General features: G+C 43.1%; 5 protein-coding genes across 5 annotated transcripts in view; all 5 read left to right on the top strand.

Annotated features, from left to right (window-relative positions):
• Positions 1-5,880: 5,880 nt before the first annotated feature.
• LOC308657419 (keratin, type II cytoskeletal 6A-like) lies at positions 5,881-9,956 on the top strand (the record flags this gene model as incomplete). The annotated part of the gene is made up of 9 exons (XM_081309110.1): positions 5,881-6,414; positions 7,329-7,543; positions 7,817-7,877; positions 8,030-8,125; positions 8,251-8,415; positions 8,908-9,033; positions 9,173-9,393; positions 9,591-9,625; positions 9,727-9,956. The coding sequence occupies 9 exons, from the start codon at positions 5,881-5,883 to the stop codon at positions 9,954-9,956; spliced, it is 1,683 nt and encodes a 560-aa protein (XP_081165236.1).
• Positions 9,957-19,298: 9,342 nt separating this feature from the next.
• On the top strand, positions 19,299-23,121 carry LOC308657417 (keratin, type II cytoskeletal 6C; the record flags this gene model as incomplete). Its single annotated transcript, XM_081309108.1, has 9 exons — positions 19,299-19,832; positions 20,388-20,602; positions 20,930-20,990; positions 21,143-21,238; positions 21,364-21,528; positions 22,010-22,135; positions 22,275-22,495; positions 22,693-22,727; positions 22,829-23,121. The coding sequence occupies 9 exons, from the start codon at positions 19,299-19,301 to the stop codon at positions 23,056-23,058; spliced, it is 1,683 nt and encodes a 560-aa protein (XP_081165234.1). The 3' UTR covers positions 23,059-23,121.
• A 9,251-nt stretch (positions 23,122-32,372) lies between these two features.
• Positions 32,373-36,149, top strand: LOC308657416 (keratin, type II cytoskeletal 6C-like; the record flags this gene model as incomplete). The annotated part of the gene is made up of 9 exons (XM_081309107.1): positions 32,373-32,906; positions 33,462-33,676; positions 34,004-34,064; positions 34,217-34,312; positions 34,438-34,602; positions 35,084-35,209; positions 35,349-35,569; positions 35,767-35,801; positions 35,903-36,149. 9 exons carry the CDS (start codon positions 32,373-32,375, stop codon positions 36,130-36,132), a joined length of 1,683 nt encoding a protein of 560 aa, XP_081165233.1. The 3' UTR covers positions 36,133-36,149.
• A 13,817-nt stretch (positions 36,150-49,966) lies between these two features.
• LOC308657421 (keratin, type II cytoskeletal 6C-like) lies at positions 49,967-53,735 on the top strand (the record flags this gene model as incomplete). Its single annotated transcript, XM_081309111.1, has 9 exons — positions 49,967-50,500; positions 51,061-51,275; positions 51,596-51,656; positions 51,808-51,903; positions 52,029-52,193; positions 52,687-52,812; positions 52,952-53,172; positions 53,370-53,404; positions 53,506-53,735. The coding sequence occupies 9 exons, from the start codon at positions 49,967-49,969 to the stop codon at positions 53,733-53,735; spliced, it is 1,683 nt and encodes a 560-aa protein (XP_081165237.1).
• An 18,253-nt stretch (positions 53,736-71,988) lies between these two features.
• LOC308657424 (keratin, type II cytoskeletal 75) overlaps positions 71,989-72,089 on the top strand; it is a gene marked incomplete at both ends in the record, with an annotated part of 9,954 nt that continues 9,853 nt past the window's right edge. Inside the window, one exon of the mRNA XM_081309114.1 lies at positions 71,989-72,089. This exon is cut by the window's right edge and continues 397 nt beyond it. Within this exon, the coding sequence (XP_081165240.1) occupies positions 71,989-72,089 (101 nt within the window).

Below are 72,089 nucleotides of genomic sequence, written 5' to 3'. Positions count from 1 at the left end.
GTCCATGGATTTGTCAAAATAGACTGAACTTTATACTTAATATCTGTGCATTTCTCTACATGCAAATTGTACCTCAAAAAACAAAATTCCATTTTAAATATGTGATAGATTACTTTACTTTCGTTTCTGTTGTGGAGACAGAAAGAAAGCAGTGCTTAGCAAATCAACCATTTCTGCCCAGGGTCCAGACTTTCTCAGCCATGTATGTTCTATGTCTATCTGGAAAAATCTAGACTATTTCCCTAAAGTGGCTGAGGGAAGGGCAGGGGAAAGGGGAATGGTATTATCAGATGCCCCTGAGGCCTTGCTGGCAACATTAGTTCCACAGACTTGGCCAGAGTTATCAAAGATCTGTTATTAATCCCAACCTGAGGCTTCAGGTGAGATCATAAGGGATTAAAGATAGATGCAGCCATTAAATGCCAAGAAGTCTCAAAACAGATGGTTAGAGGCTTGTTTGCTGTCTAGGATTTTTGTACTATAAGAGTCAAGTGATTTTGACTTGATTTTTGGGGGTAGGAATTACTCCAAATCATCCTTATTAACCAGATATTTCTCATTTACTGAAATAAAGGGAGTTTAACCCAAACCTAGATGTGGTAAGACATGGTTCCCAAAGACTGCATCTCACCCAGTCGCTTTGATTGTCTAAGCCAGGTGTCTTGTGTATCTCACTGGGGAATCATTGGTATATTTTTCCCTTACTACATTTAAAAAATAAGTCACACAATACAGTGAGGTGGGCCCTATAGTGCTAAGGAAGTGGAAACCAGAAGCTCAAAGTGGACAGGAATAAGAAAGGTGGTATGACTCTGAGGAAAGCATCAGAGAGAAAAATCAACTATTTCTGCCCAGGGTCCAGACTTTCCCAGCCATGTATGTTCTATGCCTATCTGGAAAAATCCAAGCTATTTCCATAAAGTGGCTGAGGGAAGGGCAGGGGAAAGGAGAAGGGTATTATCAGATGCCCCTGAGGCCTTGCTGGCAACATTAGTGTATCCTAGTCCTCCCAGGTACATGCTGACCTGGTTCTGTCATTGAGCTCATCCCTTGCTACCTTCCCATCCTCTCTAAAGCACTCTTGTCACTCCAGCATTATCTCCTACCTCAGATCATCAAGATGCCTCCTTCATGAGATATGTTACTCTTCTTCCAATGTGTAGTGTTCCTGCATCAATCAGGTAAGCCAAGGGCTGTCCTCTCCTTCCAAATATGTCCTCAGCCCTTAGCCTAATTCTGCTTTTACCAACATCTTAAACATCCAACTGCACCTGCCTATCCAATGTCTAAGGCATAGAACAGGCATCCATCCTGTAGGCTAATGATCCTCTCCAATTCCTCCCAGATCCGTTGTCACATACTGCTTTTGGTGGTTAAAACGGCAGTCCTGATGCTCCTCTTGGTCCCCTCAAGTCTGTGGGGAAAGGGACTCTTGATATATCCCAGAAAAAATCACACCAAGTGACATCTTGGAATTTGGGACTACAAGTCCAGAGGCAGGAGATCATAAATGCTCCTTATGAAGCACTGTGTGAAATGTCCTCTCAGTGGCCTGTGGACTTCACAATGGACCTAAGGCAGCACCCTGTCCCACTGGAAAACAAAGATGTCGGACACTTCCTGCAGCTGTAGAGCCAGCCACCCAGCATCATGTCCAGATATGTCGCCCGTCCCAGTGTTCCCTGGGGAAAAAAATGGGTGGACTGTGTGTGTGAAACTTGAGAGCTATAAGGGAAGCTGCACAATATAGCATAGGTTACCTGTCCATACACAACCTACTTACTAAGTAATACAGTGTTGTAAGTTTCAGCACTTTCTGAACCACTCTATTAGGAGGCTGTACTTTCTACTCCACCCCGGGAGCAGCTGTCTGTTATCACACCTGTGTGCATGTGGCCCCATGTGACCCAGGGACTGGACAGGGTCTGTGGGATTCCCTCTGAAAGGCATCATCCAGTGCTGTGGCTTGAGGATTAGGTGCTTAGTCTTAAAGGATGATGACAATGGCCTCTCCCTCATTCCCATCAGGTGGCTCCACCCAGGGAGGCAGAAAGACAAGGCAAATCCTCTTGAGGCGACTTTCCATGGGATCAAGCTTCAGGGCCTCCCTCCTTCCCCTCCTCATGCTGGGAACAATGTGAGCCATGCAGGTGAACCCCTGGGCCAAGAACAAGGCCTTCTACATTCCATGGCAATCCAGGAAGGCTCTCCTGGAAGACAGCAGGTAGCTTTGGCAGCCTTCTGGGGAGGAGGCCAACTGTCCTCTCAGGTACTCAGCTGCTTGCTTCAGTGTCTCTCACAGAGTTGCCTGAACTATCACCCTTTGTTCTCATCTTATTATGAAGATTGGGCCTTTCCCACGTGGCTGCTCTGGGAAAACAGATCTCCTAGGGAGAAGTCATCCCTAGAAGGCAATTCTCTAAACATCCAGGGATCCTAACTGCCTAGGACCACAGCCCTCCCCTGGTGCTAAAGCAGAAGGCAGAAGGGGGAGGGCTGGACTCTAGAGGGAGAAAGAAACCCAGCCCAGCCCAGAACAGCAGGCTGAAAGTGGGCTAAGGAACACTGGTCACCTCCCATACCCCAAGAAAAATAGAAAATCAAGAACAAATGAGCCAAGGACATATTTAGACTTTAAGTGTAGTAGGGCTAGGAGGAAGTGGAATCAGAAATAGATCTGCTGGGCTGAGGGTCCCTCTTCTCCTCTACCATCTTACCAGCCCTATTCATCTCTCCTGAGCCCTTCCAGCTGACCTTACTGTCTCCTGGGGTCACTGGAACTGGTTTCCAGAGCATTCCCTGGCAAGTGGGGACAAGGATTTTATTTTAGAAAACGTCTCATAAATCTACCAGTAGGAGAGACACCTGTGTTAGGAAACCGAACATGACATTTTACATTGTTGGTGCTGTCTAGTGCACTGGGCAAGCCTGGGCTTGGGTTAGATGTTAAAGTTAAACCATCTTCTGACAGGCTAAAGGAGTAAATGGGAGGTCTCAGCTGCATCTAAATAATCTACTTTGTTTAGGGATGAATACTCCCCAATCCTCAAAAAGATATAAAATCAGGACTGAAAGAGGGACTGATGGGATTACCTGTGCTGGTTAACAGCAGCCTGTCCCTGTATGCACAACCCAGAGAACAACCAGAGACCCAGTAGAGGATGAGCGGGGCAGTCTGGCTTCAGAGGAGGGATATCAGCCTGCTGGGCTCCTGCCAAAGACTCAGAATCTCCCTGACTTTGTTGTTTCCTTTCAGGTACTTAGACTACCTGCCACATCTGCTGGAGGGTGGGAGTCAGGGTGGGGGTGGGCTCTGCTCCCGCTCGGTTCTGCTGCTGTGAGCACCTGCAAGCTGCAAATCATTCTTCTGATCCTGTCATTCTCCTGCCTGCTATGGTTCTACTTGGCTTTGAGGAACTATGGCAAACCCCTCCACATGGCTTCCTATGTCCTTACTATCTTGCACTGTTGGCTCCATTACTGTCCTCAAACCACTGTTCCCATTCACACACATATATGCTGTATCTGAATTCTGTCCCCCCCCCACCCCATACTGGGGATTAAACCCAGACATACATTATCACCAAATGACATCCCCAGTTGTTTTTATTTTTTATTTGAGATGATGTCTCTCTAAGTTGCCCAGTTTGGCCTCCAACTTGCAATCTTCCTTCCTCAGCCTCTGAAGTAGCTGGGATTACAGGTGTGTGACACTGCACCCTGCTGTGCTCTGATTCTTGAAGCTTCTCTTGGATTCCTACACACTGAACTTCTTCCTACTTTCATGATAATAATGTTAGCTCATCTCCGTGGAGAACTCACATGCCAGACATTGTACTAAATCTTCACATAAATTACCTCATTTTAGCCTCACAACACCATGAGGCAGGTACTCTTTTCACACACACACACACACACACACACACACACACACACACACACTCATTTACAGGTGTAAAAATAAGCAGAAAAAGGGCTCAGTGATTTACATAAGGAGCCAAGTCTGATCCTAGGATCCATGTTCTTAACCAGGGGCTAGCAAAGGTTTTCTTTAAAGGAACAAATAGTGAATACTCTAGGTTTTGCAAGTCACAAGCTTTGTCGTAAGCTGCTCAACTCTGCCACTGTGGTGTAAAGTGGCCATAGGCATCAGACATGGGCATAGACACGGGATGGTGGACAAAAGTAGAGTGTTCCTACCCGACCTGACCACATTTCCTACCCAGCCTGGCATCGCCCATGCTGTGCCTAAAGCCCCTAACCAGGAACAGTAGAGTGCATCAGTGTCCTGGACCATGAGGAACAGCATCTCTTTCCCAGAACTGGGTGGAAGCACATTCTTCAAGAGCCATTGTGCAATCAGGGTGGAGGAGGGCAGCTGCTTCCGTTGTCTTGAGAAGGTATCTCTTTCCTGCCAGACGCTGACTTAGCACCTGCTTTAGAAAGGAACTCCCTGCCATCCTGGATGCTGTGCCCCTCAACTTGTGGGAGAGAAGGGACTGCATTTAAAATAGTAACTGGAACTTTCAGGGAGCTCATCTCAGTGTGGGAGTTGGTCTTTCCTCCCACAGTTGCTCAGTTAGACAAATGTTCTCAGAGCACCATACACCTAGGGTTATTCTCAATTCTCATTCATGGTGCTTAATGCATGGACTGGAAAACATGAAACTCAGTTCCTGTGAATCAAGTGCTACTCTCATTTGAAGGCTTGTCTGCTCTCTGAGAAAGGGTTTAGAGATTTGAGATTTCAAGCACTGAGATTAGAAATATAAATCTGGAATTTACTTATGAAATCATCATACTTGTAAGGACACATTTTAATGATTCATTGCTTCTATATGCCCCTCAACTTTCTGTACACACCCTGCTAAGATGTTCGATTCTGGATTCTTCTGAATTGTCAAAATTAGTGGAAATAAAACCTCCGTGAATTCTTTCATGATTCTTGTCCAAATCATTTTGGATTTTTTTTAAAAACTTAAGCTCTAACTAAACATTCCAAAAAACTGCAGAGAGGAAATGTCTATGAATTTCAGCTGGAAAGACAGCTCAGTGGGCAAGCAAACCCATAGGGCAGGAGGCACAAGCATGGATGGAAGATCCTAGGGCAGGAGGCACAGGCATGGATAGAAGTTCCTAGCAGAGGTTAGGAGAGATCTGCACCTGTCCTCTCAGGAGAGTGCCAAGTGGGCAGCTTATCACACAGGGGGCACAGAGCAAACACGGTTCTAAACAGTGAAAACTTCAACTCCTCCATCCCTCTGGCCTTACAGAGGAAGGTTATGTACCCCATTCCCGTGCTCAGATCACCAGATCATATAGCCAGGAGCAGGCGAAGAACTGACTCGAACATGGTGGGCAAACATGGCAGGCCATTTCTTGCTCAGGCCCATGGGAAAATAGCTGGAAACTCTCAGGGAGAGTCCCACCCAGAGGAGAAGGGAGGTGCGGGTGGAGATGGAAACCTGTGTGTAAGGGGGCACAAAGGGAGTGTCTGAATAAGCAGAAGGAAGGGACAATTATCACAGATCAGCTTCTTGTTTCCTTTGTTCCTGAACATGACTAAGTCATGACTTCAGTGAATTTGCATCCAGGCTCATTGTGTTAGGAGCAAGTCAAGTCTGGAAGGCAAGAGAATTTCTCCATGACTACAGGAAGCCAAAAGGCAACCTTCATGTTTCATACCTTTCTAGAACTTGGGGGTGATCTCACTGTTTGTAAAGCCCAGCCCTTCCCAATCTGCAAGCTCACCTTCCAGCCCTGAGCCCAGCCCACTCACACCATATATAAGCTCTGCCTGAGCCCATCTCCTTCATCTGCTCCACTGTGCTCTGCCCTTCAGCCTCTCTCTCCTTGCCAGCCTTCTCGTCTCCAGACACCATGACCAGCAAGTCCACCACGAGGATCCAGAGCAGCAGCAGCAGCCGCAGAGGCTTCAGTGCCAGCTCAGCCAGAGCCCCAGGGCTCTGCCGCTCTGGCTTCAGCAGCATGTCCGTGTCCCGCTCCAGGGGCAGTGGCGGCATGGGGGCGGCATGCAGAGGCGCAGGCTTTGGCAGCAGGAGCCTCTATGGCACAGGGGTCTCCAAGAGGATCTCCATTGGAGGGGGCAGCTGCACCATGGGCGGCGGATATGGCAGCGGAGTTGGAGGCGGCTTCGGCTTCAGTAGTGGATTTGGTTTTGGAGGTGGAGCTGGTAGTGGCTTTGGGCTCGGTGGTGCAGCTGGCTTTGGTGGTGGCTTCGGAGGCTCAGGCTTTCCCGTGTGCCCCCCTGGAGGCATCCAAGAGGTCACCATCAACCAGAATCTCCTGACTCCTCTGAACCTGGAAATCGACCCCACCATCCAGCGGGTGAGGACCGAGGAGCGTGAGCAGATCAAGACCCTCAACAACAAGTTCGCCTCCTTCATCGACAAGGTGAGCCAGGAAACAGTGCCATCCGAAAGGCACCTCAGAATCCCCAGTTATGAACAGGATAGACTTCCTACGGGGTGGAAAAAACTAGGAAAGAGGGGAAAGGACCTCAGACTACCTCTCCACAGGGATGGGGATTGGCCTCATAGAGTCAAGGGCATAGAAGAACTGCTGGGTCTCTTCCATAGCCCTCATTCCTGACAGGGGGACCCCTCAACTGTTGACACCCAGAAGCACAGATGAGGCAATGGGATTTGGGAAGAATCCAGTCCCCCTCTTGACAAGATGATGCCAGTGGTGTTTGGGCTAGGGATTCTACTCTGGGGTCTGTGTAAGAGGGAAAATATTAATCAAGAGAGAGAGAAAGAGAGAGAGAGAGAGAGAAAAGAAAACAAGAAAAGAAATTTCTGGCTAGATTAGGAAAACAATAGAACCACTTAAACAATATGTAGAAATGCTAATTTATTCAACAAAGAACAACCATAAAATGGATAAATTTGAGGAGACATACACTAAATTAGAACCTAGACAGGAATCTAATCATTAGTGAACATTTATATCATTTATAACTGAGATCCAATACATTATTAAAACCTAGCAGGAAATATCAGAAAATATTATTTTTAAACTGCATTTGTGATTGTGCCTGGAAAGAGGAAAAGAAACGTGGAAAGTCACTGATTGGCTCCATAACTTAGAAGATGAGAACCTCTCAATGGTCCAAGGGGGAATTTCCCTGGTGGATTTCTGTGCTGCAAAAGAAAAACGTTTTGGTGTGGGTACAAAACTGAGACTCTGTCCATGCTCAGAAGCAGCTCTACAAAATGGAGAACCAAGACCCACAGGGAGAACTGCTAACAGAGACACTTCTTTCTTCCTGCCTTTGCCTCACAAATGATCATCTTGTCCCTCTCCAGGTGCGGTTCCTGGAACAACAGAACAAGGTCCTGGACACCAAATGGACCCTGCTCCAAGAACAGGGCACCAAGACAGTGCGACAGAACCTGGAGCCTTTGTTTGAGCAGTACATCAGCAACCTCAGGAGGCAGCTGGACTCCATCCTTGGGGAGAGAGGTCGCTTGGACTCAGAACTCAGGAGCATGCAGGATCTGGTAGAAGATTACAAGAACAAGTAAGTCAAACAAGAAGATGGGCTGGTTTTCTCCAAACAGTTGGGTGACCAGTTCTAGAGGTGGGCACCATTATGCAGCAACCATAGTCATAGAAATAAAAAATCATTATTGCTAAAAAGTAAATATGTAAGATAAATAGGGCAATAGGAGGTTGAAGGATATTAGAGTCTCTCAGACTCTCTGTGGCAAGAAAGATAGATTTAGATATACCAGGCTGCTTTTCAGCTTCAACCACCCACTGGCTTACATGTGTGTCAACCCTCTTCTCCTAGATATGAAGATGAAATCAACAAACGCACAGCAGCAGAGAATGAGTTTGTGACCCTAAAGAAGGTGAGCTCATTAATCAGGGTTCTAGTTTCTCTGCTCAAGGAGAGACATGACTCTGCATCCCACTCCCATCTCACAAGACCATTGCCATGGTGATAAAATGGGGGCTGGGCAGGAGGGCTCAGCTGACTCCAAACTGTCTGCTCTTTCCCCAGGATGTGGATGCTGCCTACATGAATAAGGTGGAACTGCAAGCCAAGGCTGATGGTCTCACAGATGAGATCAACTTCCTCAGAGTCCTGTATGAGGCAGTGAGTATCTCTACCCCCTTTCCTTCACTCAGATGGGTTCTGCAGGGTGGGGAGTCCTATGTCCCCATTGGGCACCTCGGTAAGCAGCCCAGGCCAAGATGACCTTAGGACCTTGTGCTCTGCAGGAACTGTCTCAGATGCAAACCCACATCTCAGACACTTCTGTGGTGCTGTCCATGGACAACAACCGCAACCTGGACCTGGACAGCATCATCGCCGAAGTCAAGGCCCAATATGAGGAGATCGCTCAGAGGAGCCGGGCTGAGGCTGAGTCCTGGTACCAGACCAAGGTGAGCAGTGACTTGGCAGCCACTAAGGAGGCCCCAGCCCCACCCTGAGCTCGAGAATCCTCCTGACTTCATGGGGGAATTACTGAAAGGAGGCTAAAACCCTCTCACAGAAAGTGTACCCCACATGATTAGAACAAACTCTCTCAGATATGATGTCCACCTCTAGGAAGCAGAAGAACCACCCCCAGGCAGGAGCAAGCTCCCATAGATAAGGACCAAGTCATCTTTGCTTAAGCTTCACTGTCACTGATGGCTCTCAGAGACACAGAGCACAATATTGTTAGTCCCTGAAAGAACCAAGAAGTCTCTGGTTCCCTAACTGAGATGTTCTGTGGCATAGTTCCACTGTGTCCAGCCACTTAACATCAACTTTTCTAAAATTCATTGAGGAGAAGCCAATAGATGACTCCCTGTCTGATTCCGAAGGGAGACAGCATTGTGCACATGTAAAACCCCTCGCATTCTCTGTCTCCCTCTCCCCCTGCACAAAAGTATGAGGAGCTGCAGGTCACAGCAGGCAGACATGGGGATGACCTGCGCAACACCAAGCAGGAGATTGCTGAGATCAACCGCATGATCCAGAGGCTCAGATCGGAGATCGACCACGTCAAGAAGCAGGTACAGGGCAGAGACAGGGTCGGGGCTGCTTGTCCATGCAGTCCAGCCTCCCGGGCTCTTCTTCACTGGGCAGGAAGAGCAGGGACGAGCCTCCTCGAAGGCCCAGACTCCAAGCCCATTTCCTTGCTTCCCCTTGCAGTGCGCCAGCCTGCAGGCCGCCATTGCTGATGCGGAGCAGCGTGGGGAGATGGCCCTCAAGGATGCCAAGAGCAAGCTGGAAGGGCTGGAGGACGCCCTGCAGAAGGCCAAGCAGGACATGGCCAGGCTGCTGAAGGAGTACCAGGAGCTCATGAATGTCAAGCTGGCCCTGGACGTGGAGATCGCCACCTACAGGAAGCTGCTGGAAGGCGAGGAGTGCAGGTGGGTGACACACCCCTCTGAGCACCTGTGGGAGGGGTCTGGCCCTGAGCAGGGGATTGTGGCCAGCAGTGGTGAGTGCTGTCAGGAGACTCTGGATCAGGGGTGGCGGTCGGTCTCCGTGAGCCTCGGGTGGAGGCTTCTCCTGGGATCAGGTACGGGCTGCGGAGGGCTCATCCTCTGTGTTCCTCTCCTCCTAGGCTGAGTGGCGAGGGTGTTGGACCCGTCAACATCTGTAAGTACTTGGCTTGTCTGCCTCCCAGTTGTTGACCTTGTGAGCTGGCTCAGGTGACAGAGTGAGCTCACGGTGCCTGTGTCCTGTTGTCCTCCCTACAGCTGTGGTGCAGTCCACCGTGTCCAGCGGCTATGGCAGCGCTGGTGGTGCCGGCAGTGGCTTCGGACTGGGCGGAGGCAGCAGCTACTCCTACAGCAGTGGTCACGGCCTTGGAGGTGGCTTCAGTTCTGGCAGTGGCAGAGGCATCGGGGGTGGCCTCAGCTCCTCTGGTGGCAGCAGCTCCACCATCAAATACTCCTCCACCACCTCCAGCAGGAGCTACAAGCACTGAAGTCCTGCACTGGCCCTTGTCCCCACCCTGCTCAGCCCTCTGGTGCAGAGCCCTCTGCTCAGGATCTTTTCCTCCCCTGCCTCCTCCTCTGCTCACTAGCTGGGGCTGCGGAAGGCCCCTGCCCTCCTGCCTCCTCTGTGTACCTGCTCCTCAGAGATCCAGTGGCTCCCCTCAGAATGTCATCCTCTGATCTCACATCATGGTTCAGTCACATCTGGTGTCTCACTTTGTTACCAGGTTATCAAGGTTTTGCCTTTATAGCTCTCCCTGAGGCTGAGCATTATAAGAACATTGTCTCTGTGCTCTCGTTCCAGAATGTCTTGCCTGAAGCACAGTCAAGAATTCACAAACAGGCAGATTTCCTTCAATTTCCATTGACCCAAGAACACCCCATCTTACCGGGTGTGAACCTCTCTTGCAATAACTGTGGAAACACAAGTGACGAATCCTATGATGTACAGAATCTGTATCTCTGTATTGGTTTATCTTCTCTTTGCTTCCTTCCTGTTTGTTTCTAATTGCTAAATAAAGCAGATTTATACTATAATGTGTTGTTCAAGGTTGCCTTTCTTTCAGGCCATATGTTCTTAACTTTCTTCATATGATAAATTTCTTATCATTTAAAAGATAACCATTCCCCACATACCTCACTCCCCTCCTTTATTGATATTCATCAAATAGAGTTTTGCTATCTTGATGTTCAAGGTCCCATCCCACATCATTTTCATTGATGTTTTTCACAAGCACGTGGAAGAATCTGGTCTACCTTCACCATAAACTCTATTTTTACTGTCCATGCTAGGACATTACTGTCTTTCTCTCTCCCAATGCCATATGTCCAGTTGGAGAAATATGGTTGGTCAGTTAGTCTATAAGTCGTTAGACAAGAAAATAAGATATTTGATTTCTAATTAGAATTGTTTTCATGACCTAGAGACTTGCCTGACATAATGTTCAAGAGCATTTGAAGTGTGCATCCTTCTAAGTCAGAATTATACTTGTACAAATACATCTTGAAGAAATAGTACCAACACAGAAAGCTGTACATAACATGATGTTATGAGAAAATGGAGAAATTTGAGGTAGTCAAATGAAGCACTCAAAGATTAAGGCCAAAATTCAAATTTCTTGTCATATAATGGCAACAAAAGAATATTCCCTCCTTCTCACACTCTTGGCTTCTCATGGAGACTCAAAGAAGCAGAGTCTATGTTGATAAGAGAGATGGATCCATCCCTGTCTCAGGAGTGAATTGTCCTGGTTTAATTTCTATGAATGGTTAAGAGGAAACTGCAAATAAAATTCAAGTTTGGTCAGTTGACTTGTACTATCCTGAGGCTATATCAATCCCTGTGGACCCCATAAGTGACAATTATTTTCCTAATCCTCAGGTTCTTATATTACTGTAGAAATTTGCATAGATTTTTATTGTAGTTTTTGGATCCTTCAATATCATTATCTGCTGTGTTCACCTCTCACTGTTCCCGCAGCAACACAGGCAGCTTGTCACATTGCCACCTCCTCGTTTGTTGACCTTGTAAGCTGGCTCAGGTGACAAAATTTAATATCATTGCACATGGACATTAAAAACACAATTAAGGAATACTACAAACAACTCTATGTCAAAATTGATTCAAAAAGGTTAAACCAGCCAGATTTCTCAAAAGGATAATCAGAATATCCAGAGACCTATTGAATAAGTTAAATCACTAATAAATAAGCTTCTGAAAAGAAAGCACTGAGGTATAATCTTATTGGTTAAGTCTACCATCATTTAAAAAATGAAATGGAACCAAATCTTTACAGCCTCTTCCAGGAAATGGAAGCAGAGGCAACACTTTCTGATTCATTCTTTGCAGGCCAGTATTATTCTAACACCCAAACTAAATAATGGCAATTCAAGAAAGGAACACTGCAAACCAGTCCTCTTATGAATATTGACATAAAATGTTCAATGAAATGTGCCAGATTTATTCCTACCAAGTATACAAAGAATTATGCACCATGTCCTCTTTGGAGTTGTTCTAGATATTCAAGGCTAGTTCAACAGAAACCATTCAATGTGATTTACCACATCCAAGAGCTAAAGAAGAAAAATCAGATGAGAATAGCAATCAATGCATAAAAAGGTGTATGATATAATTCAATACCCAATAATGTTCACAAACCCCAAAATAGTGTCCTAGCAAATGGGGGGAATAAAGGGCAACATCCTCAACTTGGTAAAAATAATATTGTCCTACATCCCTTTTCCCTTAAGATTGAGAACAAGATGAGATTATGCCCTCTCTCCACTGTTATTTGCATTGTACTGCAACTCTAACTAAAACAATGAGGTTACACAAAAAGCAATAAAATTATACATATTAGAAATAAAGAAATTAAACTCTCTTTATTCTCCTATAATATTATGTAGAAAATCTGAAGAATATATCAAAAATCTCCCTGTAAGTAATAAGCAAGTATAAGCAAAGTTATAAGATAAAAGATTATAATATATAATATTTTTTACATACTATATAAAAGAAATAATTTTTTACATACTAGCAATGAAAAACTGAAATTTCAAATTAAAAATCAATGCCATTCATAATAACACTCAAAGATAGAGTGTTTAGGCCTGAATCTAACAAAACATGTGGAGAATCTATGACTAGAAAACCAGATTCTGAGGAAAGTACCGATGAAAGCAATCAAAGTTCTAAATAAATGAAAAGATATCCTATATTCATGGATCAAAAGATTCAACATTATTAAACTGTCAATTCTTTCTAACTTAAGATGTAATCAACACAGTCCCAATTTAAATTCCGATAAGCTATTTTGTAAGTATCAACAAACTAAATAAAGTTTATATAGCAAGGCAAAAAAATCTTTGCAAGGTAAATAGGTGAAACATAGGACACACTATTATGAAATCATGAAATTATGCTTTTGTAAAACATTTAGAATTTTCTTTCATTTTTAAAATTTTGCTTTATTATATTGAACAATATATTTATTCTAAAATAAACTATGAGAAAGTCATTCTAATTCAATGGAAGAGATGCTGAAAGATTCAAGATTAACATCCATTATTAGCAATGTAAACAGAGGGAAAGATCCGTGAATTGGGCTCATAGAATTCTGCCCCCATGGGAGACGGAAGGGTCAAGCCGAAAGCCATCAATGGGAAAGATGAAGAAAGATGAGCTCTCAGATCAGGGGTTTCTGGCTAGAAGCTGTTCCTTGCTCACTGTGTCAATTTTTTTCTCCCAGCCCCCTCAGGCTGATTCTTTAGGCTAAGATGGTGGAGATGGTGTTTGCTGTAGTCGAGAAAGAAAGTGGCGGGCTGAACCCAGGGGTAGTGCTGAAAAGCTTCCCGAGTCACACTTGGCTCAGGCTTCTCCAGGGAAGATGGACAGAGGAGCTGGTCCAGGTGGCAGGACACGCCTGCATAGCAACAAGAGAGAGTCTGCAATGCTCATACAAGCGACAGCAGTCCAAACTCTATCATGCTTAAGCAGATGGAGTCTGACAAAGACTCGCCCTAACCTGTCTCCCATGTGGACTAAGGATGGAACTACCTCATTCAGCAAATTAGCCCCAAGTTGGAGCATTGATTCATGGTTCCTATCAGACCAGGCATCATCTCTTAAGTCTCTGGAAATCCCGATCCCTCCATTCCTCAGCTGCTTTCTCAAGGCTATCCCCACCCCCACTCTGCCACCCCTGCCCAATCTCACCAGAGGGAGCTTTCCAAAGTTCTCCACCAGGGAGACCTCCTCCAGCTGTGTGCATGTCCAAAAGCTTTGAAAGATGGAGATGAGCCAGAAACCACATGGGGTCTGTCTCCCATGGTGTCCTGTCCAACACTGGGCTACCCTGACCCCTGCTCTTCTTTTATTTTTTAAATTATTATTTTCATTGACAAACCATAAATACATAAATGTATCCCATTTATGGGATACAATAAGATGTTTTGATATTTGTACAATGTGGTTTGATTAAATCAAACTAATTAACCTTATTCATGACCCGACTAACCATTTTTTTGCAATGAGACATTCAAAATTCACCATCCTAGTTATTTTGAAGTGTGCTGTATGTCTGCATTGACTATTATCACCTGCTATACAATAGATCCTCTTGTCTAACAGAAAATTTATCCCTAGTCCACGTAACCTCAGCCTCTGGTAACCATCTCTGTACTTTCTACTTCTGTTGAGTTCAGCTTTTTATATTTTGCATTTAAGTAGATCAACAATATTTTTCCTGACTTATTTCACTTAGTATAATGTCCTCCAGCTTCTTCCACTTTTTTGAGCAATTTTGTTTCACAGCAAAATTGTTAAGAATGTACAGAGATTTAGACCATATATTTTATAGCCACAAATTTATAACTTCACCCACTGTGAGAATGGTACATTTGTTAAAATGGATGCATCTACTACACTGGAATGTCATTATTATCCAAAGTCCTTAATTCACATTAGAGTTCACTCCTGGTGTTGTACCTTCTTTGGCTTTTGAAAAATGTTTTATCTACTATTTTAGTATTATACAGAATAGTTTCATTACCCTAAAATCTGCTGTACCTCATTTACACATTCCTCCCCCCAATCCCTGGAAACCACTGATCTTGTTACTTTCTTCGGTTTACAGAATAAAACATAGTTGGAATCATGTGTAACCTTTCAGATTGGCTTCTTTCACTCAATAATATGTATCCAAGTTCCTCAAAATCTTTTCTTGGCTTGATGTTCATTTTTTCTTAATGCTAACTAGCATCCTTTGTCTGGAGATACCACAATGTGTTCATCTGTTCAACAACTAATGGGCATCTTGGTTGCTCCCAAGTTTGGGCAATTAGGAATAAAGCTTCTATAAACAGTCACATGCAAGTTTTTGCACTGGCATGTTTTCAACTCATTTGGGTAAATACCAGGGAATGTGATTGCTGGATTGTATGGTAAGAGTATGTTTGGTTTTGTAGGAAACTGCCAATCCCGTCCTCAGTGGCTATACGATTTTGCATCCCTGCCTCCCCACCCCCACCCTGCCCCCCACCTTCCCAGCAATTCATGAGAGCTTGCTGTTCCACAGCCTTGCCAGCATTCCAATTGCTGGTGTTCTGGATTTTAGCCATTCTCCCATTTGTGTGGTGACACCTCATTGTTGTTTTAATTTGCAGCTCTCTGGTGGCATGTGCTATTAAGCACCTTCTTATCTGTATTTGTCTTATGTATGTTTTGTTCAGTGCAGTGATGTTTTGCTTGCTTGTTAGGTTGGCTCAGTTAGGTTGGGTTTTTTTTTTTCTTTTCTTTTGCAGTGCTGGGGATCAAACCCAGGTCCTTGTACATGCTAGGCAAGCACTCTACCACCTAGTTACATCCCTAACTCTAGTGAGGGGTCTTTAAAGGATTTTGGCCCATCTTATAATCATGTTGTTTCTTATTGTTGAAATTAGGGTTCTTGGTACATTTGGGGTATATTCTTTATCAGATATGTCTTTTGCCAATATTTTCCCCTAGTCTATGAACTGATTTCTCATTCTCTTAATGCTGGCTTTCACAGACAAGTTTTAATTTTAATGAAGTCTGGATTATCAATTATTTCTTTTGTGGTTCATAAATTTGTTACTGTATTTAAAAACTGATCACCATACCAAACGTCATCTAGGTTTGTTTCTATGTTATCTTCGAGGAATTTTGTAGTTTGGCATTTTATATCTGGTCTGGGGTTATTATTCACTGGGAGTTGGTTGTGCAGAACATAAGGTCTGTGTCTGGATTCATTTTTTTTCTTTTGTATGTGGATGCCCACTTGTTCCAGCACCATCGATTGAAGACTGTCTTTGCTCCATTGTATTGACTTTGCTTCTTTGCCAAGATCAGTTGAGTGAATATATGTGTGTTCAGTTCTGGGTTCTCTATTTTGTTCCTTGATCTATTTTCTATTCTTGTTAACTATCTTGATTATTCTAGCTTCATAGTAGGTCTTGAAGTTGAATAGTGCAGTCCTGTGATTTTCTTCCTCTTCTTCAATATTGAATTATCTATTCTGGCATTTTTGCCTTTCCATATGAACTTCACAATCGGTTTGTTCATATAAAAGGATCACTTTCTAGGATTTTGAATGGAAAAAAAATATAGAATTTTATACTCCAGTGTAAAACTTAAGGCCTGAAGTTTTTAAAAAAATAATAATTTATGAGGTCAAGATAGCCTAGGATGAAATGCACAATGTGACAAGAGAGTCGAATAAGTATATTACAAATATATGAACTAACCTTGCTGGAGTTGGGGGTGGGATATAAAAAGGCTGACCTAAGTAACTCTGGACTATCTGAGACTAAAAGAAAAGAAAATTGTACATAGCAACTGAACTCTGGTTGATAAGTTTATTTCTTATGGGGGTATGACTAACAATTATGAAAACATTATAGGAAATAAATAGAGGGCATACATATACATTGTATGTATGTGATATATATATATATATATACACACACACACACACACACACACACATATATATATAATCTATATATAGATATCTACATACCAGGTATATATTTTGATGTATATATTGATATATGTGTATGTACATAGATATCTACCTAAATATATATGTATGTTAATGTATGTATATATGTGTGTGTATATGTGTGTGTGTGTGTATATATATATATATATATATTATATATATATATTGTGTGTATGTGTGGGTGTGTATACATCGGTATATTGCTGGCTTCAGTAATGTGTCTGTGTCTTGCTTCAGGGGCAGTGATAGTATGAGGGCTATGTACGTAGGTGCTGGCTTTGGCAGCAGGAACCCCCCCACACCTCAGAGAAAGAGAAAGATTATAAAGAATTGGTTGATGTAATTTTGGAGGATGACGTGTCACAAGATAATTTTGACAGAGAGCCAATGACCTTGTTCCAGACCCAAGAAACAGAAGCATCAATGGTGCAGTTTCAGTCGAAAACATGACAAGTTCAAGATATAAAACAAGCTGATGTTTTGGTGTGTGTCTGAAGGCAGGTAAAAACAATGTCCCAGCTCAAAGGCAATCATACAAGAAGACTATCCACTTGCTCAGTCCTTTATTACCGTTAGGTTTTCAACTCATTGAATACGTCCACCCACATTAGGTCTGACAGTCTACTTTATTCAATTAAGCAATTCAGATTTTAATCTTATACAGAAACCCCTCTCAGACATATCCAGAAAATGTTTAACCCAATATCTAGCTATCTCATGGCTCAATCAAGCTGATACCATTTTGTTGCCCACTGGCAGCATTTTGATGATGAAGCAAAGAAAGCACAGAGACTATAATTCATGAGCCTCTGTGCAATGATCTCTGATGGGTTGTCTGAATTAAAGAATAAAAGAATTATTCACTTAGCTATGTGTCATAAAGAGAATTGCTCTTAGCCTGGAAATGGCCTCGGCTCCTCCCCCAGAATAGTTTCTGCAAATGGCAGGTCCAGAAGATGTTCATCTCATCCGCAGATGAGCACTATTCAGAGAGGAACCACTGCAGGATCCATGTGTGCAATCAAATGATGAAAGCAATAAGAAAAGCAAAGGGCATGTAACACTCAACAGAAAAAAAAAGGCACAATACAGTATTAGCAAGAAATTCAATAACAGGATCTTGACTGCAAAATAAGAGATGTGGACAATATGGCGAGACAGTAACTCAGAGAAAAACTAAAGTCATGATAGTAATGAAGACCAAACCGAAAACAATTCAAAGAGGAAAGACATGGCAGAATGCCAATAATGGACCTGTAGAAAGAGAGAAACAAAAGCAAACAGTTACACAAAAGGGAACATTGATTGTTAAAGGAAAATCAAGAGAAAACAGAAATTGGAGACAAAGTAAATACAACAGTATAATTGGAAAAGAGAACATGTGATATATATACAAGGTTTTAATATATATGCAAATGTGTATACATATATGTAAAATGAAGAGTCCAACACACACACACACACACACACACACACACACACACACACAAATACATATGTCCCACCTATTCCCCAGGAAAGGCACAAAATCATATCCAAGTTACTAAAAGGACACACATGGAACTAATAACAATACTTTCTTTCAGGTACTAAAACTGGGTGATTAGCAAAAGATCCAGGATGCAATCTGTTCATCAAACATAGTATATATTCAATGTGTAAATGTATGAATAAATGTGTAAAAACCACATTTAATACTTAAGTAGGCATTCTACTACATCCACATCTGAAATGTCTGAACATATAAGAGAACCTTCCTAAGCTTCCACTAACAGTTTAAGAAAATGTGACGGAGACAGTAGTGTTCATGAAATACCATGAATGTGCAAATATAAATTCACAAACACTGAAAGACTACACAGGACAGTGATTTCCTTAAGAAATATGTTATTAAGAGAAAAGGAGAGAGGAGGAAATTTTTGGACTTAAAAGGCATTTTAGTTAAAATATATTATCAAATAAAATATGAATGAAGTTTATTTGACTGATATGGACAGCCAAAATTTTTTTTATCTAATAAAAGGATATTGGAAAATTAAATAATATAAATTGAAGTTTTTAATGAATAAATTTATTTCTTCAAGTGATAAGGATGATTTTTGAATGTATGTTTTTAAAATATAGACATAATATTGCATTATCTACTGGAGAAATATGATTTCTGGGAATTGCTTTCATATAATTTAGGATTGGTAGGTGAACAGGAGGGAAGCATGGAAGAAGAGCTATGGTCCAAAGATCTTAATTATTAAAGGTGAGTATACAGGGCAAGTAATGTGCATTTTTTAATTTTCTACCTGCTTAAATTTTTATAAGAAGAAAAAAAGTTTATCATATGGAATAATTGAAAGAAAATGGTGATCTTATAGTTAGCATACAATGACATTTAATATTTAATATTTCTGTAGGTTGAAAGGACCAGACTGGGAAGAAGACAGCAGGCAGAGCATTTTAAAACAAAAGGATGACATGGAGAACCTTTGTTTCAGACAGTGACTAACTCCCAACTACAGTGAATTGAGAATTGCCTTATTGTACAGAGATCAAGTCACAGCTGTAGGCAGAAGCGTTTTCCCTGACTAAAGGAAGCCAAAAATGCAATCTGGTTATTTCATAACTTTTCTAATAATCCAGGTGTGATCTCACTGTTTGTAAAGCCCAGCCCTTCCCAATCTGCAAGCTCACCTTCCAGCCCTGAGCCCAGCCCACTCACACCATATATAAGCTCTGCCTGAGCCCATCTCCTTCATCTGCTCCTCTCTGCTCTGCCCTCCAGCCTTTCTCTCCTTGCTAGCCTTCTTGTCTCCAGGCACCATGACCAGCAAGTCCACCACGAGGATCCAGAGCAGCAGCAGCAGCCGCAGAGGCTTCAGTGCCAGCTCAGCCAGAGCCCCAGGGCTCTGCCGCTCTGGCTTCAGCAGCATGTCCATGTCCCGCTCCAGGGGCAGTGGCGGCATGGGGGCGGCATGCAGAGGCGCAGGCTTTGGCAGCAGGAGCCTCTATGGCACAGGGGTCTCCAAGAGGATCTCCATTGGAGGGGGCAGCTGCGTCATGGGCGGCGGATATGGCAGCGGAGTTGGAGGCGGCTTCGGCTTCAGTAGTGGATTTGGTTTTGGAGGTGGAGCTGGTAGTGGCTTTGGGCTCGGTGGTGCAGCTGGCTTTGGTGGTGGCTACGGGGGCTCAGGCTTTCCCGTATGCCCCCCTGGAGGCATCCAAGAGGTCACCATCAACCAGAATCTCCTGACTCCTCTGAACCTGGAAATCGACCCCACCATCCAGCGGGTGAGGACTGAAGAGCGTGAGCAGATCAAGACCCTCAACAACAAGTTCGCCTCCTTCATCGACAAGGTGAGACATGACCCTTTCCAAAAACCTGCTGAGAATCTTAAATAAATGCCAAAGAAGGAGGAGAGAAGGGGAGAATTTTCAGGCTTTGTGCAAATACCTTGATGTTTTGCCGGGGTTCCTATTTGCTCCTGAGTCCTGCATTTTGGGGCCCCTTTCTTAGTTGGACTGGCAGGCAGAGCCTGATTCTCATTCAAAGGTGATCCACAAAGGGCTCTAGGATTACTATTGCAGAGAGAAACAAGCTCTGTGCCCCACTGTAACACGGCTGAGGCACAGAAAGGCAGATGTGTTCACCTGGTGGCAGCCAGAGTGCCTTCATGGGTCTAAGCACGAGGCCACCTACAGCTCCAGCCAGCTCTTCCAGGTTTTGCCTGGGCCCTGCAGGATGGGCCCATCTTCCCTAGAGGAATGAGGTTGGGTATTTCACTCTTCTGAGACCCGGGAGGGCAGAGCACATGGAAAAGTTAAGGGGACAGCAGGTGACATACAAGAGTGAGGAGAACATGGAAACAAGAAATGCAAGCTTGTCTTTCTTCACACTCTGCTCCCCTCCAGGTGCGCTTCCTGGAGCAACAGAACAAGGTCCTGGACACCAAGTGGACCCTGCTCCAGGAGCAGGGCACCAAGACTGTGAGGCAGAGCCTAGAGCCTTTGTTCGAGCAGTACATCAACAACCTCAGGAGGCAGCTGGATGGGATCCTTGGGGAGAGAGGCCGCCTGGACTCAGAACTGAGGAGCATGCAGGACCTGGTCGAGGACAATAAGAAAAAGTAGGTTAAAGAAGAATGGGCTCAGGTTCCCAACGCTCACACCTAGACACGAATGAGTGGCCAGAGCTAGATGTGGGCATGACCACTGAGCACTATATGTCCATTGAGGTGAATATCAAAATTCAAGGCTAGAAGCAAATAAAACAATATTGGGGTATCAACAAACATGGGAGGCAATGATTTGAAAAATTTAGTCACCTTTCAGGCTTTCAGTGGCAGGAAAGATAGACTTAGATATTTTCTATCTATGGAAGGTGTTAGATCCCAGACTTCCTTTCAGCTTCAACCACCCACTAGCTCAGATGTGTGTCAACCCTCTTCTCCTAGATATGAAGATGAAATCAACAAACGCACAGCAGCAGAGAATGAGTTTGTGACCCTGAAGAAGGTGAGCTCATTAATCAGGGTTCTAGTTTCTCTGCTCAAGGAGAGACATGACTCTGCATCCCACTCCCATCTCACAAGACCATTGCCATGGTGATAAAATGGGGGCTGGGCAGGAGGGCTCAGCTGACTCCAAACTGTCTGCTCTTTCCCCAGGATGTGGATGCTGCCTACATGAATAAGGTGGAACTGCAAGCCAAGGCTGATGGTCTCACAGATGAGATCAACTTCCTCAGAGCCATCTATGAGGCAGTGAGTATCTCTACCCCCTTTCCTTCACTCAGATGGGTTCTGCAGGGTGGGGAGTCCTGTGTCCCAGTTGGGCACCTTGGTAAGCAGCCCAGGCCAAGATGACCTTAGGACCTTGTGCTCTGCAGGAACTGTCTCAGATGCAAACCCACATCTCAGACACTTCTGTGGTGCTGTCCATGGACAACAACCGCAACCTGGACCTGGACAGCATCATCGCCGAAGTCAAGGCCCAATATGAGGAGATCGCTCAGAGGAGCCGGGCTGAGGCTGAGTCCTGGTACCAGACCAAGGTGAGCAGTGACTTGGCAGCCACTAAGGAGGCCCCAGCCCCACCCTGAGCTCGAGAATCCTCCTGACTTCATGGGGGAATTACTGAAAGGAGGCTAAAACCCTCTCACAGAAAGTGTACCCCACATGATTAGAACACCTCTCAGATATAATGTCCGTGTCTAGGAAGAAGAAGCAGAACCCCCAGGCAGGAGGAATCTTCCATAAAGGACCAAGTCATCTTTGCTTAAGCTTCACTTTCACTGATGGCTCTCAGAGACACAGAGCACAACATTGTTAGTCCCTGAGCGTTAACTGTCTCTGGTTCCCACCAGAATGTTCTGTGGCTTGGTTCCACCATGTCCAGCCACTTAACATCAACTTTTCTAAAATTCATTGAGGAGAAGCCAATAGATTACTCCCTGTCTGATTCCGAAGGGAGACAGCATTGTGCACATGTAAAATCCCACGCATTCTCTGTCTCCCTCTCCCCCTGCACGACAGTATGAGGAGCTGCAGGTCACAGCAGGCAGACATGGGGATGACCTGCGCAACACCAAGCAGGAGATTGCTGAGATCAACCGCATGATCCAGAGGCTCAGATCGGAGATCGACCACGTCAAGAAGCAGGTACAGGGCAGAGACAGGGTCGGGGCTGCTTGTCCATGCAGTCCAGCCTCCCGGGCTCTTCTTCATTGGGCAGGAAGAGCAGGGATGAGCCTGCTCGAAGGCCCAGACTCCAAGCCCATTTCCTTGCTTCCCCTTGCAGTGCGCCAGCCTGCAGGCCGCCATTGCTGATGCGGAGCAGCGTGGGGAGATGGCCCTCAAGGATGCCAAGAGCAAGCTGGAAGGGCTGGAGGACGCCCTGCAGAAGGCCAAGCAGGACATGGCCAGGCTGCTGAAGGAGTACCAGGAGCTCATGAATGTCAAGCTGGCCCTGGACGTGGAGATCGCCACCTACAGGAAGCTGCTGGAAGGCGAGGAGTGCAGGTGGGTGACACACCCCTCTGAGCACCTGTGGGAGGGGTCTGGCCCTGAGCAGGGGATTGTGGCCAGCAGTGGTGAGTGCTGTCAGGAGACTCTGGATCAGGGGTGGCGGTCGGTCTCCGTGAGCCTCGGGTGGAGGCTTCTCCTGGGATCAGGTACGGGCTGCGGAGGGCTCATCCTCTGTGTTCCTCTCCTCCTAGGCTGAGTGGCGAGGGTGTTGGACCCGTCAACATCTGTAAGTACTTGGCTTGTCTGCCTCCCAGTTGTTGACCTTGTGAGCTGGCTCAGGTGACAGAGTGAGCTCACGGTGCCTGTGTCCTGTTGTCCTCCCTACAGCTGTGGTGCAGTCCACCGTGTCCAGCGGCTATGGCAGCGCTGGTGGTGCCGGCAGTGGCTTCGGACTGGGCGGAGGCAGCAGCTACTCCTACAGCAGTGGTCACGGCCTTGGAGGTGGCTTCAGTTCTGGCAGTGGCAGAGGCATCGGGGGTGGCCTCAGCTCCTCTGGTGGCAGCAGCTCCACCATCAAATACTCCTCCACCACCTCCAGCAGGAGCTACAAGCACTGAAGTCCTGCGCTGGCCCTTGTCCCCACCCTGCTCAGCCCTCTGGTGCAGAGCCCTCTGCTCAGGATCTTTTCCTCCCCTGCCTCCTCCTCTGCTCTCTAGCTGGGGCTGCGGAAGGCCCCTGCCCTCCTGCCTCCTCTGTCTACCTGCTCCTCAGAGATCCAGTGGCTCCCCTCAGAATGTCATCCTCTGATCTCACATCATGGTTCAGTCACATCTGGTGTCTCACTTTGTTACCTAGTTATCAAGGTTTTGCCTTTATAGCTCTCCCTGAGGCTGAGCATTATAAGAACATTGTCTCTGTGCTCTCGTTCCAGAATGTCTTGCCTGAAGCACAGTCAAGAATTCACAAACAGGCAGATTCCCTTCAATTTCCATTGACCCAAGAACACCCCATCTTACCGGGTGTGAACCTCTCTTGCAATAACTGTGGAAACACAAGTGACGAATCCTATGATGTACAGAATCTGTATCTCTGTATTGGTTTATCTTCTCTTTGCTTCCTTCCCGTTTGTTTCTAATTGCTAAATAAAGCAGATTTATACTATAATGTGTTGTTCAAGGTTGCCTTTCTTTCAGGCCATATGTTCTTAACTTTTTTCATATGATAAATTTCTTATCATTTAAAAGATAACCATTCCCCACATACCTCACTCCCCTCCTTTATTGATATTCATCAAATAGAGTTTTGCTATCTTGATGTTCAAGGTCCCATCCCACATCATTTTCATTGATGTTTTTCACAAGCACGTGGAGGAATCTGGTCTACCTTCACCATAAACTCTATTTTTACTGTCCATGCTAGGACATTACTGTCTTTCTCTCTCCCAATGCCATATGTCCAGTTGGAGAAATATGGTTGGTCAGTTAGTCTATAAGTCGTTAGACAAGAAAATAAGATATTTGATTTCTAATTAGAATTGTTTTCATGACCTAGAGACTTGCCTGACATAATGTTCAAGAGCATTTGAAGTGTGCATCCTTCTAAGTCAGAATTATACTTGTACAAATACATCTTGAAGAAATAGTACCAACACAGAAAGCTGTACATAACATGATGTTATGAGAAAATGGAGAAAATGGAGAAATTTGAGGTAGTCAAATGAAGCACTCAAAGATTAAGGCCAAAATTCAAATTTCTTGTCATATAATGGCAACAAAAGAATATTCCCTCCTTCTCACACTCTTGGCTTCTCATGGAGACTCAAAGAAGCAGAGTCTATGTTGATAAGAGAGATGGATCCATCCCTGTCTCAGGAGTGAATTGTCCTGGTTTAATTTCTATGAATGGTTAAGAGGAAACTCCAAATAAAATTCAAGTTTGGTCAGTTGACTTGTACTATCCTGAGGCTATATCAATCCCTGTGGACCCCATAAGTGACAATTATTTTCCTAATCCTCAGGTTCTTATATTACTGTAGAAATTTGCATAGATTTTTATTGTAGTTTTTGGATCCTTCAATATCATTATCTGCTGTGTTCACCTCTCACTGTCCCCGCAGCAACACAGGCAGCTTGTTACATTGCCACCTCCTCGTTTGTTGACCTTGTAAGCTGGCTCAGGTGACAAAATTTAATATCATTGCACATGGACATTAAAAACACAATTAAGGAATACTACAAACAACTCTATGTCAAAATTGATTCAAAAAGGTTAAACCAGCCAGATTTCTCAAAAGGATAATCAGAATATCCAGAGACCTATTGAATAAGTTAAATCACTAATAAATAAGCTTCTGAAAAGAAAGCACTGAGGTATAATCTTATTGGTTAAGTCTACCATCATTTAAAAAATGAAATGGAACCAAATCTTTACAGCCTCTTCCAGGAAATGGAAGCAGAGGGAACACTTTCTGATTCATTCTTTGCAGGCCAGTATTATTCTAACACCCAAACTAAATAATGGCAATTCAAGAAAGGAACACTGCAAACCAGTCCTCTTATGAATATTGACATAAAATGTTCAATGAAATGTGCCAGATTTATTCCTACCAAGTATACAAAGAATTATGCACCATGTCCTCTTTGGAGTTGTTCTAGATATTCAAGGCTAGTTCAACAGAAACCATTCAATGTGATTTACCACATCCAAGAGCTAAAGAAGAAAAATCAGATGAGAATAGCAATCAATGCATAAAAAGGTGTATGATATAATTCAATACCCAATAATGTTCAGAAACCCCAAAATAGTGTCCTAGCAAATGGGGGGAATAAAGGGCAACATCCTCAACTTGGTAAAAATAATATTGTCCTACATCCCTTTTCCCTTAAGATTGAGAACAAGATGAGATTATGCCCTCTCTCCACTGTTATTTGCATTGTACTGCAACTCTAACTAAAACAATGAGGTTACACAAAAAAGCAATAAAATTATACATATTAGAAATAAAGAAATTAAACTCTCTTTATTCTCCTATAATATTATGTAGAAAATCTGAAGAATATATCAAAAATCTCCCTGTAAGTAATAAGCAAGTATAAGCAAAGTTATAAGATAAAAGATTATAATATATAATATTTTTTACATACTATATAAAAGAAATAATTTTTTACATACTAGCAATGAAAAACTGAAATTTCAAATTAAAAATCAATGCCATTCATAATAACACTCAAAGATAGAGTGTTTAGGCCTGAATCTAACAAAACATGTGGAGAATCTATGACTAGAAAACCAGATTCTGAGGAAAGTACCGATGAAAGCAATCAAAGTTCTAAATAAATGAAAAGATATCCTATGTTCATGGATCAAAAGATTCAACATTATTAAACTGTCAATTCTTTCTAACTTAAGATGTAATCAACACAGTCCCAATTTAAATTCCGATAAGCTATTTTGTAAGTATCAACAAACTAAATAAAGTTTATATAGCAAGGCAAAAAAATCTTTGCAAGGTAAATAGGTGAAACATAGGACACACTATTATGAAATCATGAAATTATGCTTTTGTAAAACATTTAGAATTTTCTTTCATTTTTAAAATTTTGCTTTATTATATTGAACAATATATTTATTCTAAAATAAACTATGAGAAAGTCATTCTAATTCAATGGAAGAGATGCTGAAAGATTCAAGATTAACATCCATTATTAGCAATGTAAACAGAGGGAAAGATCCGTGAATTGGGCTCATAGAATTCTGCCCCCATGGGAGACGGAAGGGTCAAGCCGAAAGCCATCAATGGGAAAGATGAAGAAAGATGAGCTCTCAGATCAGGGGTTTCTGGCTAGAAGCTGTTCCTTGCTGTGTCAATTTTTTTCTCCCAGCCCCCTCAGGCTGATTCTTTAGGCTAAGATGGTGGAGATGGTGTTTGCTGTAGTCGAGAAAGAAAGTGGCGGGCTGAACCCAGGGGTAGTGCTGAAAAGCTTCCCGAGTCACACTTGGCTCAGGCTTCTCCAGGGAAGATGGACAGAGGAGCTGGTCCAGGTGGCAGGACACGCCTGCATAGCAACAAGAGAGAGTCTGCAATGCTCATACAAGCGACAGCAGTCCAAACTCTATCATGCTTAAGCAGATGGAGTCTGACAAAGACTCGCCCTAACCTGTCTCCCATGTGGACTAAGGATGGAACTACCTCATTCAGCAAATTAGCCCCAAGTTGGAGCATTGATTCATGGTTCCTATCAGACCAGGCATCATCTCTTAAGTCTCTGGAAATCCCGATCCCTCCATTCCTCAGCTGCTTTCTCAAGGCTATCCCCACCCCCACTCTGCCACCCCTGCCCAATCTCACCAGAGGGAGCTTTCCAAAGTTCTCCACCAGGGAGACCTCCTCCAGCTGTGTGCATGTCCAAAAGCTTTGAAAGATGGAGATGAGCCAGAAACCACATGGGGTCTGTCTCCCATGGTGTCCTGTCCAACACTGGGCTACCCTGACCCCTGCTCTTCTTTTATTTTTTAAATTATTATTTTCATTGACAAACCATAAATACATAAATGTATCCCATTTATGGGATACAATAAGATGTTTTGATATTTGTACAATGTGGTTTGATTAAATCAAACTAATTAACCTTATTCATGACCCGACTAACCATTTTTTTGCAATGAGACATTCAAAATTCACCATCCTAGTTATTTTGAAGTGTGCTGTATGTCTGCATTGACTATTATCACCTGCTGTACAATAGATCCTCTTGTCTAACAGAAAATTTATCCCTAGTCCACGTAACCTCAGCCTCTGGTAACCATCTCTGTACTTTCTACTTCTGTTGAGTTCAGCTTTTTATATTTTGCATTTAAGTAGATCAACAATATTTTTCCTGACTTATTTCACTTAGTATAATGTCCTCCAGCTTCTTCCACTTTTTTGAGCAATTTTGTTTCACAGCAAAATTGTTAAGAATGTACAGAGATTTAGACCATATATTTTATAGCCACAAATTTATAACTTCACCCACTGTGAGAATGGTACATTTGTTAAAATGGATGCATCTACTACACTGGAATGTCATTATTATCCAAAGTCCTTAATTCACATTAGAGTTCACTCCTGGTGTTGTACCTTCTTTGGCTTTTGAAAAATGTTTTATCTACTATTTTAGTATTATACAGAATAGTTTCATTACCCTAAAATCTGCTGTACCTCATTTACACATTCCTCCCCCCAATCCCTGGAAACCACTGATCTTGTTACTTTCTTCGGTTTACAGAATAAAACATAGTTGGAATCATGTGTAACCTTTCAGATTGGCTTCTTTCACTCAATAATATGTATCCAAGTTCCTCAAAATCTTTTCTTGGCTTGATGTTCATTTTTTCTTAATGCTAACTAGCATCCTTTGTCTGGAGATACCACAATGTGTTCATCTGTTCAACAACTAATGGGCATCTTGGTTGCTCCCAAGTTTGGGCAATTAGGAATAAAGCTTCTATAAACAGTCACATGCAAGTTTTTGCACTGGCATGTTTTCAACTCATTTGGGTAAATACCAGGGAATGTGATTGCTGGATTGTATGGTAAGAGTATGTTTGGTTTTGTAGGAAACTGCCAATCCCGTCCTCAGTGGCTATACGATTTTGCATCCCTGCCTCCCCACCCCCACCCTGCCCCCCACCTTCCCAGCAATTCATGAGAGCTTGCTGTTCCACAGCCTTGCCAGCATTCCAATTGCTGGTGTTCTGGATTTTAGCCATTCTCCCATTTGTGTGGTGACACCTCATTGTTGTTTTAATTTGCAGCTCTCTGGTGGCATGTGCTATTAAGCACCTTCTTATCTGTATTTGTCTTATGTATGTTTTGTTCAGTGCAGTGATGTTTTGCTTGCTTGTTAGGTTGGCTCAGTTAGGTTGGGTTTTTTTTTTTCTTTTCTTTTGCAGTGCTGGGGATCAAACCCAGGTCCTTGTACATGCTAGGCAAGCACTCTACCACCTAGTTACATCCCTAACTCTAGTGAGGGGTCTTTAAAGGATTTTGGCCCATCTTATAATCATGTTGTTTCTTATTGTTGAAATTAGGGTTCTTGGTACATTTGGGGTATATTCTTTATCAGATATGTCTTTTGCCAATATTTTCCCCTAGTCTATGAACTGATTTCTCATTCTCTTAATGCTGGCTTTCACAGACAAGTTTTAATTTTAATGAAGTCTGGATTATCAATTATTTCTTTTGTGGTTCATAAATTTGTTACTGTATTTAAAAACTGATCACCATACCAAACGTCATCTAGGTTTGTTTCTATGTTATCTTCGAGGAATTTTGTAGTTTGGCATTTTATATCTGGTCTGGGGTTATTATTCACTGGGAGTTGGTTGTGCAGAACATAAGGTCTGTGTCTGGATTCATTTTTTTTCTTTTGTATGTGGATGCCCACTTGTTCCAGCACCATCGATTGAAGACTGTCTTTGCTCCATTGTATTGACTTTGCTTCTTTGCCAAGATCAGTTGAGTGAATATATGTGTGTTCAGTTCTGGGTTCTCTATTTTGTTCCTTGACCTATTTTCTATTCTTGTTAACTATCTTGATTATTCTAGCTTCATAGTAGGTCTTGAAGTTGAATAGTGCAGTCCTGTGATTTTCTTCCTCTTCTTCAATATTGAATTATCTATTCTGGCATTTTTGCCTTTCCATATGAACTTCACAATTGGTTTGTTCATATAAAAGGATCACTTTCTAGGATTTTGAATGGAAAAAAAATATAGAATTTTATACTCCAGTGTAAAACTTAAGGCCTGAAGTTTTTAAAAAAATAATAATTTATGAGGTCAAGATAGCCTAGGATGAAATGCACAATGTGACAAGAGAGTCGAATAAGTATATTACAAATATATGAACTAACCTTGCTGGAGTTGGGGGTGGGATATAAAAAGGCTGACCTAAGTAACTCTGGACTATCTGAGACTAAAAGAAAAGAAAATTGTACATAGCAACTGAACTCTGATTGATAAGTTTATTTCTTATGGGGGTATGACTAACAATTATGAAAACATTATAGGAAATAAATAGAGGGCATACATATACATTGTATGTATGTGATATATATATATATATACACACACACACACACACATATATATATAATCTATATATAGATATCTACATACCAGGTATATATTTTGATGTATATATTGATATATGTGTATGTACATAGATATCTACCTAAATATATATGTATGTTAATGTATGTATATATGTGTGTGTATATGTGTGTGTGTGTGTGTGTATATATATATATTATATATATATATATTGTGTGTATGTGTGGGTGTGTATACATCGGTATATTGCTGGCTTCAGTAATGTGTCTGTGTCTTGCTTCAGGGGCAGTGATAGTATGAGGGCTATGTACGTAGGTGCTGGCTTTGGCAGCAGGAACCCCCCCACACCTCAGAGAAAGAGAAAGATTATAAAGAATTGGTTGATGTAATTTTGGAGGATGACGTGTCACAAGATAATTTTGACAGAGAGCCAATGACCTTGTTCCAGACCCAAGAAACAGAAGCGTCAATGGTGCAGTTTCAGTCGAAAACATGACAAGTTCAAGATATAAAACAAGCTGATGTTTTGGTGTGTGTCTGAAGGCAGGTAAAAACAATGTCCCAGCTCAAAGGCAATCATACAAGAAGACTATCCACTTGCTCAGTCCTTTATTACCGTTAGGTTTTCAACTCATTGAATACGTCCACCCACATTAGGTCTGACAGTCTACTTTATTCAATTAAGCAATTCAGATTTTAATCTTATACAGAAACCCCTCTCAGACATATCCAGAAAATGTTTAACCCAATATCTAGCTATCTCATGGCTCAATCAAGCTGATACCATTTTGTTGCCCACTGGCAGCATTTTGATGATGAAGCAAAGAAAGCACAGAGACTATAATTCATGAGCCTCTGTGCAATGATCTCTGATGGGTTGTCTGAATTAAAGAATAAAAGAATTATTCACTTAGCTATGTGTCATAAAGAGAATTGCTCTTAGCCTGGAAATGGCCTCGGCTCCTCCCCCAGAATAGTTTCTGCAAATGGCAGGTCCAGAAGGTGTTCATCTCATCCGCAGATGAGCACTATTCAGAGAGGAACCACTGCAGGATCCATGTGTGCAATCAAATGATGAAAGCAATAAGAAAAGCAAAGGGCATGTAACACTCAACAGAAAAAAAAAGGCACAATACAGTATTAGCAAGAAATTCAATAACAGGATCTTGACTGCAAAATAAGAGATGTGGACAATATGGCGAGACAGTAACTCAGAGAAAAACTAAAGTCATGATAGTAATGAAGACCAAACCGAAAACAATTCAAAGAGGAAAGACATGGCAGAATGCCAATAATGGACCTGTAGAAAGAGAGAAACAAAAGCAAACAGTTACACAAAAGGGAACATTGATTGTTAAAGGAAAATCAAGAGAAAACAGACATTGGAGACAAAGTAAATACAACAGTATAATTGGAAAAGAGAACATGTGATATATATACAAGGTTTTAATATATATGCAAATGTGTATACATATATGTAAAATGAAGAGTCCAACACACACACACACACACAAATACATATGTCCAACCTATTCCCCAGGAAAGGCACAAAATCATATCCAAGTTACTAAAAGGACACACATGGAACTAATAACAATACTTTCTTTCAGGTACTAAAACTGGGTGATTAGCAAAAGATCCAGGATGCAATCTGTTCATCAAACATAGTATATATTCAATGTGTAAATGTATGAATAAATGTGTAAAAACCACATTTAATACTTAAGTAGGCATTCTACTACATCCACATCTGAAATGTCTGAACATATAAGAGAACCTTCCTAAGCTTCCACTAACAGTTTAAGAAAATGTGACGGAGACAGTAGTGTTCATGAAATACCATGAATGTGCAAATATAAATTCACAAACACTGAAAGACTACACAGGACAGTGATTTCCTTAAGAAATATGTTATTAAGAGAAAAGGAGAGAGGAGGAAATTTTTGGACTTAAAAGGCATTTTAGTTAAAATATATTATCAAATAAAATATGAATGAAGTTTATTTGACTGATATGGACAGCCAAAATTTTTTTTATCTAATAAAAGGATATTGGAAAATTAAATAATATAAATTGAAGTTTTTAATGAATAAATTTATTTCTTCAAGTGATAAGGATGATTTTTGAATGTATGTTTTTAAAATATAGACATAATATTGCATTATCTACTGGAGAAATATGATTTCTGGGAATTGCTTTCATATAATTTAGGATTGGTAGGTGAACAGGAGGGAAGCATGGAAGAAGAGCTATGGTCCAAAGATCTTAATTATTAAAGGTGAGTATACAGGGCAAGTAATGTGCATTTTTTAATTTTCTACCTGCTTAAATTTTTATAAGAAGAAAAAAAGTTTATCATATGGAATAATTGAAAGAAAATGGTGATCTTATAGTTAGCATACAATGACATTTAATATTTAATATTTCTGTAGGTTGAAAGGACCAGACTGGGAAGAAGACAGCAGGCAGAGCATTTTAAAACAAAAGGATGACATGGAGAACCTTTGTTTCAGACAGTGACTAACTCCCAACTACAGTGAATTGAGAATTGCCTTATTGTACAGAGATCAAGTCACAGCTGTAGGCAGAAGCGTTTTCCCTGACTAAAGGAAGCCAAAAATGCAATCTGGTTATTTCATAACTTTTCTAATAATCCAGGTGTGATCTCACTGTTTGTAAAGCCCAGCCCTTCCCAATCTGCAAGCTCACCTTCCAGCCCTGAGCCCAGCCCACTCACACCATATATAAGCTCTGCCTGAGCCCATCTCCTTCATCTGCTCCTCTCTGCTCTGCCCTCCAGCCTTTCTCTCCTTGCTAGCCTTCTTGTCTCCAGGCACCATGACCAGCAAGTCCACCACGAGGATCCAGAGCAGCAGCAGCAGCCGCAGAGGCTTCAGTGCCAGCTCAGCCAGAGCCCCAGGGCTCTGCCGCTCTGGCTTCAGCAGCATGTCTGTGTCCCGCTCCAGGGGCAGTGGCGGCATGGGGGCGGCATGCAGAGGCGCAGGCTTTGGCAGCAGGAGCCTCTATGGCACAGGGGCCTCCAAGAGGATCTCCATTGGAGGGGGCAGCTGCACCATGGGCGGCAGATATGGCAGCGGAGTTGGAGGCGGCTTCGGCTTCAGTAGTGGATTTGGTTTTGGAGGTGGAGCTGGTAGTGGCTTTGGGCTCGGTGGTGCAGCTGGCTTTGGTGGTGGCTACGGGGGCTCAGGCTTTCCCGTATGCCCCCCTGGAGGCATCCAAGAGGTCACCATCAACCAGAATCTCCTGACTCCTCTGAACCTGGAAATCGACCCCACCATCCAGCGGGTGAGGACTGAAGAGCGTGAGCAGATCAAGACCCTCAACAACAAGTTCGCCTCCTTCATCGACAAGGTGAGACATGACCCTTTCCAAAAACCTGCTGAGAATCTTAAATAAATGCCAAAGAAGGAGGAGAGAAGGGGAGAATTTTCAGGCTTTGTGCAAATACCTTGATGTTTTGCCGGGGTTCCTATTTGCTCCTGAGTCCTGCATTTTGGGGCCCCTTTCTTAGTTGGACTGGCAGGCAGAGCCTGATTCTCATTCAAAGGTGATCCACAAAGGGCTCTAGGATTACTATTGCAGAGAGAAACAAGCTCTGTGCCCCACTGTAACACGGCTGAGGCACAGAAAGGCAGATGTGTTCACCTGGTGGCAGCCAGAGTGCCTTCATGGGTCTAAGCACGAGGCCACCTACAGCTCCAGCCAGCTCTTCCAGGTTTTGCCTGGGCCCTGCAGGATGGGCCCATCTTCCCTAGAGGAATGAGGTTGGGTATTTCACTCTTCTGAGACCCGGGAGGGCAGAGCACATGGAAAAGTTAAGGGGACAGCAGGTGACATACAAGAGTGAGGAGAACATGGAAACAAGAAATGCAAGCTTGTCTTTCTTCACACTCTGCTCCCCTCCAGGTGCGCTTCCTGGAGCAACAGAACAAGGTCCTGGACACCAAGTGGACCCTGCTCCAGGAGCAGGGCACCAAGACTGTGAGGCAGAGCCTAGAGCCTTTGTTCGAGCAGTACATCAACAACCTCAGGAGGCAGCTGGATGGGATCCTTGGGGAGAGAGGCCGCCTGGACTCAGAACTGAGGAGCATGCAGGACCTGGTCGAGGACAATAAGAAAAAGTAGGTTAAAGAAGGATGGGCTCAGGTTCCCAACGCTCACACCTAGACACGAATGAGTGGCCAGGGCTAGATGTGGGCATGACCACTGAGCACTATATGTCCATTGAGGTGAATATCAAAATTCAAGGCTAGAAGCAAATAAAACAATATTGGGGTATCAACAAACATGGGAGGCAATGATTTGAAAAATTTAGTCACCTTTCAGGCTTTCAGTGGCAGGAAAGATAGACTTAGATATTTTCTATCTATGGAAGGTGTTAGATCCCAGACTTCCTTTCAGCTTCAACCACCCACTAGCTCAGATGTGTGTCAACCCTCTTCTCCTAGATATGAAGATGAAATCAACAAACGCACAGCAGCAGAGAATGAGTTTGTGACCCTGAAGAAGGTGAGCTCATTAATCAGGGTTCTAGTTTCTCTGCTCAAGGAGAGACATGACTCTGCATCCCACTCCCATCTCACAAGACCATTGCCATGGTGATAAAATGGGGGCTGGGCAGGAGGGCTCAGCTGACTCCAAACTGTCTGCTCTTTCCCCAGGATGTGGATGCTGCCTACATGAATAAGGTGGAACTGCAAGCCAAGGCTGATGGTCTCACAGATGAGATCAACTTCCTCAGAGCCATCTATGAGGCAGTGAGTATCTCTACCCCCTTTCCTTCACTCAGATGGGTTCTGCAGGGTGGGGAGTCCTGTGTCCCAGTTGGGCACCTTGGTAAGCAGCCCAGGCCAAGATGACCTTAGGACCTTGTGCTCTGCAGGAACTGTCTCAGATGCAAACCCACATCTCAGACACTTCTGTGGTGCTGTCCATGGACAACAACCGCAACCTGGACCTGGACAGCATCATCGCCGAAGTCAAGGCCCAATATGAGGAGATCGCTCAGAGGAGCCGGGCTGAGGCTGAGTCCTGGTACCAGACCAAGGTGAGCAGTGACTTGGCAGCCACTAAGGAGGCCCCAGCCCCACCCTGAGCTCGAGAATCCTCCTGACTTCATGGGGGAATTACTGAAAGGAGGCTAAAACCCTCTCACAGAAAGTGTACCCCACATGATTAGAACACCTCTCAGATATAATGTCCGTGTCTAGGAAGAAGAAGCAGAACCCCCAGGCAGGAGGAATCTTCCATAAAGGACCAAGTCATCTTTGCTTAAGCTTCACTTTCACTGATGGCTCTCAGAGACACAGAGCACAACATTGTTAGTCCCTGAGCGTTAACTGTCTCTGGTTCCCACCAGAATGTTCTGTGGCTTGGTTCCACCATGTCCAGCCACTTAACATCAACTTTTCTAAAATTCATTGAGGAGAAGCCAATAGATTACTCCCTGTCTGATTCCGAAGGGAGACAGCATTGTGCACATGTAAAATCCCACGCATTCTCTGTCTCCCTCTCCCCCTGCACGACAGTATGAGGAGCTGCAGGTCACAGCAGGCAGACATGGGGATGACCTGCGCAACACCAAGCAGGAGATTGCTGAGATCAACCGCATGATCCAGAGGCTCAGATCGGAGATCGACCACGTCAAGAAGCAGGTACAGGGCAGAGACAGGGTCGGGGCTGCTTGTCCATGCAGTCCAGCCTCCCGGGCTCTTCTTCATTGGGCAGGAAGAGCAGGGATGAGCCTGCTCGAAGGCCCAGACTCCAAGCCCATTTCCTTGCTTCCCCTTGCAGTGCGCCAGCCTGCAGGCCGCCATTGCTGATGCGGAGCAGCGTGGGGAGATGGCCCTCAAGGATGCCAAGAGCAAGCTGGAAGGGCTGGAGGACGCCCTGCAGAAGGCCAAGCAGGACATGGCCAGGCTGCTGAAGGAGTACCAGGAGCTCATGAATGTCAAGCTGGCCCTGGACGTGGAGATCGCCACCTACAGGAAGCTGCTGGAAGGCGAGGAGTGCAGGTGGGTGACACACCCCTCTGAGCACCTGTGGGAGGGGTCTGGCCCTGAGCAGGGGATTGTGGCCAGCAGTGGTGAGTGCTGTCAGGAGACTCTGGATCAGGGGTGGCGGTCGGTCTCCGTGAGCCTCGGGTGGAGGCTTCTCCTGGGATCAGGTACGGGCTGCGGAGGGCTCATCCTCTGTGTTCCTCTCCTCCTAGGCTGAGTGGCGAGGGCGTTGGACCCGTCAACATCTGTAAGTACTTGGCTTGTCTGCCTCCCAGTTGTTGACCTTGTGAGCTGGCTCAGGTGACAGAGTGAGCTCACGGTGCCTGTGTCCTGTTGTCCTCCCTACAGCTGTGGTGCAGTCCACCGTGTCCAGCGGCTATGGCAGCGCTGGTGGTGCCGGCAGTGGCTTCGGACTGGGCGGAGGCAGCAGCTACTCCTACAGCAGTGGTCACGGCCTTGGAGGTGGCTTCAGTTCTGGCAGTGGCAGAGGCATCGGGGGTGGCCTCAGCTCCTCTGGTGGCAGCAGCTCCACCATCAAATACTCCTCCACCACCTCCAGCAGGAGCTACAAGCACTGAAGTCCTGCGCTGGCCCTTGTCCCCACCCTGCTCAGCCCTCTGGCGCAGAGCCCTCTGCTCAGGATCTTTTCCTCCCCTGCCTCCACCTCTGCTCTCTAGCTGGGGCTGCGGAAGGCCCCTGCCCTCCTGCCTCCTCTGTCTACCTGCTCCTCAGAGATCCAGTGGCTCCCCTCAGAATGTCATCCTCTGATCTCACATCATGGTTCAGTCACATCTGGTGTCTCACTTTGTTACCAGGTTATCTAGCTCTTACCTTCTTAGTTTATCTCTGAAGCTGAACATTTCAAGAAAATTATCTCTGCCCCTCTCATTCCAGAAATTCCTGCCAAGGTCCTTTGCAACAATAAGGCAGATTCCCTTTAATTTCCCTTGACCCAAGAACATCTTACAAATGTTGAGCACCCACTTCACATACCTGGAAGCCTTGTGATGAGTCCTCAGATGTGCAGAATCTGTATCACTGTGATGTTTTCTCTCTTTTAAATGCTAAATAAAGCAGATTTTTAAAAATAATGCATGTCACTAATGTTTGTTTAGCCTTTCAACTGACAAATGTGTCTTCATCTTTAAGGGAAAAATCCCAGTCCCAATGTCCTTCACTTCTCCTCTTTAGAGGAGGTCAACAAATATCCTGCACCATGGCACCCTGAGGTTCAGGATTTCTGCACAAAGCAAGTTTTTTGGCAGTAGAGTGGGAGGTGTCTGCTCTGTCAGTAGTCTCTCAGTATCCATAGGGTATTAGTTCCTACAGGAGCTTCACAGGGGCCAAAATCTGCAGATGCTCAAGTGCTTTACAATGAACAGCATAGTATTTGTGTATATTCTTCCTGCTCTCTCCTGTATACTTTGAATTATATCTATATTATAGTACTTAAGATGACAGCAGTGTGTTTAAGAAAACCATGACAAGAAAATATCTCTATATATTCAGTAGAAATGCAATTTTTTACAAATGTTTTCCATGCATTGTTGATTTAATCCACAGATATGAAATCCTGAGATGTAGAACAGATATAGTATACTCAACTGCTCTGTTTTTTGCTTTTGTTTGTGGTTTTGCAACACAAGAGTGCCCTACCACTGAGCTACATCTCCAACCCATATATATATATATATATATATATATATATATATATATATATATGTAAAATGGTACTGTGTATTAAATAAAACCCAGGAGTGCTCTATCACTGAGCCACATCCCAGCCCTTTTCATTTTTCATATTGAGACTGTGTCTCACTAATTTGCTTAAGGCCTCACCAAAATGCTGAGGATGGCTTTGAACTTAAGATCCTCCTGGCTCAGCCTCCCAAGCCACTGGGATTACAGGTGTGCACCACCGCACCTGGAAATTTTTATGTTATTTTGGAACAGTGTCTCACTAAATTTCCCAGGCTGGTGTTGAATTTGAATCCTTCAGCTCAACCTCTGGAGTAGCTAGATTACAGCTATACACCACCATGCTCAGGGGTGCTCTGTTGTAACTGTCCAAATCAGGAAGTGCCTTGGCCTCTGAGATCATTCCTCCTTCTATTCTGGTGTCTAGTCTGAATGCTCAATTGGAGAAACACTTCTGGCCAATTATAGCTAAAGTCATTTGAGAAGAAAATAGATATTTCTTGAATAGATATTTGTACTTAGAAATGACCAAAAAACTTGTCTGACAACACTTTAATTATCATGAGTAATTAAAGTGAGAATACTTCTGAGATGAAATTGTACTGAGATACAATTATGTATCCTGAGGAAATAGTGCAAATGTAGAAAGGTGAATGTACATAAATATGCAGCACAACTATCTTCACAAATGGAGAAAACTGGAGACATTACAACCAGTCAAATTAACAGTTTGAAGAATAGACACAAACTCTGATGTTTCTTTCTTGAAATGCAAAGGTGAAACAAAAATGGAAATTTCTTTCTTATCACACCATAAGCTTTTCAGAGACTTAAAGAAACCATGTCCTTGGTGCTTAGAAGAGAGGGTCTCATTCCTTTCTCAGGAGTGAACTAGCTTGGTTTGACATACCTGACCAAGTAACGGAATACTCAGTATATAATGGGTTGATCAGTCAGCTTGTGCTTTCCTAGGGCTGTGTCAGTCCCTGTTTCCACCACAAAGTGGTAATTGTCTCCCTAACATTCTGGATCTTGGAGCTCTCAAGACATTTTCTTGGGTTGATTAATTTATAGAATGTATTTCTGGATCCTGCTCTAATCAGTATCCTTCTGTTTTCCTTTCTAATCGTCCCCCCAGCAACATGGGCAGCTTCTCACATTGACACATCTTCACTTTCTGCTCAGACTACACATACCACTATGTATCCATGATGCATAGTGGAAAGGAAAATAAATGACAAGGAGAATTATCTAGGATATGACTATGTACAAAAAAAGATACAATAAAAGAGAGTGTATATGTATATGTGTGTGTGTGTGTGTGTGTGCGCGCACATATTTTAAGCCAAGTTAAAATCTTAAGGTACATGGACATTTAAAATATAATAAAGGAAAATTATAAATGACTCTATATCAGTTGATGTGATAACTTTGATTTCATACACTAAATCCTTGAAAGTTAAAAATTACTGCAAAGATTTCTATAGGGAGAAATAATCAGGATATCCATATACCTATTAAGTAAATTAAATCAATAATGTGACCTTCTAAAATAAAAACACCAAGTCCAATATTTTCACTGATTAACATTTAAAATTGAAATGACATCAATTCTTTACAAATTCTCCCAGAAATTAGAAGCAGAGAGAAAATTTTTTTTGACTCATTCTACACAGGAAAGCATCATTCTGACACCAAAAACCATATAAAGACATTTTAAGAAAAGAACAGTACATACCAATACATGTTACATAAAATAAAATTCTCAGCAAAATGGAACCAAATTAAAACCATCAAGTACATAAAGAATTATGTACCAGGATGAAGCAGGATTTAGTCTAAATATTCAAGGCTAGTTTAACATCGAAAAGAAATCAGTACAATTTGCTACTGGGAAGTACTAAAAGAGAAGTCATATAATCATATCAGTTAAAGCAGAAAAAGTATATGTGACATAATCCAGCACACATTCAGATTAAAATAAATAAATAAATAAATAAATAAATAAATAAATAAATCTCTCAGCAAACAAGAAGTAGAGGGTAACTTAACTTGGTAAAGAATGTCTGAAAAAGCTCTTGAATTAATAGGCTTCTTAAGGGTGAGAAACTGAACCTTTATTCCCTAAAATTGATAAGACAGTATTTTCTCTCCCTTCAGTTGTTTGAATTATACTGAAAAGCCATCTAAAATAATGCTATGAGAAAAAGCAACAAAATTTAAAATTATTTTATTATAATTTTATTTATTTCTAATACATATAAATTTTGTATTATAATCTATGTAGAAAATCCAAAGAATATATCAAAAATTTCCTAGAGCTCGTAAGTAAAAATAGCAAAGTGTCAAGATACGCAATTATTATATAAAATAACTTGCTCAAATACCAACAATGAAGAAGTGAAAAATAAATATTATTCACATCACCAAAAGGTTAAGTACTTAGACATAATCTGACAAACTATGTGGAGAATCTGCAGCTGAAATACTGATGAAATACCAGTGAAAAAAATCACATATATAAATAAATGAAGAGATATTCCATACTTACAGTTTGGAAGACTTGATATTATTAAGCTGTCAGTTTCTTTCTGACTTGCTATATAAATTGAACACAATCTCAATTTAAATCTCAGCAAGCTGTTTTGTAAGTCCTAACAAACGAAAGTTTATATGGACAGGCAAAAGAGCTTTGTGAGGTGAACAGGCGGCAGGGCGTTTCAGAGTGATGAATGCTAACCCAGGATACTGTAGTGGTCAAATCATGATACCATGTTTCTCTCAAAACCCATAGAATTTCAGAGCATAGAGTCAACCTAAATGTGTAGAATTTTTAAAAGTTTATAATGTTGAGACATTTCACAAGAGAATGCCCAATGGGACAAAAAGAGTTTAACTTCGTTATGAATGCACAAAATAACCTCACCGAAGGGGGATGGGAGAGAAAAGGCTGACCTAAGGAACTCTGGAAATGAGTGACGTATGTTAGCCTATGGGCAAAAGGAACTCCACATAAGCATTGTACTCTAGTTGGTAACACTGATCCCATGAGGATATGGTCTGAGAATTCTGAACATACAGTACAAGTGGCCTAGTCAGTGTTTTCCAGAGAAACAAATTAAATCTGTCTGTCTGTCTATCTATTTACATATGTAACTAAGAGAGAGACAGAGACAGATTTACTATTTAAAAAAAAAAAAATTGAGTGATATGCTTTTGGAGGTCAATGGTCCCAAGATCTACAGTCAGCAAGGTGGACGGTCAATGTTTTAGGTTGAGTTCAAAGGCTGGACAAAACTATGCCCCAGCTCAGAGGTAGTCAGCAAGGGGAATGCCCTCTGACTCAGGCTTTTTATTCTATTCAGACCTTCAACTAATTTGATGAGTCCTGCTCACACTAGTGAGGGAGGGCAAGTTGCTTTACCATTTCAAATGTTAATCTCACACAGAAACATATTCACAGACACACCCAGAATAATGTTTCACCAAATATCCAGGCAACCTGTGGCCCTTTCAAGTTGACACATAAAATTAACCATCACGACACATATTGTGAAATAGAACAGTTGGGTAAATGGATGGCAGATTCTGGGAACCGCTCTGTATATAGTCTGTATACAGTCTGTATACAGTGTGTGCACACATATACATATATTTCTTGCTCTGTCACCTAACAGGGCCTAGAAGCAATGATGCCCCAATACCAATGAACAAATCTAGTATCTAGATCTTGGTTTCTAATACTATTACCCAATGTTAATGTGACGGTTAATTTTATGTCAACTTCATTGGGCAACAGAGTGCCCAGATATTGGGTCAAATATTTATCTGTGTGTTTTTGTGAGGATATATTTGTATGAGATTAACATTTGAATCAGTAGACCAAGTAAAGCAGATTGCCCTCCCTAGTGGAAGTGGGCCTCATTAGATCAGTAGAAAGCCTGAATAGAACAAAAGGCTGACTATCCTCTGAGTAAGAGAGAAGGCTTCTGCTCATGAGTCTTTGAAATGGGACATTAGGTCTTCTGGGCTCTGTAGCAGTGCCTGGCCTTCAGGCGCAAATGGGCACATCAGCTCTGCATTTTGGATTTTTCCCACCTCTAAGTTCATGTGAGTCAATTCCTTAAAGTAAATCTCTATACGTTTATGTCCTGTTTCTCTGAAGAGCTCCAAGGAATACTACTTAGAGCAAGGATCCCTTGGAGAAATTACTGATTTTAAGACTAGGACAGGAAATAAACAAGACAATCTGAGAGCTTGCCATGGCAGAAAGAAAGGAAATAAAAAAGAAAAGAAACAAAAACACAACTGACAGAGTTCCCAATGGCTAAACTGGAACAATTTAAGTCATTAAATAAATAAATAGGAATGTGATCCAAAGTACAAAATAAACAAATGCTTGTGAGCCTATGTGGATATAAGTAAATGATGGAATAGGTCAATGAGAGAAGATAGACAGCTCTCATACGGAAGAATTGCAAATAGTTTATGTAAGCACTCCTCCTTCTATGAGGCAGAATAGAACTCTTCCTCCCCACTTCCCAAGTGGGCTGTGATGAATGACTTCCCAAGAGTACAGTGCAGAGAGGAGGTAGAAGGTTAACTTTACAGCAAAGAAGTCTGACAAACTACCTTAGCCAGGTGATCGAGGTTCACATCAGTAGCGACAAGTCATGAACCCTTGTTGTAGGGTGATGAGAATGGAACTCTACCTCTGTGGTCCTTCCCCTGGAACCCCAGAACCCCAGAACCCTATTCACAAGAATAACACCAGACAAAGCCCAATCAAGAGTCTACAAAATACTTGGTCAGCATTCTCCAAAGCTTTCAAGGTCATCAAAACAAGGAAAACCTGACAAACTCTCAGTCAAGAGAGGCAAAGGAGGCATATGACATGTGTTATATGTGACAGCTTGATTCTGGAACAGAAAAAGGTCATTGGGTAAAAACTAAGAAAAAATATGAATGAAGTATGGACTAGTTAATAATATGTTACGTTGGTGCTTTCATTGTGACTAATGTACCTTACAAATGTGAAGCAATAATAGGGCAAGCTGGTGGTGTACAGAGGACCTCTCTGTACCATCATCACTATATTTCTATCTAAATCTATCCCCAATAAAAAAGTTCATTTAAAAAATTCCTAAGGTGTGGGCTTAAAATGCCTTCTGTGTTTTTAACTAACATTAATTTTGTACAAAATTACTAGTGGAGGAAGGAAGAAGAGAAGGAAAGAGAGAGAAGAAAAGAAATCATAGAATATAAGGTATATATGATAAAATAATTATAGCACTTATCTCAGTTTAATATTAAGTTAAACTTATTAATATTAAGTTTAATATTCAGCATGTATTCGAAAGTTATTAGAAACATCACTAGAAAGAATTGTAAAAAAGAGAGAGAAAATAATTTCCCTGACAATGATTTAGTTTTAGGAATGTCTGAGCTGAAACATGGTTATTCATTTTAGTACTAAATAGAAAGTGTTCTGAGCTTCAGTCTCTGGATTTAAGGCCCATCAAGCTGGATGTGGTGGCACATACCTGTAATCCAGTTACTCAGAGGCTGAGGCAGGAGGATCATGAGTTTGAGGCCAGTCTGGAAAACATAGTGAGAGCCCATGTCAAAAAAAATTTTTTAACATAAATTTAAGGTCCAGGGGAAAGAAACATTTAAACTGCATTCCCCCAGCCCTGGGGACTGAATAAGAAGAAATTAATTCTTTTTACAATAACATAGATGGCTTTTGAGGAAAGGAAGAATGCCTTAATACAGACTGGTCAGATATTTGATTTGATTTTTCAGTCCATGTGTCTGAAAAAGATAGCAAATACATCTTTTTAATAACAAATAAGGCCCTCAAATCTAAGAACTTCTGCTTGTTAGAGGGCATGTCTAAAGTCCATCTACCTGAATTTTCTGTGATGCAGCCAATTACCTGTGAATGGTCCAGTGTGAACTCCAGCCACCCAGGCATGGAATCAGTCTCAGGTGAGGGAGGGTGCAGCCCATTCAGAGGGGAGAATGCTCCAAAGATTGCTAAGACAGGCTGCTCCATGCCCCAGGAGCGGGCCCTGCAGACTTCCTTGTTGGCTGACTGTTAGTTGTCGTTGGCCTTAAGACAAGCTGGCAGTAGATCAAAGGATGGGAGGAAAAAGGGGTTGTGGTGTTGTCTCTGGCAGTAATTGTATCCCTTTCTCCCGGCTCCTGCTCAGCGGTCCCTTCACCTTCTCCATGGAGCCATCACTTGCCAGACCCCCAGCATCCTCATCTCTTCATCTCTGAAACTCTCTTTGGAAATAGTTTTCTGCTCAAGTCCTTGGACACCTCTCAGCCTTCACTTGTTCCTTTGACCTTCCAATACTTTTATAGCAAGCATTAGTCTTAATCAGAAAGCATTCTGCATGCTTCTAGGACACCAAGTGCCATAGGAGGGATCCCACCTGGTGACCAGGAAGCAGGAGCACCCCATTTCCCACTCTCCACTGCTCCAAACCAAACACACCTTGAAGTCTGATGGAGGTGCAAACTCATCTTTTACCGAAAGAGGTTGAGAGTCTATGACCAAGGAATTTGGCTCTATCTACCCATGAGGCTCCTTCTTGCAGTGTTAGAAAGCAGAGATAAGAAGGAAAAATCACCCTCTTGTGATTCTCTGAGGTGTGCTCCCATAGACACCACAGCATCCCCAGTGTCTCATGGTCTTCAGCCTCCTTCCCTCCTCAAAAGCTCTTTCTTTAAGGCCACTGTCATCTGATATCAGCCCCCTGGCCCTGTCACTTCAGAAAGGATGTTATTTTTGCTTCTGTTTTGAAAACTTCTAACTATCCTAGAGTACATCTGGATGCTCATGAAAGTTTTCCTTCACTCTGTCTTTCTAAGTCAGTTGATCATCTACTTCCCCCAGTGAAACTCAGAAAAGCAGGGTCTTCCAGATACATACAGGCATAAGCAAGTTCCAGAACAGCATATATAGGATGCTTTGATTTTAAGTCAAAAGGAAGAATATAGACATATAGAACTGTTATTAAAATACAAGGGACACAGGAAAGACCAAAATTGAAGAAGAGCCAGGTGCAGTGGCACATGCCTGTAATCCCAACAGCTCATACAGCTGAGGCAGGAGGATCTCAAGTTCAAAGCCAGCTCAGCAATTTAGCAAGGCCCTGGGCTTGGGATGTGGCCTAGTGTTTAAGCATCCCTGGGTGGTTCAATCCCAGAAGAAGAAGAAGAAGAAGAAGAAGAAGAAGAAGAAGAAGAAGAAGAAGAAGAAGAAGAAGAAGAAGAAGAAGAAGAAGGATTACCCATGGTGGGGAAGGAAGGGAGCAGGGTAGAAAAAGGAGAAAAGAATGGCAGTAAGACTTCTGTGAATGTAACTTGTTTATATTTTAATTGGATTATGTAAATGCTTTACACATTGTTTTTAAATATTAAAAGGAGCAAGAAAGACACCTTCAAAAATGAAAAACAAATGAAACACACAGGGAAAAAGTTTACGTCTAGTGAGTTCAAAATATAAAATTTAGATCTGCATCTACACTGTGATATATTCTAGAACAAAGAGTTCCACAAAGGAATCATAAACTACATTGAGAAGACTTATTTCTAATAGTAACATTGGTGTTGTTATTTTGAGAATACTGTAGGTATGTTATAAGATAAAGCACATAAATGATGTGTTAATGTCAATCAGAGCCAAGCTTTCCAATGTGAGAAAATGTATATACAGGTATAAAAGTCATCCTGTAATCTCTTATTTGAGTTGAAAATATCAGTATAATGCTCTGATTTGTTGCTATTTATACATTTTTACATTTTTCTTAGCTCTGTCCATTGAAAAGGGATTTTCAGCAATGACAACGTGGTGATAATGAGCACCCCAGCCACTAAATTTATGTATATTATCTCCCTATAAAAAGAATCAGATCTAATTGGAGAAATGACTGATTCCACCTCTGCTGCAAGGTGAGTACAAGGTAAGCCCAAGCCATCTGATGCCAGAAAACAAGGAAACTATCAAAGCAGAATGGGATCCTGTCAAAAGAATATCAAAGGATACTGGGGTTGGGCTCAGTGGTAGAGGGCTTGCCTAGAATGCATGAGGCCCTGGGTTCATTTCTCAGCATCACATACAAATAAATAAATAAAATAAAAAATGTCATCAACAACAAATAAAAATATTTTTTAAAAAGGATACGGAAGCCAATCTGGAAAACTCCCATTGGCATCATGCAGGACAATTTAAGCACAGAGGGGATTAATGACGGCAATAGCCTGAAACGCACCAAATATATTTTTTTAATGTGAATCCATAATTATGCCCAAAATAAACAAACAAAAATGGCCTGAATGTTCTCTCTGACAAGCAGATGCTAACCACAATAGGGGAAGGAAGTTCAGTGGATTAAACAAAGGGGAATGGAGAGAAGGGAGAAGGGATCAGAATAGGAAAGAAACTAGAATGAAATCCACATAAATTTCCTATGTTCATATATGAATGCACCACCAGTGAAACTCCACATCATGTCCAACCACAAGAATGGGATCCTAATTAGAATAAATTACACTCCATGTACATGCAATATGTCAAAATACACTCTACTGTCATGTATATCTAAAAAAGGAAATGGCCTAACAGAAAACCTTTTTGATTATATTTAGAGATTGCTAGATTCCTTACTCTCAAGAGTGGCAAATAAAGGGAAAGAATCAGGCATTTATTTTGACCTTCCAGTAAGAATTGAATATTAGGTTACCTAAAAAGTAAATGAAGAGTCCTTCTTTGAAGATGAATCCCATCTAGTTAATGAAGGCATGATAAAAATCAGAAAAAAAGACAAATTTATAATGAAATAGTGAAGTCATGAAATCAGAGAATTGAAGTAGTAAATCTGAGAATTGATCAGTAAACATTAAAATCTTACATGAGCCTTTATCCAAGATGGCACTGAATCCTAGGAAGGAAGCTCCTGCCCCTCCCAAAGCCAAATCCAAACCAAAGATTTTGAAGGCCAAGAGGAGCACAGAAAGGTGTCCACATCACCCACCTCCATCACTCCAGAGGGAGAAAAAAACACCTTGTAAGATCCCGCCCAGAGAAACAAGCTTGACCTCTGCACCATCACCAAGGTCCCCTACCACTGAGTCAGCATGAAGAGGGAAGACAACACTCTCATGCTCATTGTAGATGTCAAGGTCAACAAGCACCAGATCCAACAGGCTGTGAAGAAGCTCCACAACACTGATGTGGCCAAGGTCAGTGCCCTGGTCAGGCTGATGAAGAGAAGAAAGCATGTGTTCTACTGGCTCCTGATGATGATGCTTTGGGCCTTGCAGAAGAGTTTGGAATCATCTAATCTGAGTTCAACTAATAATTCTAAGTATGCTTTTTTCCCCACAATAAATAAATAAATAAAATCTTAGTTGAAAACTTTGTGTATTTTGTAATGGAAGGAGCAAGATAAAACCACTGAAATCTCCTCATCAGTCTTAACATGACTAAAAATTGGACAACCAACATTAGGTTCTTTGCAAAGTGACACAACAGAGGGAGGACACCTCAGCAGTTATCACACAATCTTGCCTATGACAGTGGATCTAATCTAATCAAGTTTCTACTATGATTCTTAGTCGTACCTAGGAAAAACTGAGGCTAGAATAATTGGGTGATACCAGGAAGAAATAATGAGCCAAATCTAGCATAAGGACACTTTATAAAAAGAAACTAAAAATTTTCTCCACAGATCAACAGCATATCAAAGAAAAGGACAAGTTCTGCTATCGGATCAAGGTTCTTAAGAGATGCAGCCCAATGCAGTAGATGAACCTAGTTAGGACATTGTTTCAAGAAAAGCAGCCAGAATAATGCATCTTTGAGATAATCAGAAGGTCACAATATGAGGTGGCATTAGATTTCATTAAGGGATGAAAAACACAATAATGAAAAACACCATAATGTTATGCAATTAAATTATAAATTTATTATTAGACATACAAACAGACATTTACAGGCCACTTGATTTCTAGATTTTCTGTAAGATATTTCAACCAAAAAGTAGTAGATATATGAAACAATGATGAGGAAATACTGGTACACGGAGGTTTCTATATTCATCACTTTCATTGAATCCACTTGCAGATTTCAATAATGCAAAGTTTGTGTAAGCAATAAAATAGCTTGTTACATTAAGAAGAACACAAATATGTTTTGCAATTTCTAGTGACAGGAAAAAAAATGATGTCCTATTAGGAAACCTTCAGGTGATTCAAAAATGACTCAAAGGAAGATCAAGGCCCTGAGAGCAATGACAATTAATTAAATAAAATTGTTTTCATGAAGTTATAGTGGAAAAAATTTTAATTAATTTAGGTTAATATTTTAAATGTGGTAACTTAAATACAAATAGATGAATGGGTAGTTTCTGAATTTCACCTAGTGGGGGAAAGAGAGGCATTTCCCCCTTCTTAGAAATTACCTAAAAACAACATAGAGGGCAAGAAATATAAAGGCAGATTCCACCCTCAAAAAACAAAATAAAAGATTTAAAAATCCCTAAACCAAAAAATAAAAGAACGTTCTCACAGAAACCAAAATCAAAATGAAATTGTTCAGAAAGCTCAGAGAAAAGATGCCCACAGCTGCGGCTTTCAAAAAACAAAAAATCCAGTGAAGGACACTCTCAAAACAAACAAATCAAAATCAGACAACATGGCAACCACAATGGAAAACCAAACAAAGCCTAACACTGAGGTCTTGCTACAAGCCAGTTGCTGTTGACTCATGAAACTCACCTACATCAACGTAGAGGGCATGTCCTCCGGTGGAAATCCAAGAATCCCTGTTTGAAGCCAACAGAACTGGGTGTGTGAGCCACAGTCAGGACCCCATTCATCAAGAAGTTTCTTAAAACTGTGAAGGCAGAGCTAAATAAGGCATCAGAGAAAAGACCTCGGGGTAGCATTTAGGTGGCAAAGCAAAGAAAGCAGAGAAATAGCAAACCATGAGCCTCTGTTTGCAGTGATCTTTGTAGAGTTGGTTGAGTTAAAGAATAAAGGAATTATTCACACAGACCTTTGTTACAATGAGAATTCTTGTTACCACAGAAATGGCCTTGGCCCCTCATCTCAGAATACTTTTTTGCAAATGGCAGTTCCAGAAGGCATTCATCTCATCCAAAGATGAGAATGTGCCAGAAGAGAACCATGACAGGATCCACACTCCCAAGATGAAAGCAATAGAAAAATAAGGTAAACATTTATTTATTTATTTAAATACCTTTCTACGTTGCTGCTGTCTCTCTACACATATAAACCCCCACCTCTCTAGTAGGCTCTTTCTCATACATGTCCTTGTAACAGCACAGAAACGTCCAACTAAAATTGTGAGAAAGATACAAAAGGAACTGATAACATTAATTGCCTCCATATATAGGAACTGGGTGATTGAGGATGGCCTTGAACATATATTTTATTCCTTCAACATGTACTACAAAACAATTAACAAAAATTTTTAAAAAGAATTATGTATTTAATTTGTAAATATATGAATGAATGTGTAGAAAACAATGTCTAATACTTAAGTAGGCAATCTACTATATGTACACAAGGAATGTTTATATAGAGAGAGAAATCTTAATACATTTCTAATGTTTACTATCAGTTGGTAGAAAATAGAAAGGACAAAGTAGCATATCAGATGAACCGCAGGAACACGCAATCAGAAATACCCATAGATTGAAAGACTATATATGACAATTCACCTAGTTATCTTAACAAATAAATCAAGGGAAAATGAGGGGATATTTTAAATTTTTAATTATTTGAAAGACATTTAAAATATATGTCATTCAAATAATACATACAAGTACTTATTGGGAATCCTAATTTGGAAAAGAACAAAATATAAAATTAATAATATCAAGAGGGATATTGGGAGATCCAATAGACATTTGTTGACTTTAAGGAATGCATACATTTTTAAGATCTAAAAATGGTTTATGACTATGTTCAAAGGGTGTATCATTTTGATGCTGACATTGAATTATTTACTGAAAAATAATACAGTCTATGATTTGTTTTCAAATAGTCTGGAGTTGGAATATGGCAGATTATGGAAGAAATAAGAGTGTCCATGACATAGAAATTGTTAAAGCTATGTGACCGATACAGAGGCAACCTTTATGTTTCTTCTAATCTCTACCTGGTTCACACTTTATATAAAGAAAAAACAATTTATAATTACCATTTGTAATCATTGGGGGAAAGGTAATCTTTCTATTAAGCCTTATGCAGTAGATTTCTTTGGATCCCTAATTTCTTTGTTAGGAGAAAAGAAAGATTGGGGAGAGGACACTCAGGATGCTCTGGGACATGGGAGAACCTTTGTTAGGATAATGACTAACTCCCAACTACAGTGAATTGAGAATAGTCTTATTGTACTGAGATCAAGTCACAGCTGTAGGCAGAAGCGTTTTCTCTGACTAAAGGAAGCCAAAAATGCAATCTGGTTATTTCATAACTTTTCTAATAATCCAGGTGTGATCTCACTGTTTGTAAAGCCCAGCCCTTCCCAATCTGCAAGCTCACCTTCCAGCCCTGAGCCCAGCCCACTCACACCATATATAAGCTCTGCCTGAGCCCATCTCCTTCATCTGCTCCTCTCTGCTCTGCCCTCCAGCCTTTCTCTCCTTGCTAGCCTTCTTGTCTCCAGGCACCATGACCAGCAAGTCCACCACGAGGATCCAGAGCAGCAGCAGCAGCCGCAGAGGCTTCAGTGCCAGCTCAGCCAGAGCCCCAGGGCTCTGCCGCTCTGGCTTCAGCAGCATGTCCTTGTCCCGCTCCAGGGGCAGTGGCGGCATGGGGGCGGCATGCAGAGGCGCAGGCTTTGGCAGCAGGAGCCTCTATGGCACAGGGGCCTCCAAGAGGATCTCCATTGGAGGGGGCAGCTGCGTCATGGGCGGCGGATATGGCAGCGGAGTTGGAGGCGGCTTTGGCTTCAGCAGTGGACTTGGTTTTGGAGGTGGAGCTGGTAGTGGCTTTGGGCTCGGTGGTGCAGCTGGCTTTGGTGGTGGCTACGGGGGCTCAGGCTTTCCTGTATGCCCCCCTGGAGGCATCCAAGAGGTCACCATCAACCAGAATCTCCTGACTCCTCTGAACCTGGAAATCGACCCCACCATCCAGCGGGTGAGGACTGAAGAGCGTGAGCAGATCAAGACCCTCAACAACAAGTTCGCCTCCTTCATCGACAAGGTGAGATAGGATTTCTACCTAAAAATCCACTATGAGTCTAGTAATAAATGCCAAAGAAGGAGAGGAGATGGAAGAATTTTCAGGTTTTGTGCAAATACTGTTTTGCAGAGGTTCCCATTTGCTCCTGAGTCCTGCATTTGGGGGCCCCTTTCTTAGTTGGACTGGCAGGCAGAGCCTGATTCTCATTCAGAGATAATCCAGAAGGGTCCCATGATTACTATTGGAGAGAGAGACAAGCTCTGTGTCCCACTGTAACACGGCTGAGGCACAGGAAGGCAGATGTGTTCACCTGGTGGCAGCCAGAGTGCCTTCATGGCCCTCGGCACCAGGCCACCCACAGCTCCAGCCAGCTCTTCCAAATTTTTCCTGGGCCCTGCAGGATGGGCCCATCTTCCCTAGAGGAATGAGGTTGGGTACTTCACTCTGAACCTCCCCTCTGAGACCCAGGAGGGCAGGGCACATGGGAAAGTTTAGGGGACAGCAGGTGACATACAAGAGTGAGGAGAACATGGAAACAAGAAATGCAAGCTTGTCTTTCTTCACACTCTGCTCCCCTCCAGGTGCGCTTCCTGGAGCAGCAGAACAAGGTCCTGGACACCAAGTGGACCCTGCTCCAGGAGCAGGGCACCAAGACTGTGAGGCAGAGCCTAGAGCCTTTGTTCGAGCAGTACATCAACAACCTCAGGAGGCAGCTGGATGGGATCCTTGGGGAGAGAGGCCGCCTGGACTCAGAACTGAGGAGCATGCAGGACCTGGTCGAGGACAATAAGAAAAAGTAGGTTAAAGAAGAATGGGCTCAGGTTCCCAACGCTCACACCTAGACACGAATGAGTGGCCAGGGCTAGATGTGGGCATGACCACTGAGCACTATATGTCCATTGAGGTGAATATCAAAATTCAAAGCAAGAAGCAAATAAAATAAAACAAGCAAATAAAATAAACACAGGAGGCCAAAGATCTGAAAAATGAAGGCACCTTCAGGATCTCTGTGGCATAGAGTTGGATATTCTCTATCTATGGAACAGGTAGATCCCAGGCTTCCTTTCAGCTTCAACCACCCACTAGCTTAGATGTGTGTCAACCCTCTTCTCCTAGATATGAAGATGAAATCAACAAACGCACAGCAGCAGAGAATGAGTTTGTGACCCTGAAGAAGGTGAGCTCATTAATCAGGGTTCTAGTTTCTTGCTCAAGGAGAGACATGACTCTGCATCCCCCTCCCACCTCACAAGACCATTGCCATGGTGATAAAATGGGGGCTGGGCAGGAGGGCTCAGCTGACTCCAAACTGTCTGCTCTTTCCCCAGGATGTGGATGCTGCCTACATGAATAAGGTGGAACTGCAAGCCAAGGCTGATGGTCTCACAGATGAGATCAACTTCCTCAGAGCCATCTATGAGGCAGTGAGTATCTCTACCCCCTTTCCTTCACTCAGATGGGTTCTGCAGGGTGGGGAGTCCTATGTCCCAGTTGGGCACCTTGGTAAGCAGCCCAGGCCAAGATGACCTTAGGACCTTGTGCTCTGCAGGAACTGTCTCAGATGCAAACCCACATCTCAGACACTTCTGTGGTGCTGTCCATGGACAACAACCGCAACCTGGACTTGGACAGCATCATCGCCGAAGTCAAGGCCCAATATGAGGAGATCGCTCAGAGGAGCCGGGCTGAGGCTGAGTCCTGGTACCAGACCAAGGTGAGCAGTGACTTGGCAGCCACTAAGGAGGCCCCAGCCCCACCCTGAGCTCGAGAAGCCTCCTGACTTCATGGGGGAATTACTGAAAGGAGGCTAAAACCCTCTCACAGAAAGTGTACCCCCACATGCTTAGAACAAACTCTCTCAGATATGATGTCCACCTCTAGGAAGCAGAAGAACCACCCCCAGGCAGGAGCAAGCTCCCATAGATAAGGACCAAGTCATCTTTGCTTAAGCTTCACTGTCACTGATGGCTCTCAGAGACACAGAGCACAACATTGTTAGTCCCAGAAAGAACCAAGAAGTCTCTGGTTCCCTAACTGAGATGTTCTGTGGCATAGTTCCACTGTGTCCAGCCACTTAACATCAACTTTTCTAAAATTCATTGAGGAGAAGCCAATAGATGACTCCCTGTCTGATTCCGAAGGGAGACAGCATTGTGCACATGTAAAACCCCACGCATTCTCTGTCTCCCTCTCCCCCTGCACGACAGTATGAGGAGCTGCAGGTCACAGCAGGCAGACATGGGGATGACCTGCGCAACACCAAGCAGGAGATTGCTGAGATCAACCGCATGATCCAGAGGCTCAGATCGGAGATCGACCACGTCAAGAAGCAGGTACAGGGCAGAGACAGGGTCGGGGCTGCTTGTCCATGCAGTCCAGCCTCCCGGGTTCTTCTTCACTGGGCAGGAAGAGCTTGGACGAGCCTCCTCGAAGGCCCAGACTCCAAGCCCATTTCCTTGCTTCCCCTTGCAGTGCGCCAGCCTGCAGGCCGCCATTGCTGATGCGGAGCAGCGTGGGGAGATGGCCCTCAAGGATGCCAAGAGCAAGCTGGAAGGGCTGGAGGACGCCCTGCAGAAGGCCAAGCAGGACATGGCCAGGCTGCTGAAGGAGTACCAGGAGCTCATGAATGTCAAGCTGGCCCTGGACGTGGAGATCGCCACCTACAGGAAGCTGCTGGAAGGCGAGGAGTGCAGGTGGGTGACACACCCCTCTGAGCACCTGTGGGAGGGGTCTGGCCCTGAGCAGGGGATTGTGGCCAGCAGTGGTGAGTGCTGTCAGGAGACTCTGGATCAGGGGTGGCGGTCGGTCTCCGTGAGCCTCGGGTGGAGGCTTCTCCTGGGATCAGGTACGGGCTGCGGAGGGCTCATCCTCTGTGTTCCTCTCCTCCTAGGCTGAGTGGCGAGGGTGTTGGACCCGTCAACATCTGTAAGTACTTGGCTTGTCTGCCTCCCAGTTGTTGACCTTGTGAGCTGGCTCAGGTGACAGAGTGAGCTCACGGTGCCTGTGTCCTGTTGTCCTCCCTACAGCTGTGGTGCAGTCCACCGTGTCCAGCGGCTATGGCAGCGCTGGTGGTGCCGGCAGTGGCTTCGGACTGGGCGGAGGCAGCAGCTACTCCTACAGCAGTGGTCACGGCCTTGGAGGTGGCTTCAGTTCTGGCAGTGGCAGAGGCATCGGGGGTGGCCTCAGCTCCTCTGGTGGCAGCAGCTCCACCATCAAATACTCCTCCACCACCTCCAGCAGGAGCTACAGGCACTGAAGTCCTGCGCTGGCCCTTGTCCCCACCCTGCTCAGCCCTCTGGCGCAGAGCCCTCTGCTCAGGATCTTTTCCTCCCCTGCCTCCACCTCTGCTCTCTAGCTGGGGCTGCGGAAGGCCCCTGCCCTCCTGCCTCCTCTGTCTACCTTCTCCTCTGAGTTTCCACAGCTCATCTGTAGAATGTCAATAACCATTGTCACTCAGACATGGGAACATCGTTGTGATGTTCCTTTCTATAAGAATTGCCATTATTCTGTGATGCCTATTCCATATGCTCCATTTAAGAACTGAACATGAGTCCACTGCAGAGAAGGAGTCCTCCCTATGATTTCTAACTTCCCTGTTGTTGTAGCTGCCTTCCGGGATTCCTCATCTGTCCCATGCATGGTCTTGCTGTTCCCTTGGCAATGAAAGTTATGTGACATAACCCCTCTGGTGTTTTGAGTCTGTATCCCCACACTATTTTTCTCTGGTCACTTTGGCTGTATTTGTTCTGTTAAATAAAGTACATTTTAAATATATTTAAGGGTGTTTTTTTTTTGTTAAATTGACTCTGAATCTTTCTTTCTACCAACTGTTCATCATCTTTGGGGGACCATCCCTCTCCCACTGACAGTGCACGGTGCTCCATACCTAACGTGATGTAGGAATTTTCTAGATGGAGATCACCAATACTCTTCAAACTTCCACACTTCAGGATTTTCCCCCCCAAGTAGAGTCTTTTAAAAAGCATTAGGACTAGGAGGGAATTAGGTCCTGGAAGGTGGATCAGCACAATCTTATAACTGAAGTTCACTTATTTTTTTCTTTTGTTACCATCATTTTGAGCTTGGTCCCTCCATTATCTCTGAGACTCCTTCAGAAACTCCACCTCCCATTCCCCCACCCCTTGGAGACACTACACAGATCCTACAAAATAGAAACTGTTGGCAAGAAGGCACAATACTCATATCTCTCTCTCTTATTATTAATATAACTGTTGCAGAGATTGCTTTGATACAAACCCTGAGATGTGTCAATCAAACCACATAGTACAGAGAGGAGCATCCACGACCTCAGGGTGTGGATTTGTAGCCACATGCTGCTAAATGTGTTGGATGAATTTGACACAACCCAGACGTACTTGAGTTCAAGGAAGATGCCTCTTGCAAGAGGCTGGTTAAACACATAGAACTATACACCTAAAAATGGTGAATTTATTTGTCTATACCTCACACCTTATTAACCCTGAAAAAAAAAAAGTGAAGCCGTAAAAGTCAATAAAATCAATCACTAAAATCTCAAAGCAGTGTTGGTTAATGATTTTGTTTTAAAGTACTATTGGCACAAATGAGATTAAACCATGTTCCATGTTGATCAATGACTCAGATTAGTGAGGACGTGGTTCTTAAGATCTTCTTCACTTGGCATTAGGATGTTTTAAAAGTTTTTTAAATTTTACACATCCATGCAAATTTTGACAAGCAAAACTAGATGTGGGAGGTTCATTTAAATCTGTCTAGATATCAATGTCTTTGACCTTTAGGCAGAGACAAACTCTCTAGATTTTAGGCCATGTTTACACAAGCTTATTCTGGAGTCTGGCTAATCAGACATTCCACAGCATGTCTTATCTATAAGAAAAAGAATACATAGCACAGGAAACTTCCACTAGAACAACAATACCCATCTCAACTGTAATGGTAATTTGCTAATTTCAAGCCACAATAGATACCTTCTCTGATCAGATTAGTTCTAATCTGTTTACATGGCTGTTACAGGTAGGCGAGGGTCTTACTGCTGGGCAGATCACTAGGCAGAAGCTTGGGAGTTGGGAGACTTTGGGATTAGTGATTTCCTTCTGTGTCTACCACTGCAGTCTGAGGTCAAGGCAAGATAGAAGCAGACCTTGAAACTGCTACACTGGACAAAGCCCAGAAGCTGATAGAGAAACATCCCAACGTGGCAAGACAGACTCATGTCTCCTCTCCCTGTGGAGAACTCCAGGACAGTAGGCCACCTACAGGTACCCCTTCTGTGAAGGCCATGCAAGGACCCAATTGTGAAGAGGCCAACTGGATGCCAGCTGATTGCTGGTTAGAGCAGGCATTATTGCTGTCCCTGTCACCTATGAATAAGGTCATCCAGACAAAACAGAGTACGCCCAGTTAAATTTGATCTTCAGAAAAACAATAAAAATATTTTAGTATGTTGCAAATATTGCATGGAATGCACTTATACTAAAATATTATTTGTTGTTTACCTGTACTGCACATCTGTATTTTTATGCTAAATCTGGTAACCCTGCCTAGATGGTAGATCTGTCCTCATACTGAATGTGATGAGGGCAAGGGTGGCTGGACTGTTGCTTTGGATTTCTGCTGAAGGACAGACAATAGGCAAGGACCAAATATAAATCCCTTTCCTCTGCACCTTCCCCTCACCATCATCTCAGGTCTCCGCTTTACGCACCTGCCCCAACGCACCTGCCCCACTCCAGCAGCCTGGGCTCTCCTAAGGGCTTTTAGTCTTTGTGGTCCTCTTTGTCACTCCTTCGATGTAGTCCTACAATTTCTCAAGACTGCTCCTCCAGCTGGTGGCCCATAGGTTGTTTTAAAAGACAATGTATTTATTATGTTTGTTATTTATTAAAAGATATTAACGCAGAAAAAAAGAAGGGACACAAAGAGGTTAAAATACTAAGTGTTTGTGAGGAGTGAGAACTTGGATAATTACTATTTTTCTTTTTGTGCTTTTCTGCTACATAAGAATAAGTGTCCTGCTGCCTGGCCCCACTGCAATACCACTTTTATTACACACTGAATTCACGCATTTTCTCTTCAGTCGCATTGATCTCTGTGCCTGATTACACCATTGTAGAGCTTTATATGACAGCTTTTTATATACATTGGTTTCTGATTCAGCAAGTCCTACTCATGGTTTGTTTTCAGTGTTTTCTGGTTACCCTTCTTGTTTGCTGCATTGTTTTCTCTTATCTAAAGGTAGCACGTGAATATTGTTGACTTCTGTACCTTGTTCTTGTACCCAATCACCTTGTTAAACTTCATCCCCATTTTAAAGATGAGAAAACCAAGCCTCAAAAAAGTTAAGTAACATGACAACGAAGAGGCGGAGCAGGGTCCAAGGGTTGATGGGCCTCGATTCGTAATCTGTGTTCCTCCCCTTCTCTGGGATGTGTGGACTCAGGCTTCCTCAGCTCCCCTTTGGCCTTTGGCCTTTGGCCATAGGGAGGGACTGACCTGTGCCTTCTCCTTGGCTCCAGCTCCTTGCATTTCTTGCCCTCTGGTGGAGGCACTCCTGACCTGGGCTGCCAAAAGCAGTGGCAGGAGCACTCTCTTCACCTCAGTGAAGCAATGCTGGCCCATGACCTCAGCTGATGACATACACACCAGCGAAAACACCAAGCAACGCCTGCCCTCTAGCCTGGGGAGTCCAGCCCACACTAGGAGGAAGATGAATGGTTGCTTTTTCCCAGGCTGGGTCTGTTGCCACTGTCTCCTCCTTCAGCTCTGAACTCTGGCCAGTTTTGTCCTTCCTCTTTCCAAGAGCCTCTCTAAAGCCTCCTTTCCACTTTTCCCACTTTGACTTCTTGTCTACTCCTGGGCGATGAGGAAGGAAGGAGTAGAGTGTGACCATCATTAGCTTGTTACATTTGCCTCTGAAAATATCTTCGCAATTCACTCCTATGTGTCCTCTGTCATTTATCATTCCAGCGGTCACTTGGCAATGTAGTCAAAGGCAGCCTATGGCATGGCAAGGTTCTGGACACTAAAGAATAATTTAAAAGAACGTAGGTACATTGTTAAGTGCGGCTGACTTATGGGTCTCCTGTGAGCAAACCTTCTCACCTGGCCAAGCTAGAACTCTACCCATAACGCACACACACACACACACACACACACACACACACAGAGAGAGAGAGAGAGAGAGAGAGAGAGAGAGAGCCCAAGAGGCAAGGCAATGAATGCCAAGTGTGAAGGTCCATGAGAAATGGCAGGCCAGCTTCAGGGGTGCTCAGTAGCACCCATTCCTTCAAGGACAAAAATTTTTTTTTTTTGAGAATTTTAACATTTTATTTATTCTTAGTTCTCGGCGGACACAACATCTTCGTTTGTACGTGGTGCTGAGGATCGAACCCGGGCCGCACGCACGCTAGGCGAGCGCGCTACCGCTTGAGCCACATCGCCAGCCCCGATCCATCTTTTTTTTTTTTTAAATTATTTTATTGTTGGTTGTTCAAAACATTACATAGTTCTTAATATACCATATTTCACAGATTGATTCAAGTGGGTTATGAACTCCCATTTTTACCCCGTATACAGATTGCTGTGAAGGACAAAATTTTTTAAATGTAGGGAAACCCTGCTTCAATACTAAATCTATAAAATACCATGATGCCCAAATAGCATTATCATAGCAGAGTATATACATGAGGATCTTACGGAAATATTCAGCACTCAAAACAAACTAGAAGCCTCACTTCCATTTATTACCCAATAATATCTCATAAATTATTCCAGAAAGAATCTATATTCATCCCTAAAACTTCCCTCCAGGGAATACATTCCTGTTTGGTATTAGAAGGTAGAAGTAATTGAATCCCACTTGGTGAAATTTAAGTTTACTCCCTAGTGGTATCAATAATAACAATGACAAAGAAACAGATTGGTCTCTGATCACAATTCCTTTCTCCTTTCCTCATACCTCCTATTTCCCAATTTATTTGTCATTTGCATGAGTTTTTGGGCTCCCTCAAGGGCTGGCCAACTCTTGCTTAATAAACCAGTGCTCAGGGGTGAATGAAAGGCACTTGCAAGTATTTCCTTTAAAAGGAATTTCTCTCTCTCATTGGCCTGATGAAGCACATCCAGAATATGCACAGGGTAGGAATCACACAGAGGGCACTGGGGCATCTGCCCATGAGGTCATTGCCATTTATCCCTTTCCCTGGAAGGGAGGAGAGAGTAGTATCCTGGCTGCTCAGATGTAACCTGCATCATGGACACAGAGCTGGTCTGCTCCGTGGACACCATTTCTTCCATAGATACCAGTAGGACATCTGTCTGGTTTTACCCTCTGCAAGCTGCATGTTGATCAATTGCACTTGGATTGCATACCAAAAGAGCTGACTAATGAGACAGCCCTGTGCCATGTCCTTCTTCAAAGAGACTAATTCCCTTGTACTAATGAGTCATGGGCCCTAATGTTCCTTTCCTCTATATCCAGGCTTTTGAATATTTACCCTTCTTAAAGAAGAGCAAGAAGAGGTTCTTGTTCTACAGTTATATCCAGTCAACCAGTCCCAGTTCAATGGCTCTGTTTCCCAAAATCATCATCAATGTTATTGTTGCCACCTTGTTACCAGTGATTGATTTGGTACAGCAGGTCAGTTGGGCATTGTACAGCCCAAAGTGAGGCAGGAACTCCTAGACAAGTATGGGTGCCCCTTGGAATTAGCCTTCCTAGGGATCATGGGAAACACAACCCACATCCAGATGGTCCTGTCCTTGGAAACACCCAGGTAAACAGTGCATCACCTACATGTCTCATGTAGGAGTGCAGCTTGATACAGACGAGGTAGGTATGTTCTGCAGACGAATGCAATCCCATGCCAAGTGTGGGTGGATTCACTCTGTGATTTATCCCTGAGAAATGTTTAAGCCAAGCCAGACTGCTGAACCTCCCCTTCTATGCTCCAGGGCTGATTCCTGCAGTCTTCTGTGAGTGCCCAAAATGTGATATTTGAAGCCAAAAGTGAGAGCAAGTCTCATCTGAAATCCTCAAGTCCCATCCGAAATGGATCTCACTACTCCTTGAATTTCACATTTTCTAATTCCATCATTATATGACTATTGCTTCAGACATGTTGGGTTTATCTTCCACAGCTCAGTAAGCCCCTAAGACGTGGGAATTATGGAGAATGATAATGTTCCAGCCTGGGGATCTGTGTGGCATGGAAATAGAGCACTGTGCTAGGGGACAGGAGATGATGATCCTAGTCCCAGTTTTATTCTCAATTTCCTGTAGGACTCTGGGACTCACTCTCCTCACCCATAAAATATGGGACCTCTATATTGTGCACCTCATGAACTTTGTTGGACCTGAGGTAGATAAAAAAGGCCTGGGCACTGCCCATGCACTCACAGATGGTCACTGCCTGGTCACCAAGAAAGGCACCCTCCTGGGTGTCTCAAGGCTCCCAGTGCACATCTGGGCTACCCCTAAGGTGACAGCTCACCAGTATGACCCACTTTCTTGTTACAATGTGGGATACTTTTCTCCATCCACTGTTATGTCCCTGTGCCAAGCATATCACAGGTCCCCAACATGTATTTCTTGAAAGAAAGAAAGAAAGAAAGAAAGAAAGAAAGAAAGAAAGAAAGAAAGAAAGAAAGCCCAAGTGCAGTCTATTTGAAGGCTCAAGTCAGAAGTGTTTCTTAGACAACTAGGTTGAGAGAAGGAAGCCAGGATGCAAGATGGAGTCATGAGTTTTCAGGATGTTTAAGTTCATGAAAACAGAGGCATTACCAGGCCTGGCATAGGGGTGAGGTGCCTGCTTCTGGCTCTTACTTCCTACCAGGTGACACATCCCCCAACCCTCAGCAGCAACCACCAGACTAGTCACAAGCCAATGAGGTGGTGTCAACAGCGTCCCTCAGTGTGCCAGTATCATCCAGCCCACCAGTCTGTGCCCACGGGCTGTGGCTCTGTGCCAGTGCTCAGCATGCCGGTTTTCTAGGTCTTGCACTCTTCAATTCAGAGTGGCTGCTGGGTGCCCTCCTCTGAGGAAAAACTGGAGCAGCATCTCATCCCCCACCCTCACCCCCCACTTTCCTCTTACCAGTTTCCTCCTTGGGCAGCTCCATCTCTGCAAAAACTAGAGAGACTTGGTGGATGAAGCATCCCCATTCTGGGAACAAACAAGGCCGTGAAAGTGGTTGGGAGGAATGGCCAAGGCACACTTGGAAGCCTGCTTGTCTAAAACCCTCCAGTGATTTCTGCAGAGATGCTGACATCTTAGCCACTCCTCGCCCTACGAAGTCCCCAACTGTGTGTCACCAGCAGCGGGGAGTTTTTCTCTTTGGGTTTTATAAGGTCAGGAAAGCTCAGAGCAAATGTGAGGAGCAGAGAGATTTAGGAATCAGCAAGCACATGACTTGGGTCCAGTTTATCTGAGAAGCTTTCTTTGGATGGGGGAGTTTTGAGCAGAATTACAGAATTATAGTTTTTGTTCCCACGCTGACCCTGGTTTCCTCATCTGCATGGCTTCTTCAGGTTTTAAAAGACAAATTCTGCTCCTTTGCTTCACTTTTCTTTCTGGATGCACTCAGTCAGCAGCACATGTGTGTTAGATTGCTGTTTTGTGAAAGTTTTTAGTGTCTGTATTGAGCTTTGTACAGGTTCATCTGTTGGCTGTGTCAAGCACTTGATCATGAAGCAAAGGGACAGCTCCATCTTGCTTTTCTTAAACACAAGTTTGAATGATAAGAGTACACCAAAGTGGTCTCAAGGGCTGTCTGTAGCCTGCAGAAGGATCTGCAGCAGCCCATCCATCGGGGTCCATGTGAAAGGCCTGATCTGTTTGACCAGTGGAAGGAGCAGATGAGTGACACTGGCTACATGTAGGTAAAGTCCCAAGTTCTGAATCTCAAGAGATAATTGAGATCAACTGGTCCGTCAGTGCCCTTTGGAGACTGATAATGATCAGTTAATGCAGGAGCAAGAGGGTCGTGAGGAGGAAGGTCTGAGACCCTTAGAGGCAGGCTGGGTGGCACCTACTAGACATTGCAAATATTGAGGAAGTATGGCTGTCCCTGCATGAATAGTCAAGGTACATAAATGTTTCTGGCTGGGCTACCTCAGAGTTCACTGCAAAAGTTACCTTCTCCACACTCGGCCCAAGGAGCATACCAAGGGGAGACCCGGATTACAACTGCACCTGCAAAACACCTCCCCTCGGTAAATGCCAACCGAGCCTTCATAGGTAGTGGCCACAGGTTTGAAACGGGGCTTGGGAGAGACAGTAAGGACCCACCCGTTGCATTGGTCGCCCGGCAAAGGGAAACAAACTGTCGCCATTTGCAAGAGACACACCATGGCAGAGAACTGACGTCATCAGACTGCGGCGGAGGAGATAACTTCATTGAAACCTGCGGCTACAGGTGTGTAATCCCCTAGCCTTCCCTCTCCACACATCGGGGAAACCTTAAGGGCCCCTCCCAGCTCTCCCGTGAGCGCGATAGCCAGACCGAGGGAATCAGAGGTGGCGCGGGACCCGCGGCTCGGAACTACTGGTCCCACCAGTGCTGACAGCTGAGGTCTCTTGCACCAGCTACTGGGGGCGTGGCTACCGGAGGGCAAGTAAAATTCGCTGAGGATTCTCAGCCCCAAGCTCTACAAACTTAGGGTCTGAGGGAATGGCAAACTGGGAGAGTGTGCCCAGTCTTTCATGAAAACAGGGCTCCCGGGAGCAGCAGACCTGGCGTGTAGCCAGTATTGTGGTGAGTGGCACCCGTGAGAGGGGCCTGGCTAGAGGAAAAGTGGGAAGTGACTAGACACAAGAGGAGGCCCTAGGCACTCAGGATTGGAGACTAGTCCAGTCTGGGAGGAGCTGCTGCACAGTGATTGGTTCCCACTTATTGACAGGAGAAACTTGGCCTGGTGGGCACAGCGCCACCTACTGGAAGAGAAGTTAATCAAACTCTAAGACTGCATTTATTAGTTTTTTTTTTCTTTTTTCTTTTCTCTCTCTTTTTTTTTGATTTGGGTTGTTCTTTCATTTTCATTTTTCTTTCTTGTTGTTTTTTTTTAATTTTTTTTTACAATTTTTTAAAATTTTTTTTCTTCTAATTTTAATTTTAATTTTTTTTATTATTTTTTTAAATTTTTTTTTCTTTTTTTATTTCCTATTTTTTTTCTTCTTTTGTCTTTTCATTTCTTTTCAATTATCTTATCCCCCCTTCCTTGAATTCTACCTGCTTACTCTCATTCTCTTTAGTGACTTCTTCCCTTCCCTTCTAATACCTTTCCTCCCAAGCATCAAATAAATTTATAGGAGTAAACAGTAACTCAGCAGTCAAACAGAACAAGAAGTAACATGAGCAGCTTCAAAAAGCAAGGAAGAAAAGGAGTACAAACAATGCAGGACAGCCTAAATATTCAGGAGGACCTAGAGTCATCAGAAAAATGGTCATATAAAGAACTCAAGGAACACCTTAGACAGATGGAATGGAACCTTAAAGAGGATACAAGACAGCAAATTCAAGCAGCAAAAGAACACATTGAGAATGAATTACATAAACAGATAAAAGAAGAAGTTAAGCATCTTTATCAGGAGATAGAGATTATAAAAAATAATCAAACAATAATTCTAGAAATGAAGGAAACGATAAACCAAATTAAAAACTCAATTGAGAGTATCACTAACAGAGTGGAGAAAGTAGAAGCCAGAACGTCAGATAATGAAGACAAAATATATCATCTTGAAAAGAGTCTAGCCAACTCAGAAAGGCTGGTAAAAAATCACGAGAAAAACATCCGAGAGTTATGGGATAACATAAAAAAACCAAACTTACGAGTCATCGGGATAGAAGAAGGTACAGAGATTCAAACCAAGGGAATGAGTAACCTGCTGAATGAAATAATTACAGAAAACTTTCCAGAAATAAAAAAGGAAACAGATATACAAATTGAAGATGCATACAGGACACCGAGCACACAAAATCACAATAGACCAATGCCAAGACACATTGTTATGAAGATATCCAATATACAGAACAAAGAGAAAATATTAAAAGCTACAAGAGAAAGGAGACAGATTACATTCAGGGGTAAACCAATAAGGTTAACAACGGATTTTTCATCACAGACACTGAAAGCAAGAAGGTCATGGAACAATGTATTTCAAACACTGAAAGACAATGGATGCCAACCAAGAATTCTGTATCCAGCAAAATTAAGCTTCAGGTATGACAACAAAATAAAAATCTTTCATGATAAACAAAAGTTAAAAGAATTTGCAGCCAGAAAACCAGCATTGCAAAGCATTTTGAGCAAAACATTACACGAGGAAGAAATGAAAAACAATAACCAAAACCATCAGTGGGAAGTGCCTCAGTAAAGACAGAGGGCGAGGGGAAAGATAATCATGGAGAAACAAACTAAAAATTTTTAAAAAAGGATAAATAATAAAACATGGCTGGAAGTACAAACCATATATCAATAGTAACTCTGAATGTTAATGGCTTAAACTCTCCAATAAAGCGACATAGGCTGGTATCATAGATTAAAAAAACAAATCCAACAATATGCTGCCTCCAGGAGACACATCTGATTGGAAAAGACATACACAGGCTGAAGGTGAAAGGATGGGAAAAAATATACCACGCACACGGTCCTCGTAAGCAAGCAGGGGTGGCCATCCTCATATCGAATAAAATCGACTTCAAGACTAAGTTAATCAAAAGGGTTAAAGAAGGACATTATATACTGTTAAAAGGAACCATTCACCAACAAGACATAACAATTATCAATATTTATGCACCAAATAATGGTGCTGCGACATTCATAAAACAAATTCTCCTCAAGTTCAAGAATCAAATAGACCACAACACAATAATTATGGGTGACTTCAACACACCTCTCTCACCATTGGACAGATCCTCCAAACAAAAGTTGAATAAAGAAACTATAGAACTCAATACCACAATCAATAACCTAGACTTAACTGACATATATAGAATATATCAACCATCATCAAATGGATATACTTTTTTCTCAGAAACACATGGATCCTTCTCAAAAATAGACCATATATTATGCCATAGGGCAACCCTCAGTAAATATAAAGGGGTGGAGATAATACCATGCATTTTATCTGATCATAATGGAATGAAACTGGAAATCAATGATAAAAGAAGGAAGGAAAAATCCTACATCACATGGAAAATGAACAATATGTTACTGAATGATCAATGGGTTACAGAAGACATAAAGGAGGAAATCAAAAAATTCTTAGAGATAAATGAAAATACAGACACAACATATCGGAATCTATGGGACACAATGAAAGCAGTTTTAAGAGGAAAATTCATCGCCTGGTGGTCATTCCTCAAAAAAAGAAAAAACCAACAAATAAATGAGCTCACACTTCATCTCAAAGCCCTAGAAAAGGAAGAGCAAAACAACAGCAAATGTAGCAGAAGGCAAGAAATAATTAAAATCAGAGTGGAAATCAATGAAATTGAAACAAAAGAAACTATTGAAAAAATTAACAAAACTAAAAGTTGGTTCTTCGAAAAAATAAATAAGATCGACAGACCTTTAGCCATGCTAACGAAGAGAAGAAGAGAGAGAACTCAAATTACTAACATACGGGATGAAAAAGGCAATATCACAACAGATGCTACAGAAATACAGAAGACAATTAGAAATTATTTTGAAAACCTATATCCCAATAAAATAGAAGATAGTGAAGACATCGATAAATTTCTTAAGTCATATGATTTGCCCAGACTGAGTCAGGAGGATACACACAATTTGAACACACCAATATCAATGGATGAAATTGAAGAAGCCATCAAAAGACTACCAACCAAGAAAAGCCCAGGACCGGATGGGTATACAGCGGAGTTTTACAAAACCTTTAAAGAAGAATTAATACCAATACTTTTCAAGTTATTTCAGGAAATAGAAAAAGAGGGAGCTCTTCCAAATTCATTTTATGAGGCCAACATCACCCTGATTCCGAAACCAGACAAAGACACCTCAAAGAAAGAAAACTACAGACCAGTATCTCTGATGAACCTAGATGCAAAAATCCTCAATGAAATTCTGGCGAATTGAATACAAAAACACATCAAAAAAATTGTGCACCATGATCAAGTAGGATTCATCCCTGGGATGCAAGGATGGTTCAACATACGGAAATCAATAAATGTTATTCACCACATCAATAGACTTAAAGATAAGAACCATATGATCATAGATGCAGAGAAAGCATTCGACAAAGTACAGCATCCCTTTATGTTCAAAACATTAGAAAAACTAGGGATAACAGGAACTTACCTTGACATTGTAAAAGCTATCTATGCTAAGCCTCAGGCTAGCATCATTCTGAATGGACAAAAGTTAAAGGCATTCCCTCTAAAATCTGGAACAAGACAGGGATGCCCTCTATAACCACTTCTATTCAATATAGTTCTCGAAACACTGGCCAGAGCAATTAGACAGATGAAAGAAATTAAAGGCATAAAAATAGGAAAAGAAGAACTTAAATTATCACTATTTGCAGATGACATGATTCTATACCTAGAAGACCCAAAAGGGTCTACAAAGAAACTACTAGAACTAATAAATGAATTCAGCAAAGTGGCAGGATATAAAATCAACATGCATAAATTAAAGGCATTTCTGTATATCAGCGACAAAACTTCTGAAACGGAAATGAGGAAAAACACTCCATTCACAATATCCTGAAAAAAAATAAAATACTTGGGAATCAACCTAACAAAAGAGGTGAAAGATTTATACAATGAAAACTACAGAACCCTAAAGAGAGAAGTAGAAGAAGATCTTAGAAGATGGAAAAATATACCCTGTTCATGGATAGGCAGAACTAACATTATCAAAATGGCGATATTACCAAAAGTTCTCTATAGGTTTAATGCAATGCCAATCAAATTCCCAACAGCATTTCTTGTAGAAATAGATAAAGCAATCATGAAATTCATATGGAAAAATAAAAGACCCAGAATAGCAAAAGCAATTCTAAGCAGGAAGTGTGAATCAGGCAGTATAGCGATACCAGATTTCAAACTATATTACAGAGCAATAGTGACAAAAACAGCATGGTACTGGTACCAAAACAGGCGGGTGGACCAATGGTATAGAATAGAGGACACAGAGACTAATCCACAAAGTTACAACTATCTTATATTTGATAAAGGGGCTAAAAGCATGCAATGGAGGAAGGATAGCATCTTCAACAAATGGTGTTGGGAAAACTGGAAATCCATATGCAACAAAATGAAACTGAATCCCTTTCTCTCGCCATGCACAAAAGTTAACTCAAAATGGATCAAGGAGCTTGATATCAAATCAGAGACTCTGCGTCTGATAGAAGAAAAAGTTGGCTCCGATCTACATATGGTGGGGTCGGGCTCCAAATTCCTTAATAGGACACCCATAGCACAAGAGTTAATAACAAGAATCAACAAATGGGACTTACTTAAACTAAAAAGTTTTTTCTCAGCAAGAGAAACAATAAGAGAGGTAAATAGGGAGCCTACATCCTGGGAACAAATTTTTACTCCTCACACTTCAGATAGAGCCCTAATATCCAGAGTATACAAAGAACTCAAAAAATTAGACAATAAGATAACAAATAACCCAATCAACAAATGGGCCAAGGACCTGAACAGACACTTCTCAGAGGAGGATATACAATCAATCAACAAGTACATGAAAAAATGCTCACCATCTCTAGCAGTCAGAGAAATGCAAATCAAAATCACCCTAAGATACCATCTCACTCCAGTAAGATTGGCAGCCACTATGAAGTCAAACAACAACAAGTGCTGGCGAGGATGTGGAGAAAAGGGTACTCTTGTACATTGCTGGTGGGACCAATTGGTGCGGCCAATTTGGAAAGCAGTTTGGAGATTCCTGGGAAAGCTGGAAATGGAACCACCATTTGACCCTGCTATTGCCCTTCTCAGACTATTCCCTGAAGACCTTAAAAGAGCATGCTACAGGGATACTGCCACATCAATGTTCATAGCAGCACAATTCACAATAGCTAGACTGTGGAACCAACCCAGATGCCCTTCAATAGACGAATGGATTAAAAAAATTTGGCATCTATACACAATGGAGTACTATGCAGCACTAAAAAATGACAAAATCATAGAATTTGCAGGGAAATGGATGGCACTAGAGCAGATTATGCTTAGTGAAGCTAGCCAATCCCTAAAAAACAAATACCAAATGTCTTCTTTGATATAATGAGAGCAACTATGAACAGAGCAGGGAGGAAGAGCAGGAAGAAAAGATTAACATTAAACAGAGACATGAGATGGGAGGGAAAGGGAGAGAAAAGGGAAATTGCATGGCAATGAAGGGAGACCCTCATTGCTATACAAAATTACATATAAGAGGTTGTGAGGGGAATGGGAAAATAAACAAGGAGAGAAATGAATTACAGTAGATGGGGTAGAGAGAGAAGATGGGAGGGGAGGGGAGGGGGGATAGTAGGGGATAGGAAAGGTAGCAGAATACAACAATTACTAATAGGGCATTATGTAAAATTGTGGATGTGTAACCGACGTGATTCTGCAATCTGCATTTGGGGTAAAATTGGGGGTTCATAACCCATTTCAATCTAATGTATGAAATATGATATGTCAAGAGCTTTGTAATGTTGTGAACAACCAATAAAAAAATAATAAAATTTAAAAAAAACAAAAACAAAAACAAAACACCTCCGCTCCCCCTCCTCTTCCAGCATGCACTCCAGGAGGGTAGGGTCTTTCGTCTGCTTTGTTCATAGATATTACTTCCTATGTCTAGCACAGTGAGTACTGGCACATGACAGGTGCTAATATATACTTACTCACTAAAGCCAGGACTCCCTCAGAGAGAGGAGGGGTGCAGAAGCAATCTTGCATATTGGGCAATGGCGGGGCAGTGACTGTGGCCTGGGTCATCAGACCAGTCTGCTATGGAGAGATGCATTTTGTCTAGGCTTCTCCTTTGGCCTTGATTAAAAGCCAATGCTCCATGGTGCATACCCAACTTCAAACCCTGAGGAGGTGTATCTCTATATCTTCCCTCTACCTCCACAACTGATTGCCACTGGCACAGCCTCCTTGGAATCAGTCACCTGCTAAAGGCCTTTGTGTCCCTCTGAGGCAGATGGGAACACACTGAGCAGGAGGGGCACACCTCAGGAAAATAGAGGGCTTGGCTGTCCCAGCTTTGGACGCCAGAGTGCATACCCTGCCCTTGAACCCACCACTCCCCCAAACCTCAAGAAAACTTCACCCAGACATACTCAATAATATAGAGTTGGAGAGACTCAAGAATGCTTGGAGAACAGAAGGGACTATAAGCCAGATACCCTCGATCACACGAACTTCTGCCACAGTTCAATTGAGGGAGCTTAGGAGGCAATTTGGGGAGAAAAGAAGCTACCCAAGCCTCAGTGGTAGATTAACCCCCAGGCCAGCAGAAAACCATCACGCTGAAGAACAGGCCACACACAGGTGTCCTGAAGGACAAACTTCGGTACAGTTTATCTGAGGTTTCTTGGGATGGGAAGTTTTGAGCAGAATTACTGAAGGAGTTTAAAACAACACCAAAACCCTTTCTGACAGAGAGCAAAGGACAATAACAGTTAAGTTTCGAGCTTTCAAGAGTGTGATGACACAGGCTGTCAAGTGGGCCTAGTGTCCTAGGCATTCATTGTCCACTAGGATAAAGGTCACAGTGCAAGGGAAAGGTCAGAAGGGGGAAGAGGGAAGAAAGACTCACCTCTGTCAATGTAGCTTACCAACTGCCACTAGTAAGACGATGTCATTAGAAAACCACCATCCTGGTGGGAACATTAGAGAGATGAGGAGGAGGAAGAATAAGAATAAGCAGACCAGAGGTCATGGCTGAGAGAAACAGGAGTGGAAATGAGATGGCCATGCCTGGAAGTGGGATTCCCAGGAGGAGGAGTGGGAAAGGACGGAATAGGCACAAAAGAAGCAGTCTGGAGCCAGCTTCCCCCGGGTGGCACTCAGGGAGACAGTGAGACTTCCATTCCTTCCCTTGGGCATCTCAGAGCCACTTCCGCTCCGGAGCCCAGACCCTCACCAGCCTTTATTCTGTGGAAAGCTCCAAGGAGTTTACTCAGCTCATCTCAGAAAACAAACAAGCGTTCCTTCTGGGAGACAGATTGTCATGTAATGAGGAGTATAGAAAACAAAGATATTTATTCTTCCCACTGGAGAAGACAGACCTGCACCACCCAGGCTAGGCCCTGGGTACATTGGCAAGCCGTTGAGAGAATTCCTGAGCTCTTCCTGGCCTATGTCAACAAAAGTTGTGATTCAGAGGTTCCCTGTGGAACCTGAGACTCGCAGACAACTTCTAACTGGGGCAGGAGGCCCAGCCCCTGACCAGAGCCCCAGAGAGGAGGTTGCTGAAGACAGAGATCCACCACTCCAAGTGCCAAGTTGCTATTCCAAGCAGGTGAGCGCATCTGCCAGCCACTGGCTACCCATGTGCTTCTCAAAGGACAGCTGTGTGGAAGGACCATGGTACCTGGCTCTGCTCACCAACGAGGTCATGGTAGCCTGCCTACTGCATTGATCACTTGCCTCACTTCCTTATCCACACAATGGAGACTGAATATCTATCATTTCCTCTCTCACTCGCCCATCCTTCAAACCCACAGCAAGAAACAAGGTCAACAAAATCAAGATAATCTAGCCATTTCTCTGGGTGACTGTCCCCATTGTAGAGATAAGGGGAAGAGAAGCAGGAAGAAGGGGGACAAGGAGCACTACAGACTCCTTGTCAGCCTGTCACTAGTGCAGGGGTGGGGGAGAAGAAAAAATCCTCCACTAGATGGAGATTTGGAGCTCTTTTGATGAAGGAGTAAAGAGCTGGGTATCCCCATCCTTGGGAGGGGGGGATGTCTGTGACCCATCTGGAAGAAGGAAGCCTCAAAGATAGCTTAGAGGTAGCGCTTCACTGGACACCATCAATACCATCTTGTTCAAAATTTCTTTAGCACTGGGTGCAGTGGTGCATGCCAGTAATTCCAGCGGCTTGGGAGGCTGAAACAGGAGGATCACAAGTTCAAAGCCAGTCTCAGCAAAAGCAAGGCCCTAAGCAAATCAGGAGACCCTGTCTCTAAGTAAAATACAGAATAGGGCTGGGGATGTGGCTCAGTGGTCATGTGCCCCTGAGTTCAATCCCCAGTACCCAAAAAAAAAAAGTTCTTTAGCATCTCACAGGACCATGAGTTTATTACTAAAGAAACAATGTTCATATGTTGTGTTTCTTTTGAATCCCCACAGGATTTGTCACAGGATAGAATGGAGCTGGCCCCTCATTAATACTTGTTTGAATATCAGGAAGGAAAGGACTCAAGAAACATTTACTAGCTGGCAGCAGTGGTGCACACCTGTAACCCCAGCAACTTGGGAGACTGAGGCAAGAGGGTCATGAGTTTAAAGTTAGCATCAGCAACTTAGAGAGGCCCTAAGCAACTCAGTGAAAGGGCCGGGAATGTGGCTCAGTGGTTAAGTGCCCCTGGGTTCAATCCCCAGTACCGAAAGAAAGAAAGAGAAAGAAAGACAGATTTATTGAGCACTTACATAGTCAAAGCAAAAATAGTGTTCACAATGACACTCATTACACAACTATCTTACACATAAAATGAAGCTCAGAAAAGTTGCATGACATGCCTAACATCCCTCAGCTGTCATCGGCTGGACTAGCATTCAAACCCAATTCTTTCTACTCCCACAACTTCTGTCCACAGAAGATGGAGGGCTGGCCTTTAAAGTCACTTAGGCAGGGTGCACACATGTGTACACACATGCATATACACACTCATGCACCAGAAAATCACATGTGGCTTATGAAAGAGAAATGAAAGCTTAAGAGCAAAAGAACAGGACAAGCAACACCAGGTGGATGTCTGTGGAAGTGTGCAGCAGAATTTTCAAGATCTGGAGGGCCAGCCTGATGGGATGGGAGGAACCGGCAGTAGCTTCTGAGAAAATCCTCAAGCACAGGAAGCATGCCAAGGAACAGGAAACAGTGAATCGCAGTGGCTTGTATTGACACAAGCTGTTTGGACAGGAGGGAGTTGGTCCCAGGCCTAAGAAAGCGGTTTAGAAATGAGGCAGTGTTTTTTGAGTCCATTAAAAGATGCATGATTAGGACATGACTGAAAGTAATTAACTTGCTTCTCACTGGTCTGCTGATCAAGTTGCAACTGGAAAGGAGTTTCCACATGGGGGAGGGAGGCAGGGAACCAACCAGTGGCTTTTCTGCCATTTCCCAGGGGGTGCTGAGTGTGAGCTCATGCCTGGCGAATGCCTAGGGGATGCCATCAGCAAGGCCCCCTTCATTAGGGGAGCCCCGCCCCTCCTGGGTGCCCATAAAAGCCCACGGACCCACGGCTCCCCAGCTGCTGTCTTCTCCATCCTCTTCTCTCTCCTGCCTCGGGAGCTCCCGGCCACCGTCTTCACCCACCATGTCTCGGCAGTCCACTGTCACCTTCCAGACGGGCAGCCGCAGGGGCTTCAGCACAGCTTCGGCCACCACCCCAGCCTTGGGTCGCTCCCGCTTCAGTTC

Source organism: Spermophilus citellus (genome assembly GCF_964194105.1).
Source record: "Spermophilus citellus genome assembly, chromosome: 10".
Classification (NCBI taxonomy): domain Eukaryota; kingdom Metazoa; phylum Chordata; class Mammalia; order Rodentia; family Sciuridae; genus Spermophilus; species Spermophilus citellus.
Note: the sequence above shows the minus strand (reverse complement) of the source record. Positions and strands in the feature narration are given on the sequence as shown.